This window comes from Labrus mixtus, chromosome 10, assembly GCF_963584025.1.
Source record: "Labrus mixtus chromosome 10, fLabMix1.1, whole genome shotgun sequence".
NCBI classification, from domain to species: Eukaryota; Metazoa; Chordata; class Actinopteri; order Labriformes; family Labridae; genus Labrus; species Labrus mixtus.
Genome location: NC_083621.1, coordinates 21,183,082 through 21,255,170, shown reverse-complemented (window position 1 = coordinate 21,255,170; position 72,089 = coordinate 21,183,082).

Below are 72,089 nucleotides of genomic sequence, written 5' to 3'. Positions count from 1 at the left end.
TGAGGAAAGAAGAGCTCAGTGGGGCATTATTTCAGTTTTCATTTCTGTTCATTCTTCATATGGCTAATTCTGTAATCAGTGTACTTTATTCCTCTCGGTTTAAAGCTCACCAAACAAATTACTCTAAACAAAGTTGGACATGAAACTTGAACAATCTTTAGAGTAATCATATTTTAGATATATATAAAAAAAATTCTACTTGAATAATCAGATGTTCTTTGACATGCAGCAATTACTGCAATCTCTGAATATATCTGCTCTGATCTTTCTAAAACAGCAGAACTACACAGTCTCAGACATGTGCAGAGATCTCAGGTTCAGGTTGAGAGAACAGGCAGGATGGTGACCAACAGGCGAAGGAGTTATGGCTCAAGTATTCTAACAAAAAATAGAAAATTAATATGCAGTACATGCTATGTAATGTTAAACAGGCTTATCTCACACAATCATTAACCTTTTATAATAAGCAGGAGAAAACAGCAGAGACAGCTAACAGGCAATCTCATCATCTCAATGATATTACACCCCTTTGTGATGCCACCAGGGCAGAGATTATCTGATTCATCACAAAAACACGAATGGAGATATGCTTGATGCTGTTGAGATTCCTCAAGCTGGTGCCTCCTGTTGAACCCAAGTAAGAGCTAACATCACGGCAAACAACAAATGAGAGACTGGAAACATGTGAGGAGAGCACTTATTGAGGGCTGATGTACAAAGTGCAGACAAGGTAGCTCTGATTATAGACTCAAGGACGGTTCTTCATATGGAGTCTCATCTAACAGTAACTTGACTTTTTTTGACTTCAATATGGAAACTTAATTAAATCGACCAACCATTTTCTGAAAACAGCGTTGACATTTTAAATCGTCAAAAAAGCTCAAGGAGCAGCTGCCAGGGGTTTGAGTCAAGTTCAAAGGTCGAACAAACATGTGGAATAAATCATTTTTTTCTTGAACAACTCGAACGGATGCTGAAGTCTTCAGCATGCTTTTGTGTGTCATTTATTTCTTCAGCTGGCGAGGTAAGCAGCCATATATCAGAGGAGGATGTCAACAGTTTTAGTCCTGCCTATTAACAGGCAAAAACTAGGCCTGATGTCTACCAGACACTAAGCCCAACATCTGTTCAACACGAGGCTGTCAGAACACATATTAAACTGCTAGAGAGCAAACTGTCATGTTGAATTACAATGTAACCGTTTTTATGTTTTTAATTGAATTTTATAGCATGTAAGCATTTGAATTAGATGCTGGTAGCCTCAGAGATAACACTTGTTAACAGGATTAATTCATTAATCAATTTCCTCTTGAAGGAAATGTTTGCTGTTATAGAAAATTAAATAAAGCCAGCATCAAATTTAAAGAGAATGAATGAGCTGGTTGGATTGTGATTACTCAGGCGCTGTTGTGCTGCAAATGTTTTATTTTTTCTTTAGTGTCTAAACTCAGAAACACCATTTGGCTCGCAGCTGTTGAAGTGCCCAGTCTCATGAAAGTTGTGTCCAATGTATCATCACAGTCAGAGAGAAGGCATTGAATCAGTTCCAAGATAACTTTCCCCAGATGAAACAGAGTCTCCGAATTGTTTTTTCTTCATTTTCAAGGTATTTCTTTGTGTAAAACATCAATGGACAGGGTGCGGTATCCAAGAAAAAACTTACCTTTATGGCACCTTGACCTTTGCACATGTTGACATCCATTCAGATTTAAAGTGTTTTGTTTCTCTTTGACCTTCCTAGCAAAGAATTGTATTGACTGAATTATGGGGGCTATGGGGAAGTAAAGCACAGGCTCTTTCTTATCTGTTGGCTATATCTAAAGCCAGAACAGAAATGTAGAACATGGAATAGGCTTGTGTGTTTCATGAGGTCACGTACATTAAATGGTGTAGAACATTAACAGTGTTATACCAACAAAAGTATGTTGTAAATGCATTAAATCGTATGACTGAGTACGGACAAGGGAAGGACACACTGAAACCACACGTGTAGTGCGCCTTACATCAAACTTGTGCTCTACATCTCACATGGACTCGATCTGTCCAACCTAAATGTCTGACGAGCAATTATCAAAACCATGGCACTCTGTAGAAGAGCTAATATCTGATTGACTGCTTCACTAATTGGTGTGCTTTCTCACTGGGGGGAATCAGGGAACAGTGGCCTCTGAAACGACCATTCTTGATAACCACAAAACAAAACATCATGATTATCTATTGATTACACCCTAATTGGTGTGATTTGACTTTGGATAGATTCATTCAGATGAAGACTGCGAGTGAACAAGTCCTCTTCGGCTGCCTTCCATCTCTCCCATGTGCCACAGTTTCATAATGATTTCATGCCCTAGTGAGTTGCTCATTCTATTGAAAAGAAATGCGTGTTCCCTGCAATTTATTATTAGCTTCCATTTTCCTGAACAAACAAGTACAAACAAGTCCCCTCACACCTTGGTCATTGTATCACAGCCAGGCTTTTGACCATGAAATGATGCTCGTTACGAGTTGAGTTGCTGTGTAATAAAAGTAGAGGGGGGGGGGCATGTTATTTTAATGATCATACTATGGGGGGAAAACTATTCCTATTGAGTAAATACAACTATTGTCAGGTTTAACAAGCTCTCTGCTTATATTGAAATATATATACATATCCTTTTTATTGCTGCTGAACACTGTTGATGTGAATCTTTCTGATCTGTGATACAACACAACATGACATGTCAGTAAGACGTCTGGTGGGATGTCAAAAGAAAAGTGATGATTTGGATTTTAAAAAAGACCACAGAGATAAATGTGGCTCAATTTTCCAATAATTGCTCATCATAGTTTAGTCACAGTGTGTGTGTGTGTGTGTGTGTGTGTGTGTGCTCATGATTAACTGCAGTTCACCTTTGAACTTTTAAAGGGGTTAATAGGGATGAATCATAGTGTTGAGGATAAAGCTGCAATAATATAGATTGGCTTCATGCTGTACAATGATTGTGTCACTTTGTTGAAGCATGTGAGATAATTAGACCGCTTTTTTCTGTGCTCTGTAAATTAATAATAATAATCAATCGGTTTGAGACAAAAACTTGAAAGCGTAAAAGAGTAAAGTGTAGACGGAGAACTCTAAGAAGGCTTTAAAGGAAATTTCATAGTGAGACAATAATTCAAAGTTAAGCCTCAATCACAGTTCTAAGGTTGAGGAGAAACATGAATTAGAATCAAATTTTGTCTTCAGAATGAGATGTTCTTTTGACAAACTTTGGCACTGTGGGAAACAGGAGGAAAAGAAAATGTTCAGGAAGTCGAAGTGTATAAAGAAAAATCTAGTTCATTTATTCAAAGTGGACAGTAAGCACTCTTACAGAAGAGTGGTCCATCAGAGGCTCTGAATGTTTGGAATTGGAGGCAGCAGGCCAAATGGTTTCATACTCACTCAGTGGCCCTGCATGCGTGCTGGCACACTGGCTGCCAGGGGCACTCTCCACAGGGCAAACAACTCCTCAGAGTGTAATTCACTGCTGCCTTCAATTTGCATGTTATTTAGTTGCCTAGTCACATGGCTTTTCAGTCTGCTACATCATATGTCTTCTTACAGAGCACACAGAGTTTTTGGTGCTTAAATTATCAGATGTTGATCCAATCAAGCATCAACGCATTTTTATGTAGGTCTTTGATGAGGGTCATTTCTTTATTTTCCACTAATGAGGCATTAGATTTGATTTAAAAATGAATTATTCTAGAAAGTTAAGTGATTTTTCTCATTACATGAATTATTAAAGCATGAGTCATCCCGTAGCAAAATTAAAATTGGTACCAAATTAAAACCAAAAATAATTAGGAATGCTGTATCGATAACTGGTGAAAGAAAATATTAAAGATTTTACAGGACACGTCCTCTACGTTTGGTATTTTCAAAGTTTGTAGACTACTGGCTGAATGATGCCATCAGGTTTGAGGTGTGTGCATGCGTAGAAGTCATATCATGGGACAGGGGATGCCAATCATGTATCCTGAAGCATCAAATAGTGCCGCTTTTCTGTTTTTTCCCCGAGTTTTTATCAAAACCCACGACTATTTTATAATAAAAGTCGGTCCACTTTCAGCGGACAGAGAGCTAAAAGTTGTGCACGCAGTCTCCGTTCCCCTGCATGTAAAATGTAGACATAGAAGAGACGCTGCTGCTCTCACATACCCCTGCATGACACTCATAAAAGGTGGATTCCCGCTTTCAGCAGCACGGCGAGTGGCGCGTTAATGCTGTGGCTCCGTAAACAGATGGCTAACGGGGCAGATGTGCCACTGATGTGCAGCACACATAGTAAAGTGTTGTGTGAGTCGCAGGCAGCCCCAAGGCGGTGAGTAATTTTTTTAATCAGAAGTTTCTATCACTGTGATAGTCATGCAAACTTAACATAAGAACATCGTAAGACTAGTCAATGACATTAAACTGGTTGTTAACACAATTGCAAGCCTCAAGTTAATTTGTCAAGTTTATGATGAGTTGGTCCCTCCTCTTTTTCTCTCTGAACATGTCTGTACGTGTCAGTGTGTGTGCCAGAGTCACTGTCAGAGGGCTGGACCCAGTGTGTGCTGAATGAAGGATAGGGTCAGGATCAAATGCAAAAAAGTACGATTGTTTGATTCAAAAATTTTATTGATGCGCATAAAGACACTATCTTTGAATTTTCTTATATATTTTTTTCTTTTACCGAGTGCTTTGGTTACAGTTGAAAAATAGCAATATATATTTCAGAAAGAAAACATATTGCGGTGTCAGTTTGTTTGCAAAATCGTTCAGCCATATAATTGGCATGGAATATGAATTCCATGCCAGACAGTTATTCTATAGGAACTTCAATAACAACTTTTATTGCCATTCCTCTCTAACCCAGGTATTTGACATTTCTTTATTTTTCTAAAAGGTAAAACTTATCTGTATCTTGTTTTGTGTTTTCAAATGTGTGGGAAAGTGCCCAGGCGTATAAACAACATGTTCTCTTATAAATGAAAGGCACATATTCTTTAACAATGACATGTTTTTTTTCTTATTTCAAAAATACTATACAGTTTCTCGTAGTTCAGCCTGATTTTAAGTTTGGTTTTGTGAATATTAATTTGAATATTTCTCCTCAGTTTGGGCGACTTGCAGAGCTGTTCTCTCCCCTTACCCTTCTATTCCTGTCCATTGAACTGCTTTCTGTTACTTTAAAGAAATGTGCAGTAAGAGCAAGAATTGAGCATAGACTTATTTTATATGCAGATGATATGCTATTCTTCACAACAATCTAAAACCATGTGTTCCTGATTCTCTTTCTATGAGAACAATTGTAGTTTCTTTCCAGGTTATACATCAAACCTTCAGAACAGGGTATTTAATTGTTTTTAACACATATACTCTACTTCTTCATCATAAAGATCCCTCATGAAGTAAAGTAAATCTGGTTTTAATTAACATGACAATAAAGCTTCTTGTTCATGTAGTTTTCTCTTCCCTGCTAACTATTGTCCCTTATCTCAATACAAAGACTTACTGTAAGAGATTTATTCATCTGCTACAAATTTTGTTTGTCGGGTAAATGCTTGTGGTTAACATTTCATCTAACTTTGTAAATGTGTCCAATGTGGGATGAATAAAGGTTTATCGGATCTTAAATTTGTATTTTTCAACCATTGTTGGTATACGACCTTCTTATAGGCTGATACCTTTCTTTCCCCAATACCATTTATTAGTCAACGCATATTTATAAATACTAATGACTTGACTCCCTTAACAGTCTCTTGTGCAGCTTGTAGTTCCTCTCTAGTACTGTGCCACACATTTGGTTTCCCGCCTTCTGTACTCCTCCATACCTACGAAAATCAAACATAATATGTGCAGGCCAAGACTCCTGACTTTGAAAATCTGGCAGCAACTTAGAAATTATTTTTACTGTTTTATCTGAATCGACATTGGCTCAAACATTAAACAAATAAATTGTAGCACCCTGCATCTTTACATTCAACTACAGAAAATGTATTATTTTTCAAGACTTGTATGCCTGACATGTTTTTTTGTCGTTCTTATTCATTCATCCACTACATTTGGACTTCTTCTACTTAGATGTTTTTTCCTGTTTTTGGCTAATTTCCAGTTTCCATCATTCCCACAAAAAAAGGATGGGTCAATGTGCTTTCTTTAAAAACACACCAAAGAACATTCATTTCTAAAATGTACAACTCCCTTAAGTCATTTAAAGATAGTGGTATTATTAAAGCTTTAACAAAATGGGAGCAAGAGCTAGGGATGGAGTCGACTAATAAGTGATGGAAGAAAGAAAGAAACAGAAAGAAAACAAACTTTAACATCCTGTGTTTAACTTAGCCTCATACAACCTAAGGTACTCATATGGCTCATTCCTAAAACCAATTGCAACATCTGTATAATATCCAGATGTTATAGCTGTATGCAGCAGGAACAGTAAAACAATACTGAACTTCTACTTGCTGCAATGTGATATTTGTGGAGCCCCTAAAGAAACAGTTGCTTGTAGCTCTAAATATCCAAATGGTTGCATTCACATCCTTCATAGTATGATGTACTTCACCATTGGAACCCAGGAGACCTCCTATATCCAAAAGGCTTAAAGATGTCAGATTTTTTTCTAAGGCTTGACAAAATAAAATGTATTAAGAGGCTCAAGGGAGAAATATTTTCATACATAGTAGCCCTTTATTACCCACTTTAATGCACCATTTGGCCTCCCATGAAACCCGGTATGTACCGGCCTTATTCAGGTTTTCCTACTTTTTTCCTGTTGAATTTATTTGTATTTGGTTTAAGTGATCCCACCCAAGCCTTAGTCAAACACAATTGAAATGTCACTGGCACTGTGTGTTTTTGTGCAGTGTCGGGTGACACATCGGGCTCAACCTACCTGCCACGTGTCGGGTAAACAAAAGTAATGTAACAAGAGGGATTTGTGACAGAAACATGAATTGAATCAAGGTGCTTGTTCCACTCTCACTTTATGAGCACAGCCAGGCGGTTCTACACGCTCACTGATCACAGGGCTCCACCTCCTCCTGTCAGTGTTCACAATGATAGGCTATCTGCTGAAATGACTTGGCTCAGTGTCATATGAGCCCAGCTCATCACAAATGAGCATCTACATTATAATGGGTTTACCTGCTGAAGGTGCATTTAAACTGATGTCTCGCTTGTTTTAAGTCCAATAATATTAGGGACAGGCTGTCTCATTAATTTGAGGTTACTCTTGAACCCAACACCTAAGGGCAAATTAAGACAATGTTTTTGGTAAATGGTAAATGGATTTGAGCTTGCATAGCACTTTTCTAGTCTTCAGACAACTCAAAGCACTTTTACACCGCAGGTCACACCTACACATTCACAAACTGATGGCAGAGTTTGCTATGTAAATTGTCCATCGGATCCTTTTTATACGCCTCAAACGAAGCAGCAGGAGCAATTAGGGGTTAAGTGTCTTGCCTAAGGACATATCGGACATGTTGCTGCAGGAGCTGGGGATGAATGAATGAGTGGTGTCAGGATAACAGTGGGGCTGCTGTGATTGTACAGGTAATGATCCACTTTAAAATAAATGTTTTTTATCCTTTATAAAGAAACTCAGAATAAATATGATAATTAATTTAACGAAAATGATTGACATGATAAATGGCAAAAATGCTAATCAGTATGATTTTCCCCTCCAGCTATTGATCCTCATTGTATGGTCAACTTTAAAGGATCAGGCTGTACTATAGGACATTACAATGAGTGCTTTAAAAAAACCACCAACACGAAATATAATAAGGATGAAATCATTGTTAGATTAATTGGTGATCAAATTGTTTTCCTTTAACACTTGACCACTGTGAGTATATGGTTCTGAAATAAAGAAAATTATAATGCTAGACTCCAATCACTTCCATTACATTAAGTGCACTTATAAATGATAAGAACTGCTGATTGATGTTGATTAATAATCTATATATATATATGATACACTTTGACTTTAAATCCAGAAAGACTTTTAAAAGCCATGGCTATGGACTGGGCACTATGTTCTAAAGTGTTCAGTATTTTCAGCTGCATTAGTTTAATCAGCAGCAGTTAAGGCTGCTTATCAGTTCAAATAAAAGCAGACCAGTAACTAGTAAGATGTAATTTCCTGACAAGCTTCAAGTCGAAGCATGAAACGTTGTCACTTTTATTGAAAAAGAAACTACTTACAATGGTATACCAATGACTGGAGGCAGACAGAATAATTTCACACAATTAGCTTTTGTGGAGGCAGAGTGGCGGGAGAGAGAGAAAGAGAAACATGACAGCAACTCTGGAATGAGAAAATCGAAACAGAAAGAAAAAGAAGTGACAGAAGTGAGCAATAACAAACCTTACCCCTAAGAAATGATCTCAATTGTAACGGAGATTGAGAGTTAGGTCATGGATAGGGATGAATAAGATTTTGGAACGGTTACTGACAGTATTGATGAGAAGAAAAGCCCTCTCTTCATTATCAGAAGGAATCTCTTCTTTGTTCAGTTTAGTTTTTATGCATATCAACCACTACAGCATTCATGCATACATTTTTTAAGATAAAAACTTTTTTTTTTCTCAGAGGTATGATAAAAGCTATCAACCACTGGATTCATTTTAGGGCACACTCACAGTAGCCAATCCGTGCCTAGCACACCCTAAAGTCCAGTTTGTTTGACTAGTGTGAGTGCTCCGATCCGTGTCCAAGCACGGTACACTTCCTTGGCCCTGGCACACTTCGAAGAGGCGTGCTTCAGCACAATACAGTCCATGCACGAGCACGAGCACAAGCATGCGGGTACACAACATTGACAGCCTTCATTATGGAGAAATCCCAGACTGTTCTGGCTGTATCTGACACAAATGACTCAAAATAAGTCACAAAGTCAGTAAAGTAGCTGTCATGTTCTCTCTGTTGTTCTCTGGTGTTTTTTCCTTTTTTTTTTTTTCTCGAGTCAGTCAGTCTTGTAAAGTAAACACGTTTCATAATTACGGAAAGCCATGCATATATTGTATTACGACCCGGTTAATCCTGGAGCAGTGTGAGTGCAGGCCAGTGGGGGAATGGGGGGGGGGGGGGGGGGGGTTTGTAATATAGTCCATAAGGGCACCATACAAACAATACTTCAGTTCTCTAATCATCCGTTCATGAGACTGAAGTCAAGGCGACTTGTCCTTTCTCACACCTCTCTGACTCTTCTCTCCTCACTTGACTCTGATAGCGCAGCTTCTGTCTGCTATTTGTTCGAAGGCTTCTGTATTACATCAGGACAGGAAAAAATAAGTGACCTTGGGCTATGGTACATTGAGTTTTTAAGCTTTACTTCTCGACTGCATAAAAGCTTTCTTGTGTATGATATAGGGACAACAGAAGACGAGCATTCATTATTTACAATAGACCATTCAAGATCTCTGCCGTGGTTGGCTGTTTGAGCTGGCAGCGCTGCTCACTGGTTTAATTTTCATTATTTAAAGAGGGAATGGGATAGAGTGTAATGTACAACATCAGACATAGTACAAATAAATGTGTTCGATTATCATTCGTTGATGTTAGAATTATAGTACACACCTTGAAATGAGCTCTTGCTGTTCCACTGCACTTTCCTCTTTGCAGAGTTTTCCTCTTTCCAATTACTGAATCACTTGGCGATGACGGTTACCAGATCCCACTGGTACTTATCAACAAACCCAATTTGCTCTCATTCTCCTGTACTTTACATAGGTGAAACAGTGCACTTCCTTTTGAATTTGAAATTGTAAGCAGTCCCTTATAAACTAAATTTAAAGAAATTGTCTTTATGAGAAAGAAATCAGGTTTTGTAGTGTGCTATTGAGGAAACGACTCCTCCAGTGGCCAAACGATACGTGATCACATTTATTATTGTCCTCAGGTACCATTATTCAGCCATGTCTAGGTGACTTGAACTATATTGGAAAAAATGGCATTGGTTTTTTTCTCGTTTTGTGACATATATTGCAATATTTATTCAAAGAAAGAAAAAAAAATCCTAACAGATAAATACAGCATCTTTTTGAGTACATGAATGAACTTCAATAAAACAATCAAACTTTTTATTTTTTGGTCTTGTAAGTCATTTTCTGATCTCACATTCTAACCCCCTCCTACTGTCATCACACACTGGGTCGAGCCTTGTGTCGGTGACTGTGACACACACAAAGAGAAGTAGAGACAACATGTGGAGAGAGAACAAGTGAAGTGACATGTTTGATCATAAACAGCAGCATCGTCTCCTACATCGTATATGTATGGACATACAGACTCAGTCAGTTATGTGACCAGTGAAGGTGAAAACAATGAAACTGACAATTTCTGTTTAACTCTGCATCAAACAACAGAAAAGTGGCAGCATGACGTGCCTCAGGTCACATGATTGGATTGCAGGTTGCAGATTACTCCAACATATGTTTACCTCATGAGCTGAAACTTTGCCCAAGTTTAATATGGCCATGCAGCATTGTAACACTATTTGTAAACATAAAATATGTTTTGCCAAGTAAACTTAAATATACACTTGAGTAATACTTCACCCTGGGTTTTCCTGTTAAAATATGCATATCAGCTGCATATTATTCTGTAGTTCCATAGTGCTATTTGTCGTCTGCTTGCGGTGATCATTACCCCGCCTGCTAAGTTATGATGAAGGTGAGAACGAAAGAAAACACTTAGCCTGTTTTTCATGATAGAAAATTGTGCTGTTAGATGTTGTTAATACTTTCTCTCCTGAAGCTTTTGAGTATTTATTGCTGTTAAATATGTATGTGGCTATGCAAAGCATGTCAGGTAGTTGAACTATATGGTCTGAATTATGGGATATAAATGGCCAAATTGGCCATCTAAACCAATGTAAACTCTGGCCACAAGTAAAGGCTATTTTCTAGAGATGATAATTTAGAGGCAAATTACTATTTAAAGGTTTTTAAGTCACTGTGTGTTGAGTTCTCAGTACGTTTCAGCTTCTCACTGAATCTGTGGTTTGACTTTTTCTCCTAAGTTCTGTTAAGCTGCCACAGCTGAAAAACACCTTGTTTCCTGCTCTGAAAGTTGGAAATAAAAGCACTAAAATGACATATAGGTCCGGGAATTTTAGTTCGAAGAAATTGTAAGAAAAAGATTGTGTTTGTCATTAAATGAACGCAGATCTAGCGGCGCGTTGATTGAGAAATCATACAAATTCATCGGACACTGCAATAAACACCTGTATTCAGCAGGTGGCATGCTACTTACAACCCTGGTCAGCATCGATTATGTCCTGTCCGTGCATCGTGGAGAATTGTTCACGTCCTCATCGTGAAGCATCGTTAAGAAATTACTAATTTCAGCACCCCTACAGGCCAGTCCTAACTATGATGCAGTTTATGTGACAATGACATCATAACTAATACTAGTAAAATCATTTGCAGGTCCCTCAGAAAGAAGAGATAAAGAAAATCTTCCTCCTATAGACACAACAGAAATCAACAAAATTGCCTTGAGATAAGAGAGGGGAGCAATTTCTGAAACAGTGAAATCAATGGACCATAAAACAATGCTACCACAGGACATGTTTAATTAAAGGACCAGGACTATTTTCACTCTGCCTTAATGCTTCACATTTGCACTTACAAGGAAAGTACAGTTAATTGACATCTTTGTCACGTGTATGCACACACATTTTACTGCACTGTTATTACTGGAATAGGACAAAACGAATTAAAACCACTGGCATCATTGTTAAACAAAAATCTATACTTCCAAGATGTCTGAATAAAAAAGGTGAGAGAAAAGGTGACATAGTATGTACCTGATTGCTTATGAGAATGATATTCAGGATTTCCTCCTCTTTTCAGTGAATGGAGCATTGATACAGTGAGAGGATGAGCCAAAGACAGAAAGTGAACTGGGTTGAACTCAGATGAAACGACTTTGAAGACAAGCTTTTATCTTTTAAGAGTTGTTCTTGCTCTAGGTAACAAACAGACGCTGAATCTGGAATAAATCATACAGGCAGGGCAAAGAAACAGTAACAGCTGTAAACAAATGGCACCCGTTCAGGCACAAAGAAAATGTATCACAGATGCTTTGAAATTTATAGCAAAGTGTTGAAAAAGCTAAGGCAAACTGTTTTGATGAACTGTCAGTGAGAACTGAGGATAACCTTTGAAACACAGATTTAGTTAACTGTTACCCGTCTGTTTGACTGCTCATACTCTTTAACAGAGAAGTGTTTCTGGGCTTTTTCAGCAGGATTATATACTGTGCTATACGAAAAACACAAAGTTATGCTTCAGCTGTCCCCATGTGTCCCCTGTCTGAGGGCATTTTGCTTGTCAGATGTGCTCTCAAAGTGATGCATCTATAAACCATGATTCTAAGCCACAGTGTACCACCAGCAAGTTCACTCATCCAAATACTGTTTTATTTTGAAAGAGATTGTGTTTTTCTGTACTTGGCATAATCATGAACCTGTCCGTTCTGCAAATCAAATACATTTTGAAGGTTAAAACCTCCTTGCTTCTATTCTGGAGATGCCACTCTGCATGAAAGGTCCTTACAGCAGGCTCCACAGACCTGTGAGGGCGAAATGTTTTCAAACTTTGTTTTTGTTGTTGTGTGTTTTTTTAGGTTCGTTTTGTTTAGGGATACAATCTATAGTAGCATTTGTGATGGTTTTAAACAACAAATGCAACAAAGGCTTTAATTTACAGAAGAAAAATAACAAACAGGAAACTTTTAACTGAATATATAGACATGTGCTTTAAAATGTTGTATCAAATCAAAGATCATTTTGACTTTCTGAAAAAAAAAAAGAAGAACAATCGAAAGATTTTGATCTTGTGGTAAATCTATTATTTTTAAATCCATCAAGGTTTGCATAATGTGTGAAAAACAAAGTATTTACTTGTAATTTATACTTGTCCTTACTCCTATCAATGCCCTAGAGTTCCTCCTCCGCTATAAAAGCTCAGCTCATGGTGCTTTTGTAAGAAAATAAAGAAAAAGAAGAGTTGTATTATTGAATTAATACAAAGTTTTTAAAATGCCTTAACTTTCAATGAATCGACTTTTGCACGGAATCCCTTCCGTGTAGCTATGAGCTGCACTTCTGTTTATTCCTGCACCTGTCAGCCCAATTCTCTTCTCTATCTGACCACAGCCCATTGGCTCGCTTTGAAACTGTCAGAAATGTGCATCAGTCAGTGAGTCAGTCAGTCAGAGAGGGGACAATCCTTCTTCTTTGCTGCTTTACCTCGTAGACTGACAATTTCACATTTTAAAGAACACATACGTTAAATGGTCAAACTGTGTGCATTTGTGTGGACTCAAATTACCAGAGGTGTGATCTCACGTAGAGGATTGGTATGAAACCACTGGACAATGTGCATTATTTGATGTAGTACAGCCTCATATTGTGAAATCTACAACACTTTAAGGACCCTCTATAAAGCCTGAGACTTTATTTTCCCCCAGTCACTGCTAAAAAGTGTACACAGAGCAGACACATCTCAAATCTCTGCTGACATCAGGTGACTCCTGATGAGGCAAGGATCAGCAATAAAACTGCAGACTAACTTTGCAGAACTGCGAGGGCTGTACCTGCACCTCAATGAATTCTGGGTACTTGGCCTTGTGTCCTATTGCACACCTTAAGAGGCAGGAGGTCGATCCGAAACTGGCAGTAATTGTGCTCATTTGGAGAAGTGGATAGCTGACCGCTGGGTCAAAGCACAGAGATATAAATGTGTAAACCTGCATTAGAGTGAAGTAAAAGACTCATTTACAGGTCAAATAAACCATCTCTGCCCAGCAGCAGAACATTTGCATGGAAAGTAATTCCTTGTGTATCACTTTCTTTCTGTTACACTGATGCTAGTTTTTAAGGTAACAATTTCAATGTCCTTGATTTCAACTTATAAGTGAATGAAATTATCCCGAAAATAAAGTCAGAGATGATGTAAAAAATGATGAAGCAAAACATTGCATTTTAGGAAGGAATGATTTGTGTGAGAAAAATGTACTGAAACAGTGAGTGTTCTTATTCCTTTCATGAAGTTTTGCTTTATGTTCAGCTTTTTGTTCAAAAATGTTGAGTTTCTGAAAGCTACCAAAGAGTAAACAGGTTTTCTATTAAAGAGCTGCAACAAACACTCATGTAGGGTTGCATTGTTTTTATACAGCAACTTCAAAGTGTTAGGGTTCATGGCGAATTTTGCAGTTTGTTATTCATTATCATTTTTGTGTACGAGTGTGTGTGTGTGAGTCTGTGACACTGCTGCAGATCAAAGTAAACTCTTAAACAACACTCTGCTTTATGCATAAGGCGCTTAGCGACTCCTGCAAGCTCACAGTTTAAGGTACAGAGTTATTCTTCAGCTTTTACCGCTTATTCCGGTTCAAAGGCAGCGGCACTCAAAGATAACGGAGACAGAATAACATTCACAATTGTTTAAACACCCAGAATTTGTTCATACATGAGGGGCAACTATTATATAATTAGTGATAACACTATTCTAGATAATGAGGCTATGTTAACCATGTTATCCAAAGCAGCACCTTATTTAAACTCTTGGCTGTTTCATGAAGTAAATTAATCACGTTACAATATAAAAGTCAACATAAGGTGGTTTTAGGGCATTTTCAATGCAGTCAACTGAAACTACAATGACAAACTGCTACATCATTGGGGAAATAACTAATATGATGTGATTTGATGAGACAAAGATTATGATGAAGTGAAAGATTCAGTGAACCAGGACGAACTGCGTGGCTGTGGGCAGATGTCCTTATGGACAGATAGAGGAAAACGATATGTTCAGAAATTATAATTTTTTTTTTTTACTGGTCATCTCGAGAAACGAGCACTGAAAAAGTAAGGAGACAAAAATGGACCGAAAACACATTACTATTAATGTGGTAGTTGCACACTCTCTAGACGAAAGTGGAAGGCATTGATTTGTATCTTTACAAGTTGAGGAAAAGAGAAGTACGAGAGCTCTGGCTTCCAGTGCAACACACACAATCAAATGTGTTCAATGTGAAGCATCATAGAAGCATGCTGAAGATACGATTGGTCTCATCTCAGGTTATGTTAAGTCCTGTCCCCCCACCCCTGTCTCTATGCCTCACTCGATGTATGTTTCTCTCTACTGTACCTGTCTCCTTTGCTCTCACCCCTGATGGCTGGCATTTAAACCATTTCTCTTGCATGTTGTGGTGATGAAAAGAGCCTCCTGTGGAGACGTGTTTGTCTGACATTTCTATTTGTTTAGAACATGGCTGCTGACTCTCTGGCACACCGAGAGATGTTGGATTTCAGCCCAGTCATGTTTCCGTTTCGGATTTAAACAATTGACCTTTAATATGAATCTGTTGTGTTTATTTGCTCACAGATGTTTATTTAAGTAGGATGGATCTTGACTGCTTTCTGTGTTTGTTTCCTCAGGGTTAGAAAATTCCTCCTGCAGCTACCAGATGTAGTCCATCCTCGGTCTATACAGGATTAAGGAGGTTCAAATATCTGGGATGAGTCACATTATTTATTTAAGATTGGCAGTAAATGTATGCTTTTATTCGGTGATGACTAAAAACATGATGTCATTTCCAGCTCTTTGTATCTACAGCAGCTGCTATATTACATTAAATACCAGTGTTACATGTGACTCTGTGTCAAACAGTACAAAATGATTTCTACTGCAAATATATATACACATACATATAAGCTGCAGAGTAAGATATGTGGCATTAAAATTACATATAGAAATATGATGATATTGATGTTAACCACACGTGCTTGAAGCATGAGGAGAAACCAGCGGAGACGGACAGACAGTGAAGAAGTACAGCCTCATATCCAGACAAACTAATAATGAAATAAAATAAATTATAACTGTAGACATGCCCCTGTTAAGTTTTGCGGAGGGAGAAAGCTATTGTGAGCTGATAGTGTTTGTTGAGATCAAGTCACCATCATGGTGAACTACAGCTACAAGAGTGGAAAAGATGTAAGAGGAAAGTGCAGCAGAATTGTGCAGAAGAGCATGTAGCTCTTATGACCACAGAGTCATTTGTTACCATCACTTGTCTCTTCATTCAGAACTGGGATTTGAACACTGCTGTCCTACAGACGCACAGCACAGATGAGGGACTCACTACAGAAAACATAACGGACCTCGTGGAGGTTAAAATACATAATTAGCAAGAACTCATTCGTAAGGTAAGGCAAGTAATTGAGTATCGGTATCCAGTTTAGTTATCAGTATTAGTATTTTTTTTATTAATTTGTCACTTTACATAAGTTGAATTGTGAATTCTATGATATAATACTTGGGTTTCTTTTTTTTTGCTTTAAAGATAACAAACCTTAAGAATCCAAAAAGCATCTTTGTTTAAGGTCATAAATATCAACTTTAAATTTTACTGGCTGTAAAAAAATCCAAAGTAAAGATATCCCTGGCTCTGAAAAATTCCTAAAATGTCATACATTAAGTCTGCAAACACTGTATGATTATATTTGTACAATTTAAACTTTGAAAACAAATGATAAATGATGGATTAGAAATTGTTTGGCTGCCATACAGGTTTTAGTTTCGTCTTCACCAAAGTTAAGCTCAAACCTGAGCTTTAGAAACTAAAGGTTTGTTAGAGCACAAAAAGTCTTTAAGACTTTTGACTCATATCTCAGTCATTTCATGGGGCTGGAAACTTTAGATCTCAAACACTACATGCTATAAAGCTGTAAAACACAGTTCTCTCCAGGCTAATTCACAGATTGGGCAGGATAATGGACAGCTGTTTTATTTCCCATTTAGAACAGATTATTAAAATAAATTCCATCCTACTTTAAAATTCATTGTTATATAATTGTCTCATTCAAGTTATACTCCTCTTCCAATGTGCCTGAAGAAAGATTAATATTATCTCTCATGTTTATCTAAGCTTTGGCTATTTTCTAGTCCTAGACAAACTGTATGCATAATGCCTCAGAGTAATTCTGAGATGTTTGATAAATACAAGCTCCAGTACCCTGACAAATCCCCATGCAGGCCACAAGGGTCTCTGATACCACAAAATAACAGAATTATCCTTTAATTCATCTCTATATTACACTAATCCTGATTAGGATCACCATGAGTCTAAATGCAAAGTAAGCCTGAGTAGATGAGTAAAGGGTCAATGAATCTCCATAGATGACAATTTCCCCTCAGTGAGCTCACAAACACTCCAGCTGAATGGTTACAAGTACAAACCTTTACCACAGAAATCAGTCAAACCCACTTTACTCAATCCGATTGTTGTGGCTTTATTGAGTTAGGTTGACAAGACAAGTATGCCAGGTCAGGGAGTGCGCTCGATCCGTTTAGACGCTCACTTGACATCGAGACACAGGGACTTGACAAATCTCTTTATGGGTCCCTGAAGAGGTATCACTCTGACCTGTGGTAGCCTCTATGCTACATTTCTCTGAGTATATAGCAAACATTCAACATTTAGTGTGGCATTTTGATTTATTCTCTTCCTTTGCCCCTTTTTCCCCACAGACTTGATTCTGTCTGGAGTTTAGTTTCATTGTGGATCAATCTTACTTTTGAATTTGGAAAAAACTGCTTTTGAGAAGTGGTTTCAGAACTATCTTCAACAACTGCTCAGCTGTATTACAAATAAGAGGCAAACTCAGAAAGTAACAAAGAGGGCCATGACCCACACTGCTGTCAAACTTGTTCTTTGCAAACTATTCTTGAAAAAGATTGTGCTGGAACAGCATTGTTGCTGCCTAACTGCCTTTAACATTGAACATTTCAACTGTAGCCTTGATCCCTATTGAGCCATTGAACCTAAAATGAAAATCTATTTTTCGCTATCGTTTGAAATGACTGCATTAAACCTCACACCACTGTCTCTTACAAAGCTCACCATTCACAACACACTCCATATGTCCTCCTACACAACAGCATCACGTTCTGTTAACGAGTTTTGTACGAGAGCGGCACTTTATCAAATGGTCACCCCAGCCAATCTAACACAGCACACAGCTTCACAACATGGAAGTGGATACGTGTGGGTGTGTGAGTTTTCCCCTGAGAATGTCTAGATATAAGGTACAGTGGAAAGCCATTGAGTGTGTATTGTGATCCGAACGTCAACACTACTAGTGTGGGCTGAGCATGTCTGCTGAGCCTGGAAAAATCGGGAGCCAACTGAAGAGCTTGAATTAAACCAAAGGCAATTAATGTTTTTGATTTGTTTCATCCCACTAAATAGCACGACTTATGTATAAAAGGAAAAAAAAAGTGTAAATAATTGATCAGACTGTAGATGGGAGTGCATTACAGGCAAATTAAGGCGCAACAGCCATGTAAACAATCTTCTCTAAGGCTTCCACTAAATATCTTTTCTGCTCTTTGTCTCTGAATTTGTCGTTCCCCTCTTTCTTTTTTCACTCCTCCCTTCCCTCCTCTCTGCGCCAACTCTCTCTCTAGTACACTGCACCAGTTGTAACTCTTACATCACCCCTCTCTCATCATTTTGGTGGTCGGTGGAGAATATTGAGCAGTCACTTACCCTCATATTGACATGACTGTAGAGAAAGCACAGAATTCTTAGTATGTTTTCTTTCTCTAGTCATCTCGTGCCTCTCTCATGTTTGGCGTGTGTGCGTCTCAGGCGAGGGGGGAAGAAGAGGATGCGCATGTCTTTGACACATGATGGTGTCGAAAAAAGGTTGATTTCACCTTGACTTTTTTCCTTGGCATCCTTCACTATTTGACTGCTGGATGATGTGCAATTTTCACACAGCAACCGTCCTGAATCATCAGGAGACATTTCTGCAGTGGAGTTTGTTGTGTCTAGAATTCACAATACCATCATGCCTCGCACACATCGATCTTTCTTCAATGCAGTGAGAATGTTATTGGATTGGAGAGAAATAAAGAGGAACTAATGGCAAGGATATTGCTGCATATTCCCACATTTGAGTTTTTGTTATACCCTCTGGTAGTCTGCCATCTAATAACCGTCAGGCTGCACTTTGCCCTATATAGAAACATACTGCTGTATGGCAGAAAGCTAACCATTAACACAAGCAAAAGCAAACATATAGAAGGCACATATACAGGTTGTGCACCTATCAAGACATAATCAAAGAAAATGAAAAGCCTTAGTTAGTGGGGGATAACAGGCTCTGACATTAAAGACATCAGGACAAATCTGCAGTGAAAACATTCCACTGACCCATGTAATTAGTTATATTATTTTTCTGTGCTTAAAAATATTCATACTTGTGAAAAAACCTGCTTTAGATCAGCCCACACTGTCATTGTGAGGTACAAAGGCATAAGCACACTGTGTGTCATCCCAACACATTGTATGTATTTTCTTTGGTGTTGAAAATCATATATGGGGAATATCAAATATGAAAGAAGAGAGGAAGAAAGCTCACACCGCTCCCAACTCTGGTAATTACCTCCACTCCTGGGGAACACAAACAGTTCTTACATGTGCCTGCACAACCTTATCCATAAACAATGCAATGTGTAGCATGAAATGGCTCTAACTTATGAATTAGTACAGTGTACAGAGTGAAAACAGCATGCACTTAGATGAAAAGAAGCATGGAAGCATAAATCAATCAGTTCTCGTGTTTCTATGGGACGTCTTGTATGATTTGATTCAAAATGAAAAGAGGAATTTGTAGAGAGGAAAGAAAGTGTGACTATTGTATGAGCTCATCAGCTCAGCTTTAAAATACAGAGAGGCAGATGGAACAGTGTAAAAAGGATTTTATATATTTTATGTAGCTCATCCCTGGATGTGACTTTAAACTAAAAAATCTGTGCTAACATGTAGTCCTATTTTTGCCAAAGAAAAATAATTTATTTCAATTGTTAAATAATTGTCTTCAACTTGAATGATGCTTTTACTTGTTGGCTAATTTTTTCTGTGATGTTGGATTAATATGGATAAATAGAAAATTCTATATGCATTTTACTAGTTCCAAAGAAAAGGATTTGTCAAATGATTGGACTTAATCATAAACATAAGTAAATAACAAGTTTGAAGTATTTCACAGCCACAGAATGGTATTTATTGAAAATATTATGTTTGCTGTTACCAGCAAAAAAAGAGGGACAGTTGATGTATGCACTAACACTTTGAATTAGCGCAGTGGGTCCTCTATATCCCTTATGAACCTTTGCTCTCTAAATAAGCTTCACATCCCTGTGTGCATATCCCTTCAATTTCAGATGGAAATAAATACAAAGGCACTTGTGCCCTAATGGAAGGATACATGATCAGTAAAGACACCCCTCATCCCTATAATGCACCTATGACCCACGGATAAGTTACATATAACCTACCTTACAGCTCTTAGTTGCTAACGCAACCAAAACAGCGATGCCGCCATCAACAGACTCACACCTTTGGTGTCAGATAAGGTGCTGCTTATTGGATTGCTATGAACAGTTAACATCTCTCTTGCATTTCTAACATTTGACCTCTTTAGGTTCAAAAATAGTGATAAAAATTTTGTTTTGCTATCTACAAAATAAATCCAACAAATTGAATATTTGCAAAGGAGGTAGTTTAATTCCCAGGATATGAGGGAGTCAGTAATCCTAAAGTTCCTGTCTTTATGAGGCTCTGTACTGTGTTTTCCACTACTCATGCTACTCAACTATCTTTTTTAAACGCTCTGTGCTAAATGCACCTCTGTGTATCGATGGCCAATAAAGCCTACTTCTCACCCCTTCATTCGCTCAATTATTTTCATCCTCAATCTGCTGAGGAAACGTTTCCATTCTCCCCCGTGTCTTGTAGCTCCCCTCTGTCATTGAAAAAAGTTATTGTGCAATATTAGGTTGCTCTACACTTAATGAACTACAGATGATTTTGGACAGCCCACGCACATCGTCTGACCCTGAACAAGGTCAGTCTGAAATTGTCAGCATGTCTTAAAGAAAGGCAGGAGTCAAAAATCTCATCACCACCTCGGAAAGCTTAGTCCTGACATACCTGTTTATATAGAAAAACATCAGAGTCTTTTCACTGTTATGACAGCAGGGACATACAGTAAGAAAAAATACCAAATAGATGTTGACAGTATATTTGTTGTGGTAGTAAATTATGATTGTGTAATCAGCTTTCATGGTATATTTGTCTGCTAACAGTGTGTTAGTCACCCACTGAGACAACTTGATTTACATCTCTATACAGGGGAAACAAAGAGACGCATCCTGATTTGTTTTAATGGAGCTGATGGATGAACACAAGATGTTTTATCTCTTTCTTTGTGCAGTTAATGCAGTGCATTAGAAGGTGATTCAATAATATATAATGTACCTGCATTAAATAGTGATCCTATGAATGCAACAATGCAGTTTTTTTACAGATCTGTGACTGTAAAAAAAAAGAACAAACTGTAGACGTTTTACTTCAGCACGTTATTCTGATAAATGTGGCTGCTAATCCGTAATTTACAGTATAGAAGCATCCTAAAAAGATCAAGTTTAAACATTTATGTATGTATAAAATTAAAGTTAAAGATGATTAGAAATATGACTGTGTTTCAAGTAAAAAAATGCAAACTCTTTGCTTTACACTAAAGCTCCAGTCAGGAACGCTGTGGGCCCCTGAGGACAAAGCAGAAACACCACAGAGATATGCAGACTAAATTGGCAGTGTAGTGTTGCAGGGAAATGTCGACACACACCAACACACCCTTATGCACACAAAAATAGGAACGCCAGCTACCTGTTTACTTTAAGTAGACAGAACACAGTCTCTGATTTGTACAGACAGAATCTTTATGGTCGGATACGCACGTGATGTGGTTTAAAAGTCTGTTTGGACTTTTCTCCATTCACTGTCACCGTGTTTGCATTTATCAACAATCAGTTGCTTAACGATCGTAAAGTTAACCCATGCTGCTGTAGTCTGTGAAACTATCCACACTGGATATAACGCAGCGCTGTTGAATGGACCAAACACTGAAGATACAGTGCACGCTAAATGCAGACTCTCCATTTCACTCAAAATACACACTTTAGGAGCAGCCAGAGATACACACACATCCATTATGAACGGTCTGCTTCTGTTACATGTTCAACTTTGTCAAAGCTACATTGAGAAAAATGACATGATTTTGTAGATTAAAGTATTGCTTTGTTCTGAGTTGTAACGTTATCATGTGTGGGCGGTTTCAGAGGGTAGCAGGGGTGGTCTGAGAACTACTGCCTGATTAAAAAGTGCAGCACTAATAAATGTGTATGTAGTGTGTTTTCTAAAAAAAACATCTTCTACTTTATTTTAACAGTCAAATGTATCACACATGAAAAGTGTGAAAGGTTTAAAAAAAAAAAAAAAAGGCAGTTTCTGCAGCATGCTATTAATTACTTTATCTGACACCGAACAGCAGCAGTTACAGGCATTAAACATAACTGTATAGAAATGATAACTGTATTATGCTGATGGTCTTGTTTGCTTTTGAAGGTCATATAGAGGTATTTTCATTTCATTTCAGATGTTTGGTAACCAGCTAAAAATTTCACAGGAGATTTGAGCACATACTTCTTCTGTCAGTTATTACATAAATTACATAGAATTACTACACTTCCTTTAAAACAGAAAGTATAAGACACTTAAAAACTATCTAAACACAATCATCTTGTGAAAAGAGTGATATATTGATATGCAATTTGGTCCCAGTTTCATGTTATCGATATTCATGTATCCAACGTAAAGTATGTGACCAATTCAATTGAATATTAACATGCATTTCCTGCTATCCACAAGGAGAACTTCTTCTGAATTGGAAAAACAAATACATTACTTTGTTAAGATTCTTTGGAAAAGCCTTTTGAGATTTCAGTCGAACAAGATCTTCATCAATAAATGGAACAGTGCATGCTCCCTTTTTGTAAATCTTCATGAAGAAACATATATGATCAAAGCACAACAACAGCTATTTAATAGACCCTTAAGATAAGATTATTTTATAGATAGAAACTGACCAAAGGAATAACTAATGGTGTGTCAAAGGCAGGGGCTACACAGGCTTTTTAAAAACAACCGGCAGGTTTCTAAAATCAAAATTTTAAACAACAAAAAGAAGTTTCCATGAGCAGTCAGCTACTGAAGTGTCTCTTTAAGTTTTTGAGATTTAACATTTCAGAAAAGGTTGTCAAGGGTTACAAAGATGAAATGAGACTGTCTGACAGGACAGATCATCTTTTAAACCACTCAACTGGAATCATATGAAAGACTGAAACAAATACTGCAGAAAATAAGTTCTTACTTATTATTACAACATTATCCATGCCTATGTTTATATTTTATCTTTATTTATTAGAAGTGAAAGTTAACTTCAACTTTTACCACTGTGCAGCAGAAGGCGTTATGCCTAACAGCAGTACCTCATGGTGGTGGTGGACTGCACTGTGTTAACCTCGGGCTAAATGTGACCTTGGGCACTTGCCCTTGGCAGGTGAACTGAGGAATATGAGTTATGTCTGTTGGTAAGGATTTATCAGATGGTCTGGGAAATAATGACGTTGACCGGCCAGATACATCTGATCATGCCTGAGGCTCCTTCTTTAGCGGTCGCTCCCACGGGGAGTTGTTAGGGTCAAAGTATTTTCTGTAAATAAATCCACAACTTTAACAAATTCTGGAAATTATTTGAGTAAAAACATATAAGCTGTATGTATAAACACAGCAAACATAATCACATATTAATGACCAAATAAAAAAGATTGTGTTTGTTGTAATTTGTTTAATGTTGAGCTTTGGACAGATTGGAGGAGCATCATGGAGATAAAGAGTGAGATAGAGAAAATTAAACAGAACGCAGCAGCAGACTGTGAATGAATATCGGTTCATAAAGACCTCATTTGTATTTTATGTTTGACTTTGATGGCCCTCTGGCTTCTAAAATATGCACATCAAGCGGGGAACATCTGAATAGCTCATAATGATGTAGAAATTTATGGCTCCATTGTTTAGACTGCAGAGGTCTTCTTTGGGCGGCACAGTGTACAGCTCATCACAGAGCAAACAATAGAGCATATCAAAACGCCAGAAATTCTGATTCCCCACTTAGGTTGGAAGTTCTGTGTAGGGCTGAAAATCACTACAACAATGATTACACAGCAGGGCCTTCACTCAAGGACCCTGGCTTACAATGTCTGAAACATACGTCAACAATGCTTCATTGCCTTTTCAAGAAAACCCAACAGTCTAGCCAGCTTCTAAAAAACACTGGAAAAGGGTTGTGGATTATCTTCAGTACTGCTGTTCAATGAGCTCACGTTCAAACACAAGCTGAAAAAAATGTCAAAAGCTAACATGTGACGTAAGACTGCCTAGCATGACAGATGTATGGCGAGAGAGTAATGGATCACAGCAGTCATTTGGCTCCTTAGCCTTAAGCGCTCTATACTCTACATTGTTTACTTAAATGAAGCCTGGGATCCATCAATGAAAGACACAAGTACTTTATGCTCTTTAAATATTAAGCACTACTTTGCTCTTCTATAATTGTACAACTTTATACCATGTAGGATATTTCTTCTGACATTAAATTAAAAAATTTCTCAAAGCATTAACGGAGGGAGATAGAAATCTCTTTCTCTCTACCCTTTTTTTCCCTCTTGTCAATGTCACATTATTTAAATCCAGGGAGAGATTTTATGTGAAAACATCTCTCTATTTTTTTGAGTGGCGTTGGCAGTATGACGGCAGTTTGCCACCTCCGTCTTACTTATATAATATGACATGTTCTAAACTTAAAACCAGGGATATTTCTGAACTGCCCCACTTGATTTAAAGACATATAGCCAGCTTTCAGTTAAACACATCTGTTTCCTTAAACTCTAACAACCATAACTCTTTAAAGAACCTTGAACGTAACTTTATTTTCATACAAATCCTGTAAGTTATTGCAACTTTGACCAGGGGGGAGATTGTCCATCATATGCTTAAGCGCCACTAAAAAACTATAATGACAAAACAAAGTGCAACACGTTCTGCAAAGACATTTCATGCAAGTGAGGAAAAACATCCAATATGATCAAGGATTTATTTCAACACGGCTTGAATTGGAGGGAATGCATTGTACACGATGTGTTCATGGCTCCCATCCACAAGGACACCGCGGCCACAGCTAGCGGCAGCAGCCGCAGCAGTGCCTCGTTACGCTCAGGTACAAAACCCAGTTGAGATCACATTTGCAATTTCATTGAGGTAAACAAATCATGTCAAATAATTCAAATATGAAGAGACCCTGTAGTGCAGAATTTCTGTTCACTTTAGCGATGATATGAAAGCTGAACAAGGACAAAGTGTCGTGAGGGGGGGTGCAGGGGGCCGACAGTTTTTTTTTTTTCCCTTATTTTTTTACTCTTATCTTAGGGTATAATTTCATATAAAGCAAATGTGTTTTCCCCTCTAAATTAATTAAGTTTTTGCAACAAACTAATTTAATCTGCTCAATTTATCCACGCACGCGCAAGTTCCACTCGATATTCCGTTGTTCAGCAGTCCAGCAGACTATTAGCAGCAAGCAGCTGTACATTAATAGATATTCTGTTATTTATAGGAGTTCAGCACGTGAGCAGCAGCCGTGAGGTCCTCTCTCTCGCTCTTTTCACTGAAAGATTTAATAAAAACAGGTCGGAAATATACTTCGACGGCCATAAATTTACTTGGGTGGACTGCCCAGGTATCGTCTATGTGTGGGAAACACTGATATAACAAAAATATTGCAATATATTTTTATGTTTTGCATTATTTATTTAACAATAATACTGTAAGCTTACCAGTTTAAGCCTCTCAAGAAGTTTCCATCATGATGCATTTAATTATTTATAAATAATGCTATTATAATTGGCTAAAAATAACAGCAGCTAGCTCACAAAACAGCTTTACTCAGGAGTTGATTGCGAAAAGACGATTTGAAGAAGGCTCTGGTTATTATATTTAGCACTTGGACACAAGCTGATTTGTTTACTGTTAGTCATGTTCATAAGAGCCCACCCATACGCTCGTGAGTCAAAACAGATTGTGCTCATTTGTTTTTGGTGTCTGCATGTAGTGGTGACCCACTGTGGTCAGCGAGGTGGCTGACCTGCATCTATGTGCTCCAGACCAGACACAGCTGTGTCAATACTGAGCCAGGCCAAGATGAGGCATGGCCGTCAGCCATCGCTGTTGCTGCATGCTCTGGCATCAGGTTGTTTGACCAGCAGCTCTATTTTCCAACCTCATACCTCCATAATTCTCAGTCTCTCATTCTCCAGCCACCACATGCATTATGTTTCTGTGATGGCATATGTTTGTCTGTTGACACATTCATGTGAACACAATCATTCATGAACTCTCCAAAATAGACAATTTGATGTCAAGTGCCTTTCAGCATACATTTGTTCATATATATTCGTGTCCATATCAAAGAATGGATAGTCTTCATATCCCCATGTAACTACTTGATACTAGCTCAATTAATGGACTATCATGATATCATAAGTGGTTAAATTTAATAGATCATAGTGATAATGGCAGAACAGTGGGCACCTGAAGTGCCTGTATCTTTTTTATTTCGATGAACTGGGATGTTAATTGCATCAAATGTTTTTAGGGCAAGACTAGACTTTCATGAATAACAAAAGACAACTGTGCGAGCACTGTTGGGAGAAATTCATTTGTCTCCTTCCCTTGCATCTGGAAAAGGTTTAATTTCCAGCTTGTGACTTGACCAGTTGGCTTTCTTGCATCATGTAACACCCAGCCGGGGAGCATTTATTAATGGTCTCTGGATGTCTGCGGACGCTTGATAAAATACCATTATCAGCTCTACAAAGCCATTTGGACTGCACAAGAAGCAGCAGCAGCAGCAGCAGCATTACTTTTATAGATGTTTCTTACATTAAGTAGAGTGACAGGAAAACAACACACACAAGTCTATTTTACTACCCAGTCTGTCAATGATGTGTTATTCTCTCTCCTCTGCATGCACTGTTGTCATGGCAAATAAAGACTCAAATATCTCAAGTGATGGGGGCAGACTATAAGCTCTGACTCAGGCATATTAAAGGACTTTTATACAACTGTTTGTTATGTGGGTAGTCTAGGACCAATTAACAATATTATAGTTCAGCATACAAATAGAAACTTCACAACTACTATTACAGATGTACCCAATTCAACAGACAGGAAATTTGTTGAGAAAATAAATGGCTAAAATTAATATGACAAAAAAGAAAAGAATTGTCAGGAAGAGAATTGGGTTGACTCTTATTCAAATGAGTTGTTTCAACCAGTTATAACAGTATAAGACAACAGCAAGACATGTATGTGAACTGCAAAGTATCTTTTTTCCTTTTCATCCGCAAATAACTTTTCCCAATTTAAGATATGTATAATTAGGCAGGATTTCAAACAGAGAGGCAGCAGAGAGAGAATATTTGGTGACCCATTCATAACTTTCTTCTTGTCCTAAAGAACATCATCTGCAAAGGATAACGATAAACGAGCTGATGATCTAACCTCACCTTCTTCCTCTCGTTTACCAGTTGAATCAAGGATCTTCACACATGCTCTGCAGCGAAACACAGAGATAGACAGCCTCTACTGATTCCCATCTGAACATGTGTTGATTAAGGTGCGACACACTGCTAATAAGGACTATCTGAAGATCACAGAGAGAGAGAAACTAAAAGAAGCCCGGCAAGACAATGTGTGCAGTAGACTACAGAGGAGAAATTAATTTGCAAAAAAGCCACTAAAAGGAAGCAGGAGGCGAAGGTTAGGGTTGTTTGTGAGAAAATACATAAAGTAGGGCCAACATATATGGACTTTTGGGGCTGATACCGATGTCGATATTGGGGAGAAAAAAATTCCGATACTGAGATATCGTCCGATATCTTTCTTTAATCTATGTTTGATCTGTAGAGATAAATATAGACGTAGACATATATTGCGATGATCCTTCAAATACAGTTATCAAAAACTTGTGGAAGAGTTGAACAGAATAAAGAATACAAGACGGTCACGCAACTGGAAACTAATTGCGAATGTACGTGCATCACCGCTTGACAAGTGATAATGGTGGCCATGTTGGCTCCACCCCTGCCAAGGCCTTAATTATAGATCTGACTCATGAACAAGTACACATCTGCGTATTCTGTTTTTGTAAAAACTGTTTTGATGACAAGCTGACAGTGTTTTATGCTTTTCATAAATGTATGTTGAGTGTGTGAAATTATCCAATCGTAAAATACAATAAATGTGCACTTGAAGTGTTGACGCTTCAGCCTGGCAGAACAGTGAATCACATAATTCTTTTTTTTTTATATACATTCAGACAAATAAAGTGGTTGCATTTGCTAATTTTCATATTAATGAAGACCTTAGTGTAGGTCGGCTCTCTCTGGGTGCCCTTCTACTTAAGAGACCAATTGCATCTCACATGCCTGGAAATCAGTAAGTCTCCTTGATGTCAGATTTCTACATATATTTCAATCGTGTCTTGACAGAAGCTGTAACTGATGGATAATTAATACAGAGGAATACATTACTATTCTCAGCTCCTATAAAATACATAACTCCCAGACACTATGGGTCAAGAAAGACAGGGAACTGAATCTGAAATGTACACATATTTATCCAAGAAAGAATGTGCTTTATAATCTGTATGACGTTGAAGGAACATGAGATATGTTCCAGATTCTTATTGACCTGTGTAGAAACCTGCTGCACTTCACTGTCAACAGATAATTCACAGGCACACAAAGTCTTTGATTTGACAGCTAGATGTGTTGTAGTAAATGGAAAATCCCAAATGTCAAAAAGGAAATGCAATTAAAACATTGAAATACTGAGGTACAGACTATTTTTTGTGTGCGTCATAAATGTAGTGTGTTCCTTTTTAGGCCAAATATTTGTCAGTAGCTCTTCATTTAATTAGGAACTGTGACAGATATTTTTGAGTCAGCACCCAGCCATGTCATGACTGAGACAGGACCCAAATTCAGACAGTAATAATGACTTTGGTTGCTTATTCAGTTGAGCTTAAAGGCCAGACAGTTGAGCGGACAGGTAGTCAGGTAACTTTAGGAATGCAAGCAAGCTGGTGAAGGGAATGAGAGATGGGAGTGGCAGGATGTGGAATAACAGGCCAAAATCTGAGGGCATCTGGTGGACAGCTCAAGAATGACAGCTCTTGGTAGAGTGGGACGAATAGACATGGCCTTGGACAAGGGAGCAGGAGCCGTAGAAAGGGACGGAGGGGAAGCAAATGTAAAAGTCTGGGGATGACAGAGGGTGGCTGCAGGATGGGACTTAGTGGAGAACTGTGACAAGCCAACCATATCCTTGGAAAGCAGTTTTACCTGGTTTCTAGACTATTACCAATAAACAGTCAAAAACACCATCTGCACTTGCCATGAATGGTGCCAATTGTGATCTAAGTTGCATCAGTTCTTGAATGCCATAAAGGAAAATTATTGCAGGCTCTGCAGAATGCCATCTGTTTGATGCTTCTGTTTTCAACCAGCAATATAGTTTTTCTGTTGCTACTAGAGCTGCTCACTGAGCTGTAATGAAAGCAATATCTCATACAAGAGTTTATGAGTTATAAAGTATATGACAGCCTCACCAGATTGCAATCATATTACCTGAGTCAAAGGTGGAGCTACAGCATCTAAAAACTGACCATTATCACTCGTTTGACATCCTGCAGTTTGTAGGAAGCCCAACAGTATCAGATCACCTTGCTTTATTGTGGCACAACAGATACTCCATTAACATATGCTGATTTTCTATATAGGATAGGTAGAGGCAATTAAAGTCTCTATGTAAATGAAACCTCAATCTATATCCCATTACATCTGGTAAATAACAATCCTATTACAAAGTAACAACTCTATAAAATGTTATGGAAGGCCCCACAATGTTCAAACGCTATAGCAATGTTTTTTTTACCCAAGTACGGGGACAACAGCTATGTTTCTCCTGCTATACATGTTAACAGAAAATCATTAAACCTCCTGTTTGTGTGTAGGTCGACATGATGTGATTGCAACGGTGAAATTTATTCTACAGATGTTTGCCGCAGAACACTCTGCCAACACCGGGGAGTTATAATTAATTTATATGTGTTTGGATAAGAGCATGTAACCCAGCCCTATTAATATTGCTCTTTTGCAAAATAAGATCATATCTCTGCAAATTGAATATTCATCACCTTAATAAGTCAAGAGTCTAGCCCGCATCCCACAAAAGTTTGGAACTCGTTCAAAAATTAGTTACAGGTTGCAAATCTCTCTCTCTCTCTCCAGGTTCCAGATATTTTAAACGCTTAGTCAGCCTGTGGGGGGGGGGGGGGGGGGGGGGGGGGGGGGGGGGGGGCTTTATTTAAATAATCCTCCCAGGAATGGCTATATAAGCATTATAAAAAAAATTCAGTCTGAACACAAGCGCAGACTATTTACTGGATGGCTGATCAGGTAAATTGTTACAGTTTTTGTGTGCATGTGTTTGTGGGACTGCCTCCGTTCAGTTTTTGGATTATTTAACTACAGTATGTTTGAGCATGATTATCCGCATTATTGGCTGCAGAGTCCATACTCGTTCACCTTCAACCAGCACAATGTTAAACTCACTGTAATGTTATCAAATCTGGGCTCTGGCCTTTTCACTGTCTCTAATTCCTCTTTGTCCAAATCCCTCTGCCCATATCCCTTTGTTATAACAGCCCCTAATGCGACAAACTGATTAAGCACTATTAACTTGCAAATGAGTTCCTTTGTTCTAACGTCATCCCCATCAGCTTTGTCCATCCCCCCCCCCTCCCCACACACACACACAAAAAAAAGAAGGAAAAAAAGATTGCACTGTCCATAATGTTGCTCAGTTGTCCACTCCATGCCTCAAGTGTCTATAGAATTGGCACAGAGTCCTCTATAATGAAGTAATATTTTTATCTTTCCATTCTTGTGCAATTTAAAATAAATTGGTTTTTAGAGTCCGCCCTGCATTACCATACAACGAGGTTGACAGCTAGATGCATCTCGACCATGTGCATTTCCATTTTCCATGAAAAAACAGGTTCCACGTATACTATAAAAAATGATTAAATCCAAATAGTTTGGAGTAAATACGGTGAAACATGTTCGAACAGCGTTCTGACTATATATGTAGGGCAGACAGAAATTTACCCAACGGATACGTAATTGCAAATATAATTACAATCAGAACTCCCTGTAATAACCATGTTCACAGGACATAGAAATACTTTAATTATCCCCAAGGATGTCTGGAGTTATTTAAAGAACACACAACTCAACTCTGACTTAATACTACCGACTCAAACTGTACCACTTTTGTCCCCAGGATTTTTCTTTCTTTATGCTTAAGTCAGCCTGACCTTTCATAAGAAGACTAATCTTTGAACTTAGTCTTATATAGATGTACTTCCATTATACTTTAGCATTCTTTACTGCAGGGCTTTGCAGCTTCACTGGTCTCACGATTCAGCTCGCTTACGATTATCCAATCAACAGTTCGGATCGATTTGATATCACAATTAATCCTCCATTTTCTATATAGCTGCACATGACTACTTTTTCAAAAACAAAGACAAGCAGTCTTGTAAGTATGAACTCCTTTTTAGAATTTAGAAAGGGTTTCAGACATCAGTGTCAATATAAATGTCTTGACATTGTAAGCTAAAATAAATAAATTGCATAGGTTTATATCATTTTAAGGTCATAAGTATACATTCCTGTGTGTTCAGTTTATTAGACCAGTGGAATATGTTTTTAAGTCACTGTGTGTTCAGTCTTCAGGACATTGTAGCTCTAAGCTGAGTATTTGAGGTTTGTTTAAGGTTTGTTTTGTTTCTTTCTTGCGTTTGTATTTCAGACGAGTCGTGTTAAATTGCTTCTGCTGAAAACATCCTTTTACCTGACATGAATGTTTCACATTAAAAGCACTACAACTACAACTAGGCTAGGAACTTTTATTTTGAAGAACTTCGGAATTAGAATGGGTTTATTATCGAATGAACGCAGCTTTAGCGGAGCTACACTGAATCTCTCCGCTCCTTTAACCACGAGTCACCGCCACAGCCCCCTTCTTTTAGTCATCTTAGACTTAACAGCGAGACATCAGATTAAACACACCTTCAGCAGGTAGACCCACTGTAATGATGATGCTAATTCGTGCTGCAGTCAGCAAAAGAGATGCCAAGCCATTCCAGCATATAGCCTATCAGCTGTGTAAATGTGCTGCACATTATTTGCAGTGCATGAGAGGACGTTTTTCAAGAAAGCAGAGATGCCCTCTAAAGGTGTTTCGATTGCCATGTTAATTTTTAATGAACCGAGTAGAAAAAGATGTCTGCACGGCTCTGATAAAATCAAAACAAAGCAGTGGCCACAAATCTAACTATGTCATAATTATGTGAAGGACTGCCCTATGTGGAATATGCTGTTGAACCACAACTAGATACAGCATGTGTTCTGGGATATGAATAGCATCAGGTTCAGTCTATGGTGAAACAAAAAATCAGTGTAGTGTGAACGCTCTTATGAGCATCAGATCATTCTGAACATCAAAATGTAACAAGTAAAGTGTTAAGCTTGAGTTTCTGCTTTTGAGAGTGGCTCGAAACGTATCAAATGTTGTTAAAAAAGCCTGGCAGAGAGGTGCAATATACTGTCCAACAAAGACTTGAAAAATTAAAATTGAAGAAAGTCACAGCATACAGCTAAGTAAAGGCCGAAACATGGTAGCTGTCACTTACAATCATCTGAATGGATGCAAATGTCACAACTTGAGATGTAGTGGATAGGAAATCTGAGCCAGTCGTGTTGAGGAAATGCTTTTCATGCCGCCTCTTACCTGATGTGCCCTTAATTTCAGAATGACTTCTGTCCGCTTAGCTTGAGTGGCTGCTTGCTAAGTGCAATCTGTGCAGTTGTCTTCTGGTTGTTTGTTTGCGACTGAAGACATGGCTTTAAAACAGTTCCATCAAACAATAAAGACCTGTATTCACATGCCTCCTCAGATAACAGCACAGCTCCTCCACACACACGACTGCTCATCAGTGGCATGCCTTGACATAATTCAGATAAGAAGGTACTACCCAAGAGGCGATGTTTTTAAATTACAGCTTCAGCTTTTTATGGGGCTTTGCTTGTATACAACAATATGGTAAATTGACAGGTTAATGTAACCCCAGAATGAGACACTCATCTAATATTCAATCCCTGTTGAAAAAAATAGATAACATGACAAAAGACCTTTAAAATTACATTAAACTGACATTGTATTCTTGCTGCATGTTGGGTGGGGGTTGTTGCTGCTGTATAAATTCAATGATGAAATTGTGAAACAGACTGTGGATTATAACGCGGTTTAATCGGCCGAGGTCAGACAGTTACAACTGAACACAATTTGTTAACAATCACGAACCGACAAAGTACTGACAAAGTTTCTATGTTGACAGACTTGCTTATATTCTGCTAGAAGGTACATCCTACAAATTCTTGGCTACTTTGGTACATCTCTATGAGGCAAGAAAGAAGACATCAGCTTGACTTGTAAATGTCAGACTATACATTTCATTCTTAGCAAACCTTCGCTTAGAACAGACAGTTGGCTCCAAACCAATTACTCTGCTGCCATGAGATGTCTTTCATATATGGTTACAGCTTCAAATTAAGAGAAGAGTTACTCTTAGATGGTAGACAGATTTAAATGGTTCATTCACAAAGTTACCAAAATGTATGAATTCATGAAAATTCGTACTATCACCGCATAATGTAGATTTTGATGAAGTGGATATTAAAACAGGAGGAACTGATTCAATATGTTTTTCATGGTTTTCAATATGTTATGACATTTATTGTCCCCTTTACGTACTTTTATAATGACATACAACGATTCATTCAATACACTGTTTACTTGATTGCATTCTCTGAAACAATGAATATAACCTTGTCAAACATTAATGCCAATATTGTGACCACATAAAGCTGTGCAGAGGAGGTGTGGGGTAGCAACACAGAATCAAAGCACAACCCAACCTGAGGCAACCGAAACACTATGATCAATGTTGCACACTTGCAACATTGATCATAATGCGAATGGTGTGGATGTTGTCAGTACTGATAGATGAATTTTACAGGAATAGTCACAGGTTTCCTGCAGGCTATAAGGCTAACATGGTTTCAGTGAGACCTGGTTTCAGACGAAGTTGCATGCATGCAGACGTGACTCATTTGTTGCTTCAGGCGCTAGATCTGCCATACAAGTTGAGCAGGGGCATGACAAGGCAGGCATAAAGAGGAGCAGTAATCAGTCTGTGCCTTTACAATCACAAGTGCTGCGCTGATTATGTTCCTGAGAACCAATGGCTCTTTGCCAATGTAGAAATACATTTTTTTTACAAGAACTTAAGCACACATTTCCTGTTACAACGTTCTATTCAGTATCCATCACAACAGCACAGCAGCACATCCTTTGGTGGCTTAGTGGACTCTGTTCAAGTATTAACTCTCAAGAACTCATTGCATGCCAGAAAACCTTAATTCACCATGGGTTGTAGATAAATCGGGGTAATAACCTTTTTTCCTGAGAAACATTTTAAAAGCAGCCGCACCTCAGATGTCTACGTTCTTGTCAAAATGAAGCTAAAGGTGCCTTTGCAAACACATAAATATGAAAGGCAGTAACTAATTTTAATTGTAGTGCGACACACATTACCGGTCTGTCTAATTGGCAGGGAAATGTTCTCACTGATTAGCCAGCCAGGCAAGACAATATTGGCAAATGTAATAAAAACCAAAGGTTATAAAGCATCTAATTTTGCACGCCAACAGAGAAAAAGAATAGGAGTCTTCTCATGCCAATGATTCTCATTGTAAAGACAGAAGAAACAAGGTTTTGGAAACTGAAAATTTTGACCTGGTGATAGATGACAAGCCAGGAGGTCACCAAAGGCAATATAAATCATCTTCTGAGAACAATGGGTATATTTAACAGATTTTATGGTCATTCTTAAACAAGTTTTCCTTCGGTTTTACTTGATACCTACCTCTTTGTGGTGATCGATTGAAATTTAAATGAAAACTAAAAGACAGATTCAGAAATAATCAATATTCTTCTAATGTTCTTGTTTGCATTTGTTGGTCACATCGAGTATTTATTTCAGTCTGTTTCATAACCAGATTAAAACAGCTCACAGTACGTTGAAGTTTCAGAATAAAAAGTTTAAAAATCCCCAGAATGCAAAGATATGTAATTTATAGGATGTGTTTGTTAAAAAGGTACTGTAATGACTTATCTAGAGACATATGGTTCACACAGATACAAAAACTGCACAGCTAAAGGTGTAACATTAAGATATGCCAGGATTTAAAGCCAGTTTGATATGATTCAGTTCATCTTTGATCATAAATCGATTCAGTTTAGATTTAATTGGAATTTATATTTTTACTAGCTCATGAATTTCATAATTGGTTCTGAGGAACTGAAAAAAGGCACTAAATCTGTTTTCATTTCAAGTACTGAAACAGAAATACTACAGAAAAGTCCTCTTACTGGCAATAGAACCTGGGTTTCATTTTATCCAGCTGAGGAGTAAATTTGAACCAAAATGCTGCTGGGTGATGTGTTCCTTTGTGACAGGGTCACAACCATTCAGCTAAATTTTTTATTTTCAACAGTGTAATATGAACATCTGTTGTAAATAAAACATCTCATGGCTCCAGTTATTGCCTTGGACACTGAGGAAATCAGGGTCTGGGTGTTCAAGGCTAACGGTTCAGGGTACATCTATTTATCATTCTTCAACATACAGTTGCACAACAAATGCCAACTCTCTTTTTGCAACACAATCCAAAAAACAAAAATAAACTTCAAAATATTTATTTAAAGTATGGAGGAAGAATTTTGACGTCTCACAGCCTGAGGAAAGAAGCTGCCATGAGGTCTGCTGGAACGGCAGCAGATACTTCTGTACAGGTAAATAGACATCAGTAAGGTCAACAGCCAGTTTCTTAGGTGGTTATCGACTTAAAGTTTTCTTTGAATACTGCACAGGGACCTGAATTCACCAATACAACTTCAGGTTGCTACATAGGTACCAAGATATTCTGGGTAGCTCAAATCGTCTAATACAGAGCCTTTCTGTCCTGGGCCAAGCAAATCCTATGTAATGGAACCAATCATGATGCTTAAAACTGGTCAATTAATTCTTTTTTTTTTTTTGTTTTAGTTTAAAGTAGTAGTACTTCTTGGAAGAAGCATTAGCTGTCAATGTTAGCATTACATGTCTCAGGTTGTCTCCTGCTACACAGCACTTTACAATCCATGTGTAGATATTGTTAGACTAGTACAGTATCACTGTTAGAGGTGCATTCCTCAGTTTCCCTGACACAGCTGTCCTAACTCTTATCTGTTGTAAGCAACACAAACATGAGTGGGTGTTCTGTGTTAGATATAGCAAGTTTCTACTTGCACAGTCAAGCAGTACAGGTTGCCAGGTTGAATTCAAACAATTTTTGATAAAAAGTTTTTGCTTCACAAAAGTAATGAGGAATCAAAAATGCAAAAGTCTACTGATGATTAAATGACTAAATAGATATCACGATTGCAGTTCACATCATTTGTATTCCACTGTCTAATCCTAATTGTAAGACAAGCATTCAACGCCCAAAATGTTTTGGCTGTGGACATGGTAGCTATTTAAACGCAGCTTTAATGTAATTAAATCAACACTCTTTCGGTTCCCTTCTTTCAGAGTAGAGCTTGGTAATACATCACTGGTCCCACAGAGGGTCATAAACATTCCTATGAACAATCCTGCTGGATGAATGTCCTGACTTGCACCTTTTTCAACATTTGCCATTTTTGGAAGTGTGCCCGTGTTTGTCATGAGAAATGGAATAATGCTGTTGTGGTAATAGTTTGCAGTTAGTAAATGGCTCTTTGTTTTATATGTCCATGTGGTAATCTGATTTTGTGTGCAGTGACCTACCTGCATGTTGTGTATGTGAAAGTAAATCCTCATAATGACTGCATATCAAGGCATGCTCATAAACATGGCATGAAGCGAGGGGGGAAATATGATTGATGGATGTTGTTCAAGGACATATCCATGATCATCTAACCATAATGCCCCCAGTAGTCCAAATAATCTCTTCTATTAGTGTGGTCATATGGCTGGAGCGTGTACAGTCATGGATCTTTAACTCAGCTATTGTAGGTTTAGCCCCCACCCCCCCAACCCCCTCCTATTCAGGATGTGGCCATTGCCGGGAGCTTAGCATCTACTGTTCTCAGCCTCTTCTGTCTCTTGGTATCAGCAGTCAACAGCATCAGCAAACAGAGGTTAAATAGGTCACCAATCCAACCAGCGAGGCTACAGACCCCAAGGTCCCTTGTTTTATGCAACAGTGTTTTTCAAGAAAACAAACAGATGTTTTATGCATTGGGAAAAGGGGAATTAATTGATCCCAGCCAACAGAAATTTCCCAAAATGCTGGCCTGATAATAGGGCACCCGTCATCATTAGGATTGATGGCACCAATTTATTATTAATGATTCGTAAAATGAGATCCAGTAGACCCCATTTTAAATACATTTTCCATTACAGAGGAGCTGACAAGCAACACTGCTGATTTCACCACTAAAGCCTTTCTCTGTCTGTCTTTTTCCTGCTGAAATTCAGTATCCCTACCTCACCCAATGCAATGTCTCACTTTGGTGATGCTTGGATTGCTCCAAATTGAAAGCATTTGTTTTAAAGCTGAGGGGTGAATTTCAAGCCTCGTCACAGTGTGGTGGTATTGAGGTGTTTCATTTTGTTTTAAGTCATTGGATACCTTGTCTTACTGTAAATCCACTAATGGATACTCTCTTTCCCTGAAATGTCCGCCATTGGCATATGATTCTGCAGCCATCTGCTGTAATACAAAATTCTGTCAATCAAATGCCATCATTATAAATAGTCATCCAGTATGAATCCTAATGCCAAGGTTCCCTGTCTTCATGCTTCATAAGTCATTTATAAAACCCATGATTCAGAATGTGGATATTTTCCTTGGGTTTAAAAAATCACAAGTCAAACGATCTGATTAAATCGCAGCGCAATAATGTTGACTTTGCAGATTACTGCATGGCATGCACTGTATTTTTACGATAACGTCTGTCTGAAATTATTGAAATTGTCTTGCTTGTCAGCTAGAAAGTAATGGCAATCCAAATGGATACAAAATAAGGGTCAGACAAAACCACCTAAACTTGCTGAGACATTGTAGTTAATTTAAAATACAGACAGCATTTAAACTGCCTGTGGGGCCACAATAAATTATTTCAAAGACTTTGAAACTAGACATCTACCTTCTTACAGTAGATAAAGCTTCCTCTCCAAAAATACCATTAGCAATGCCTTTGGGCTTAATAATTGATGACTAGAGCATCTATGATAATTAAGAGTTAAGTGAGTGCGCATGTAGTAGTGCCTTTGCACTTTAATGTTCTGTAGATTTGTGTGGTGATATCGTTGTTTCTCTATCCACAGTTGGAGTCCATATTTGCCTGTGGTTGCACTCCCGTAGAATAGGTGGCAAATCCTGTTGAGCTGTGAATACAGCACTGTTACTTCCTGGTCGCTTGCCACTCAGCCTCCTTCACACTCATGCTGATGTAAGGGGAGTTCTAGGAAGACATTACTCCAAATGACTCTCATTTTCCTGGCACTATTCTGGTGAGGCAATTAAATTGACTTTCTAGGCTCAGAGCTGAGATGTATAACTTTTAGTGTGTTGTCAATTGTACAAAAATGACAGTGGGAATCTTTCTATATATATGCAAATGAAACAATGAAGGCCATGTTAGCAAAGCAAACAAGCAGAAATTATCACTCAAACACAAGTTGCTGTTTTTGCAAATTACAAGTGTCTGATAAGCATTCTAGCACAGCCTAGTGTGAGTGTGCACTTAAACTAAATGAGCTAAAACCTCAGCATAGCACGTCACCGAAAGATAATTATGCAGTATCTTTCCCTTTGCTTTGACAAGAGGTGTGGACTATGGTAGTTAAAATATCCAGTCCTGCTTAACATTTTTGTTTGATAGCAACAATAAATTCAGTCTTAATGATGGTCACTATTCTGTCCAGTGTAGCCATCTAATTAATTAACTTGTCAATCAGGCTTTGCAAGCCACTGCTAATGACTTCTAATGAGTTCAGAGCAAGGCTATCAACATTGCAACTACCTGGGTCACTGCAGATTTAAAAAAAAAAAAAGTTATACTTGTGAGCAGAAAAATTCTTAAGTGCTAGAGTTGCTGGTCAAGAGTGTGCCCCGGAGGAAATGACATCCTGACTTATGTGTATTAGTTGCCTGTGTTTCAGTGTCCTGGTATTCTTAGTGCTGGCTTACTGTCACAATATCTCGAAATACCAAGTTCCTTTGAATTGAGAAAAAAACATCTTTAACTTCGTCTGTAACTCATGCATTCAGTGTTTATCAAGATATTCACTGTCATAAAACGGTTTCGCTTCCCATCTGAAACAACGTGCATTTGTTGACAAGCAGAGGTTGAGGAAGCCGGCGAAGACGCCGTGAGAAAATAAAGAACCATGTCGACTCAAAAGGTACAGTAATATTACCAGATATTGATAAAACCTGGATGTCTGCAGTCCGATGTTTAGTATGAGTATGTGTATTCAACTGTTACCATGATATCTATAGGCCGTAGCTAAATAGCTATATGTATACATGTTAGTTATCGGTTTGTAAGCTTATAAACTTTTTGGAGACAACGTAAGATGGATATATTTATCTTTTTGTTTGCAAACCGGAGACATAACTTGTGTTTACTTTGATGAACGATGACACCGGAAATGACGCAGCCTCACATTATGTCTAAATCTGTTAAACATAATCTGCAAGGATGTTCATTCTGTCATCTAATAGTTGCTTTTCCATTAGATGTGAGAAGGATCAAAATACCGACTTGTTTGGGCAATTTTATAACTAGTCTGCGACCATGTATATGTAATAAGTGTATGAGGTTTTTGTTTTTCAACATCGGTTCTCCTTTGATTCCAGGATTCAACTTCAACTCGCCATCAGTGATGAGCAGGAGCCTGGAGTGGAGCAGCATCACAGGTCTGCAGCATGTAGACAATATGTGTTATGATAGCATGGCTGCTTGGGAGAGGGGAACAGAGTTATGAATCAAAGCTGCAGCGTCTGGAAAATCAGAGATGCTTTCCCAAGTACAGTATTCTTGCTACAGGGTGTGTTGCCTTGTGTAAAAATGTGTCTTACAGACTTGTACATACATACCTGTTGTGGCTTTGTTTGGTATTTTTGTGCCATTTCAAGTTGAGTTTGTATGTTGAGTTCCTTGAAGCCTTTTGTTTTGACCAGTTTACATAATAAAATAGATATCCTTTTCTTCTACTCTATTGTTGTGATTGCATTTAGTACCTGTAATTGACCTGTACTGGTAATGGTTATAACAATTAGTAATTGTGTGCATTGCCCACTGATTTTTTAGTTCTATCGTCTTATTTATATTTACCAAATAACAAAAACTTTATCAAGGTTTCAAGATTCAAGCGATCACCATTGGGCAGAACAATAACAACTAAGGAAATAATAAAATAGGATAATATAATAAGAAGGAAAAGCTAAAGAGCTCAAGATACGATAGTTATTTATTAGACAAACATTGATTTTCTATACAAATACAATCTAAAGCACATTTTGGCACTTATTTACACATTCAGTTGATTGGGGGGGGTTAGTTCGGTCACTGTTCGGTCACTTCTCTGTTACGCTGTTAGACGGACTTACAAGCAAATATTTTTTCATATTGGGGCTTTAAGGCTCTAGCTGGCTTGTAGAAAGTCAGTTCTTTTAAAAATCTGAGTACAACTGACCATCATATGAAAAGCTGCATCATTTCAACAACAGTATTTGTCACCCTGCATCAGGGACATCAACTTCCAGTGTTTACAACACATAGACAATACCTGGGCGGGCCCAAGTATATTTCTGATGTGTTTTTATTTAATTTGTAATTTATTCATAAAATTGCTGCGTCCCAAGAGCGTGTGAGAGGGTGCAGGCGCACTATGAGTATTAGTCAGTATGTTGTCATTCCATTGGACTACACATAACATTGATATAAAGGCAAATATTCATTATAATGTTGTGTAGCGGACTCTGTTGCTTCGGCCGCTACTTCCGCATTGTTTTTTTACGCCACGTCTTACCTCAGGAAATCCCCCCCTCCCCTCCTCCCCTCTGACAGGGATTGTCTCCTGCTGTGAGGAGCATACGTGAACGGTTGGAAGAATCTCCAGAGCAGTCCTCCTATAGTCAATTTTCTATTTGTTTTCGCATTTCAGAAAATGTCTTATTTTAAAAATCACCCAGAATGTAGCCCAATAGGGCACTTATATGCACTAAATGGGTAAGATAATATTATGGAATTTAAATAATAAAAATGTTGTTTTTTCTTGGTCTATTATGTAAATTGACTATTGCTCTTTAAAAAAACTAAAATATTTCTTCAGCTAACTTAACAATAGCAACGTCATCTCACATTACAATCCTCTGCACAGCGCTCTGTAATAGAGTTTGTTTGTCGAAGTTTGCAGCTGCAGACTACAGAATGCCGGTATATTACTGACAATACATTTCAAATATTTGAAACCCGCAACAACCTGCTAATACCGGCATGACACATACCGACACTGTGAGATGAAACGGAGAAAAGTTGTGTTTCTGCAGATTATGTTTGGCTCGTACCGTAACGGAGCATCTATAGCTACTGTTGGATCTCAAATAGAGACCCAGGAGGATTTTAATCATTTTTTTTGGCGTTTTCTACAACAGTTGTTAAGGCAGCGGCCTTATAAAGCGCTGCAGGAAACACTGCATGATTTTTTTTTTCTTACCATCACAGTAAAATGTATTCTCCCAAAAGGTTGGATCTATCTAAATGTGCTTGTAAAAATGATTTAATGTGTATTAAATTATTTTTTGTTATCCTGTTGCAAGGTGTCATATCATCTCCTGTTCACAGTGCTTGCCACCGTTAGTCTTCTTCCTGCAGTTAACACAGGTAAGATGTTTTCAACTTTTTTTCTTTTGTCTCTACTGATTTGCAGTGTCCTTGTGTGAGCTCAGAGCAGCCATACAGAAACTCCCACTCCAGCTAGACAGACATAAAAACTAACATTCTGTGCAGCACAGAGCACCCACTGGTACCGACTCTGCCAAACAGATCTCTTACAGACTGTATAAAATGAAGTATGAAATACAATATCATGAATTATACACCATAAAGAAGGAAGCTATCACCTCTTGTGTTTGCAGGTTCAAATCAGATCAGACTGTTAATAACTGACTGGCAACTTTCAGTTTTGAATTCAGAATGCATACAATACTGTTTCTTTACATGTTAACAACATTTGAAAGCACCCTTGCTCATTACTGTTGGATTGATCTGCTAATCTTTAAGCTATTAATTTCCACTGGAACAATCAAACAGGTAAAAACAAAAGGTTGGAGAATAAAGGAGTCTCCGATTATATTCTTCCCAAACTTTGTACATGTAGGCTCCGTGATATGATGAATACACAGATTGTTTACAGTATGTGTTACTTTAACAGCACCTACTCCTGTGACTTTTCTAATGCTACATTATGAATCCAAAAGCTCCTATGAAAACTTTACAACAGCTGAGGATCCATTTGCCCACAGAGAACATTGTCAAGGAGCAATTACAGAAAAGATGGCACTATTCAGCCACGATAACGTTCAGAGTTGTAAATCTTTCCAGATGGTGTCATAGAACACAGTGTAGTGTTGTGGCTTGTTACATTTTCAAACTCGTTAATTATCTCCTCAAACCAGCTTTCCTGGACTCTATTTCCTCATTTCACATGCACATCCAATAATAACTGACTCATTGATTCTGAGCAACATCCCCGTCAAACTCACAGCACAGGTACATAATGGCCATTTCTATAAAATGTGACAGTATTTTACTCACTGTAGCTTTATAAGCATTAAAGAGACACACACCCACCCACACGCACACTGTCATGTGCAGTGATCTAAATACTCATGCACTCTCATTACTTTATGAACTAGTACTCAAGTTCTCACTGGTTATAAATTTTTTACTGTGGAAGAGAAATGCCGGACATGGCCCCCCGGTGCTCCGCTATGTTTCCGTGGTTTATCAGTCATCAGTGCTGTGTGTTTGTAAGACAGCTGTCTTCAAATACCACTTCTGAATGAAATGACGAGTGATGGTAACATATGACTCCACAAGTCTCTAGCTCAGACACTTTGCTCTAAAGCACAATTATGCTAAACTTAATAGGAGCATATCTCCAGTCACTGTTATTTCATTATTAGCTTCTCTGGACTTCTCTGGCTCATCTAATTTGCTCTAACATCACCACAACTGTGTGTGCTCACAGGGCAAATGATGTGATGTGAGACTGTCTGTAGTCTGTCACTGCTGGTTTCTCCTTGAGCTTCAAGTGCATGTGGTTAATGTGTTAACATCTAACTAGTATATGATACACAAGTTTAGCACCACTTATATTGCACTGAACGTTATCGTTGTCTTTTGTTATGTTTTTATAATGTGCTCTCGCCTTTGATGAGATATGTCCCTTGAGAGTTACCATAGCAGCCATAAAGCAGTTGTTGTTGCTGCAATCCGGCCTCGCTGTGCACATGTCTGTATTTTGAATAAAGCTGAAGCTGTAGCTGGAGAAGTGACATCTCTGCGTATCGTTTATTATTTTCTTACTAAGTATTTTCAGTCAGGCACTCCAGAAAGCTCAGATAAACATGTAACGCAAACAAAGTTTAAAGGGATACTTCACCCGTTGAAACATGAATCTGTATTGACATTGGGTCATACATGTAGTAGAAATGTGAAATACATTTTGAAGTTGGTGCCTTCTTGATCAAGAAAAGGCAGAAAGTGTCTTTTTGTCTCATGTGGATGAAAGACAACAACTCCCAGAATGCACAGCACCGCAGGCCACTACCACTGAAGCTAGAGTGCTCTATTTACTAGACATTATTAGACATTTACTACAACACACACGGCTGTTTCCTCAACTGATTCCAAGATTTCTTCCAGAAGGAATTGGCATCTTTGTAATTCCTGGCAGCAAACGGACTCTATGTCTGTGTCCATAGGCAAACAGTGAGAGCACCGACACGACCAATTTTAAGAACCAATCATGCCTCCCTGTCTCCCTGCCCATATTCTACCATGTGTTTGTCGTTGTGAGTAGTAAAATACTCCCTTTTTTTCATGTATTATGATAAAGTTTAGTGTTTACTTGCCACTGAATGAGACATGAGACGACCAAGTTTCTATATAATGCAAGCGATGAACTGAGGTCCGCTTCTGGAGAATTTTCAGCCCACTCTTCCTGTAAAATGCAAAGACACATAATTAATTTTTTCATGTGTTAAATAGCAATCTTCCATTATTCATTATATGTGATTCATTCTGGTAGTCTGCCTGAAAATGAAATGCATGAATTCAAAACACACTCACTACTGTATTGTGTAATTAGCTTGTATTATGCACCTAAGTGTAATTTGAATAATACAATGTAAATCACTTGCTGTTGGGACTTTTAAGGGAGGATACTTTACTTTTCACTTGCACCCACTGAGGCTGGAGCAGAAAATACGAAAAGGGGAGAAAAGTCTTCTGCTAAAAACCCCATTAGGAGGTTCTGAACTTCTACTTTTGACTCAGCTGTCAGCCTGGTAGCACTTTGTACACACCACATGTGTCAAGCTAATCGCTACAGAAACAGCTGCCACTGTTCTCTATTGTCACAGCATAGGGAAATATGATGCTGACCTCAATTGGCTTCAAGTCTATGCACACCATTATCTTGGAAAAAATGCTCATCTCCTCTAAGAGTTTTCTTAACTTCAGTTTATTTATGTGAGTGACTTCTATGAACTGTCTGAGGGTTGTGATAAAATGCTCCTCTCAGTTTCAGTTCGCATGCAGTCATGGCAGAAGGCAGACAGTCACCGTCTTTCATAATTCAAGCCTCATAAGTCCTAAATTGAATCCCTGGGATGCATTTCTCTTAATGTAATACAGATTTATTGAATTACATATCTACTTTAGATTTATTACATGCACTAAGCATATGAATCCATCCCAGGTTTTTATTTTATATTGAAAAGTTCAGGGGACTTTTAAAGAGATGGCTGTTCAACTATGATGGAAAACTAACATGTGCTACACAAAACACTGTACAATGAAATACTCAACAAGTAACGAGTCATAGTACAGTGCTAGGACAACTGTTTCCTCATAAGAGGGCTGACCAAACTTCAGAGGGAGAGAATATTGGCTGCACATTGGATGATTTATTTTTGGGCTTTTTGTGCCTTTATTGGAGAGACAGGACAGTGGATAGAGTTGGAAATCAGGGAGAGAAAGCGGGGAACGACATGCAGGAAAGAAGCAACAGGCTGGACCCGAACCTGGGCCGCCCACCTAGAGGACCATAGCCTCCATACATGGGGCGCGCACACTAATCTGCACCCCTAACATCGAACTGTTAGTCTGCGTCCGTACTATCTCCCGAGGGAATTTACCTGTGCTGTTGCCATTGTTGTTTACATACCGCCGTCAGCTGATGCCGACACAGCATGTGACGTCATGAACTCGGTCTCCGCTAAAATACTCACACAACATCCAAATGCCTTCGTTGCAATCTCTGGGGATTTTAATCATGCCTCTCTCTCTACAACCCTCCCGACTTTTCACCAATTTGTCATGTGCCCTACCAGAGACAATAAAACACTGGATTTACTGTATGCAAACATACAGGATGCATACAGATCCACAGCCCTCCCTCCCCTTGGTAGGTCAGACCATAACCTGGTTCTGCTTAGTCCCACCTACACACCCATTGTTCAGCGGCAACCGGTAACCACGAGGACAGTCAGGAGGTGGTCTCAGGAAACCAATGAGCTCCTGCAAGGGTGTTTTGAGGCTACAGACTGGGATGTGCTCTGCGAACCCCATGGGAATAACATTGACTCCATGACGGACTATATAACTGACTACATCTCCTTCTGTGTCAATAATGTGGTACCTACTAGGGTGGGTGCCACTATAAGGTGCTTTGCAAACAATAAACCCTGGATCACCAGTGATTTAAAATGTCTGCTAAATAAAAAGAAGAAGGCATTCAGGGACGGTGACAGTGAGTTGCTGAAGAGCGTACAGAGGGAGTTGAGGGTGAGGCTGAGAGAAAACAAGGAGGCATACAGGAGGAAGCTGGAGAGCAAGCTCCAGCAGAACAACATAAGGGATGTGTGGCAAGGTATGAAAACTATAACCGGCTTCAAGGTGAAAGGAAATCAGGCAGAAGGTAGTCAGGAAAGGGCCAATGAGATGAACGTGTTCTTCAATAGGTTCGGCACGAGGCCTTTGGCTACCTCCCCGGCCCCTGATAGCCACACAGACCCTACATCCTCCCCCCTCACAAAGCCCCCCCCCCCCCCCCCCCCCCGCAAGTTACCTGGACGGCACCCACTGCCCCCCCAACATGCTCTGATCCCCACCGTGCCCCACCCCTACCCCACACTTCTCTGGCCTGTCTGCCTGTCTCCAGTAGCCAGGTGAGAGTGCAGCTCGAGAGACTCGGCCAGAACAAGGCAGCAGGTCCAGATGGCATCAGCACCAGGGTTTTTGAAAGCCTGCGCAGGTCAGCTATGGGGCATTCTACGGCATCTTTTCAACCTCAGCCTCAGCCAGGGGAGGGTGCCAGTGCTGTGGAAAACATCCTGCCTTGTTCTGGTCCCCAAGAAACCCTCTCCCTCTGCCGTCAATGACTACAGACCAGTTGTCCTAACATCACACATCATGAAGGTACTTGAGAGGCTGGTCTTGGCCCACCTGAGACCACAGGTGACCAGCTACCTGGACCCATTGCAGTTTGCATACAGCCCAAGGGTGGGGGTTGAGGACGCCATCATCTACCTACTCCACAGAGCCCACTCTCACCTAGACAAGTCTGATAGCACTGTGAGGAGTATGTTTTTTTTATTTTTCAAGTGCTTTTAACACCATACAGCCAGTGCTGCTACGTGAGAAGCTGGAGCTGATGCAGGTAGACACCACCACAACATCATGGATCATGGATTACCTGACTGACAGACCACAGTTTGTGAGGCTGGGGAGGTCTGTGTCTGAGCGGGCGGTCAGTGGCATAGGCGCGCCGCAGGGGACTGTGCTGTCCCCTTTCCTCTTCACACTATACACCTCAGACTTCCAGTATAACTCTGAGGCTTGTCACTTACAGAAGTTCTCAGACGATACTGCGGTAGTAGGGTGTATCAGTGGTGGAGAGGAGACAGAATACAGGATGCTGGTGGATAACTTTGTTGCAGGGAGTGGGAAGAACCACCTGGTGTTAAATGTAACAAAGACCAAGGAAATGGTGGTGGACTTTAGGAGGGACAGGCCTGAGCTAAGCACCATCTCTATCCTTGGGGATGAGGTGCAGGTGGTGGAGTGCTATAAATACTTGGGGGTGCACATGAACAATAAACTGGACTGGAAGCACCACACAAAGGCCGTCTACAAGAAGGGTCAGAGCAGACTCTACTTCTTGAGGAAGCTTAGGTCTTTTAATGTGTGTAGCAAAATGTTATCCATGTTTTATCAGACTGTTGTGGCAAGTGCCATTTTCTTTGCAGCCGTCTGTTGGGGCAGCAGCATCAGGGCTTGTGACTCTAAAAAGCTTAACAAGCTGATTAGGAGGGCTGGCTCTGTGCTGGGGACTGCTGTGGAGACCCTGGAGGTGGTGATGGGGAGAAGGATGATACAGAAACTGTTGAACATTATGGACAATAACATGCATCCCTTACACAATCTCATGTGTGAACAAAAGAATGTTTTTAGTGGGAGGCTACGGCAGCTAAGCTGCAAAAAGGACAGATTTAAAAATACTTTTTTACCTACTGCAATTGCACTTTATAACGACTCCCCTTTAAGTGAGGACAGAAGACATTTAAACTTTTAAACTTTAGCCTGAGTTGCATATATCATATATCAAACTGTATTGTGGGCTCATGTGTTTTTGTATGGGTGGGATATGTATGTATATATGTGTTGTGTTGTGTGTTTGTATGTATGCTGGCTGCTGGAGCACCTAAATTTCCCTGCTGGGATGAATAAAGTATGTCTTATCTTATTTATCTTAAATTTAATTTATGATGACTGTTAGACACTGGCATGAGTGCAAAACCAAGACAGTGGGAGAGAGAGATATTTCTGGAGGGACTTCACTTCAATAAAAAGATTAAATACAACACTTGCCAAAAATGTTTCATTCTTATAAACCACAGAGTGTAGTATGTATGCCAACCTATAATCAACGATGTAAAGACTGAAGTTCTGAGGGAGAAGAGGATGTCATACAAATGTTGACATATTGAAGAGCAAAGCACTTTCTTCACCCATTAAACTGCCATACTCTATCTGTAGCATGTAGATGGATCTTGTGCTTCTTTTTGAGGACGCTCTGTTGAACACCACTGTGGGCACACTGACATTTTGCAGCATAATATAAAAGAGTTAACAGCATAAATGACATGTATAACATGGCACACGTTTACAACTGGCTTCATCAGATATGTCAGCATTACATGCATCTTCTTAGTTTTACTTAGCTGGACATGTCAGTGAAGGAAAGAAATGTCCAAACGTCCCAAACGAGTGGTAGTGTGGACCGTATTGTAAATAATATAAACAGTCTATGGTCTTGAACCTCGGCAACACCGGGACAGTAAGTGTGACTACCCAGCAGCAAACTGTGAGTGTTTTCCAGCACTGTGCTTATGATGGTGAAATGTTCCTTTGTTAAAATCTAGTTTGTCATTTTCTGACAATAAAGAATAATTAAACCATAATTAACTATTTCACTCAGGAGCAAAAATCAGCCTTTAAATTTGAAAGAAATAATGATTGACAATTATTGTGATAATTATCAATTGGCTGATATGACAATTTTTATCGTGATAACATTTTTTGTCATATCACCCAGGCCTCAACACTTTTACAAGCAACATTAGGAATCTTATAATTGTTTAATTGAAGAAAGGACAATTCCAAATTATTATTTTTTTTAGAAGACCTACCAATGTTCAAAATTAAAATAAATATAAAATAAAAGCACAAGTTATCATTTCCACGGTTCAAGCAAAGATGTTGAATAAATTGAAGTCTGGGGGGCTAGGGGTCCTTCCCTATATAAATGTAAAAAATATATATTTCAGCTATATTGGCATGGAGTCAGTAAAATATATAATACAAAAATATAGTACTTCATGCATGGATTCAAAATGTCACATTGACGCAGATTGAAAGTGTTTTCATTCACATGGAGTCAGATGATGAGCATGAAAGACACAGAGGGAAGTATACTTCTTCAGATGAGCTGTATTCTCACTGTACACCATCATTGATTAACCAGATTTGATCATAATTCACTCTATAATTTAAAGCAGTTAGAAACTTCTTCTTGCTAGTTTATAGACATATGGCTTCTTTTTTAAAGGACTGCAAAACAGTTCTGTAACAGCTTTTACCGTTTACAAAAATATATTTGAAACTGAACCAGTTTTAATGATCATGTCTCATTCTCATGAAGGGTTTTAACTACAAACAAAAGAATGAGACGGCTGCCTCCACTAAATACCACACCTGGTCCCCAATCAAATAGGTTTTTTTAAGGGTATTATTGAGCTTTTTATGCCTTTATTTAACTATTAAAACCTTTTTCGATGGATGTGCAAAACTAGTTTGTAATCATACTTTTCTTTCATGCTGTTTCATTGTACTGAAAATAAGCTGAACTAAAAATATTTTACAGAGAGCTGGAAGATCAGAAATGTCTCAGTGTTACAATTTTAGAGCAGAGATTTTTGCAAAACTTTTTTGAAAGCGTTGGAGAAAGAGGCCTGAACTCAGAGAACTTTTTATGTTCATTTGTTTATGGGGGGAAGCAGTGGAAACTGGTGTTGAACAACTTAGCTAGAATAAGGTCAAGAACACAAGTAGATGGCTTCATCTTGCTAATTGCAACACTGATTGCATCCTCTGTCATCACATTATAGAATGACACTCTAGGTGGAAGTTCATGGTTAAAGAGAACCCAGAGAGTTGTTACATCAACATTGCCTTTACTGGCCTTAAATAAAGACTCTGTATTGAATTATGAAATTCAAAATAATTATTTAGTCTTTTTGTAACCTGAATGCAAAAGATACATTTAGAAAACTACTTAAAGGGATACTTCAGCCATTTGCATTAAACTTTCTATCATTGGAAACCTGGTAGTATTTTTGAATGGTCGTGCATCCTGCCCTCATTTTCCCCTGAGATGGGAAATCTTTGTATTTCTAAGTCTGAAAAGGAGCTTCCGATGACACAAAAATCGCCATTTTGCGCCATCGGCATCTGTTGTGGTTAGCGGGGTGAAACTACAACGCTAGTTCTTCATATTTTCGACCACTAAAGCTACAGAACTATCACAGATCAGTGGGTGGGACCTCACACCCAGAATCAAAACTTAACGTCCGCCATATTGCTTAGAAGCTATGCTAACAGGCTCTATGGAGAAAGCTGATAATGGCGGAAAAAGCAGATATGGATGAAGGGGATTTTGGAGGTCTTGTGCTTGAATCGGATGTTCTTGGCTATCTCTCCGAGCCGAAAAATAGCGGCGAGACGGCTGCTGCCGACAGGCTGGTCTTGTGTCTCGCCGCTATATTGCTGGCCACCACTGCCGGCTCAGCAGCCGAGACTAAGGCCTGCCTGTCGGCGGCGGTGAGGACGGGGCCGGCTCGAGCTGGGGTGGACTGGTAGTGTCTGTGCTCTCACTGTTTGCCTATGGACACAGGCACAGAGTCAGTTTGCTGCCAGGAATTACAAAGATGCCAATTCCTTCTGGAAGAAATCTTGGAATCAGTTGAGGAAACAGCCGTGTGTGTTGTAGTAAATGTCTAATAATGTCTAGTAAATAGAGCACTCTAGCTTCAGTGGTAGTGGCCTGCGGTGCTATGCATTCTGGGATTTGGTGTCTTTCATCCACATGAGCCAAAAAGACACTTTCTGCCTTTTCACGACCAAGAAGGCACCAACTTCAAAAACATTTTCACATTTCTATTACATATATGACCCAATGTCAACACAGATTCATGTTTCAACGGGTGAAGTATCCCTTTAACGTGAAAGAAAACGACTCAGGGATAATTTGTTCATCAAAGCTGTGTAAATTAAACCTAAATGTATTCACTTAATGCATTTTTTTCATTATCAACTGAAAATCAACTGATTCTAACATTAGGGGAGTAATCACAAAATATTAAAATGAAATTAAAGGGTAATTTAATTTTTTCATTTATTAAGCATGACATTTAGATATGCATACACACACACATACAGTAACATGGTGTGCAAACTGCTCTTATGACCACAGCCAGGTATTAAAAGTTTAATGTCACAGTTGGTGTAGGTGAAATCAGAAGAACAGAAAATTGAGGAGATTCTCCGTCCCCATTTTATCTCGTCTACTGGAGTTTTAAACATTTCACAAAGGCTCTGACAATGACTGAGACAGTCAATATTGAATTTGAACATACATTTGGGCCAAGCAGGGAGACAAAGAGAGATCTAATTTCTAAAACTACTTTGGTCTTGGTCAATTCAAGCAAGGACACTACAGTATATTGTGTTCATTACTGACAAAGTTAGACCCATGCATAGGCGCCGATTCCGTGAGTGCTTCGGGGCCCGGAGAAAGCCGAGCACCCACGGGTGCCAGCCAGTGCCAGCATACACTAATCACTGATTCGCTCTCCCTCACCATTCGTAAGCAAGGTTGTGACGTCAGGTTTACCGCCAAAAGGGCTTGAAGTTTGAAACTCCTTAACCTTTACATTGTCTTAGACATTGCCTACAGAAATCGGAATGGACAAATTTGTGATTAAAAAAACAAAAACATCAAGCAATGTTACAGTTTCCAGTGCCAATGCTTCCAATGTGTCAGCTAACACAAGTGAGGAAAACTGCAGCGGCAGCAGCGAAGATGGACAGAAGAAGGGCCGGAGGTTTCAAGCTAGCTGGAAAGTACATTTCCCATGGATAGGGTATGATGTGGCTAAAAACAAGGTGTTTTGTGAGGTTTGCACTACAGTTAAATCAACTGGTGCTCCTCTCCCATCCACAACACATGATCAGGAGTCTTTGAAAGCTTTTGTGCAGGATGGCTTTTCCAGCTGGGCCAAAGCACTGGAGAGATTCAGATTCCATGAGAAATCTAATCTTCACCGAGCTGCTGTTAGCATTGCTGCGGCTGTTAATTCCGGCGACAGACTTTGACACGAAATAGGAACTTGGACATAATCGCAGACCAATTCATTAAGCGCACAGTTACAAGGGGAAACACTTTCCTCATTAGGAATTAACAGCATTGGTGAGTGATAAAAATGTATGGACTTTGTGTTGATGTAACCGGCTGTGTATGACTGCATGTGCTTTGATCTTTTGCAATGTCGTGCTTATTATAATGTGTTTGACTTGTTAATAGTGGGCGTCTTACTTTTACTGTTAGGTTATTGTTTTAATGGATTTATACTGTAGTGCTTTGTAATATAGTTGGTGTCGGATTTGTATCCTCAGGTGAGCCTTTTTACTGCAGTTTTGGTGGCAATGATTTGCTAGTTCATGTCGTTTGTTAAAGTTTTTGTTTTTTTGATTTTCTGAAGAGCTTCGTGATCATTTGCATTAGCATAGTGAATAAAGATCAGGTGGAGCAGGTGGAAGCTTGAGCAGCTTGGAATAGCCTATATGTCTGTGGATTTTGTGTTTTTGTTCATGTGAGCCTTTGGCTTCATTGGGTAGCATTGAGTATGACTTTCCGTGTAGTGCAGTGTATGTGTGTGTGTGTATTTGATCTTCGAGGCTTAAATAAAGGTTGATGATGATTTGTGTATGCGTGTGTCCGTGTGTGTGTGCGTGTTCATGTCGATCGCTGCTGCAGCCTATATGGAGGTTTCAAAATGCATGCGTTTAATTGCTTAAATAAAAAAAGCCACGTTTGGTGTTGGGCACCCACCAGCATGAACATAAATCGGCGCCTATGGACCCATGCATATGATTAGTTCAAATACTCTAGTGCATCTGAAGTTTATTCTAACTGAAATTTTGTATTTCACTAGTCTTCCAAAATGTACCATATACAGTGCTTCTGCATTATATCGGAGAAAAATGTTTTTTTCCCCTGCTGTTTATACTGCAATATGAAAAAATTACAAGTAGTTGATAATACCAGCTAAAACAGGAGGATTTATGATGGACCACCCTTACTGATGGCCTGTTTATGTTGCTGCGTGAGGTCAGTCAAGCTCCTTTGGAATGACCTTGAAAGGAGTTTGAGCAGCAGCTCACTTCCTTAAATGCTCTGAGGTCAAGGCTTTGTATCAGACTGAAATCTCCTTAAGTCTATTGAGCCCTATGAACACTTTTCTGTATGTCTCTGAAGTTCTCCAACACACAGCCTGAAGAAGCATTATACAGTACCTACGTGTTCATACATCTCCCATTCGGAAGGAAAGAAAATGGTTTTGAGAATACTTTAGACATTTTGATTTAGTTTTGCCCTGAATGATGAAAGGAGTTTCACTTCTGTTTTGTGCCATTTACTGACCTAGATGTTGTTAGTGATTGAGCATATGCCATGTGAAATTGTTGGAACTTCAAATTGAAATGCAACTTGTGTATTGAAAATAGCAATGTGAACCTTTGGAGATAGGCTTCATTCACAGCAGACGTTTTGACTTTTCATAGAAAGAAAAGCCCAGGTGTCACTAATAACATTAACAATGACTCAGTTCTATTTATGAGTCCCAGCAAGCCTTGACAGTGTGACGGTGAGCCAACACACACAATAGCTGGACCTTGGAACCGAAGAGGCTGAATGGAGCAATCATTTAAAAGTAGGGATGCAGGATATGAATTTTATTGAGCTGATAACGATAACCAAAAATAACCTGCTCCTGATGGCTGGTACAGATAAGATAATTGATATATTTTGTACATTATTGCATTTTCAAGAGAAGTTTCTGCATATCTGGGGGTAAGACAGGTTCAATATGTAGTCAGGAAAGATGTATAATAGGCCTGACTATCCCTGACTAAGGATTTAAATAATTACACCTGATTTGTCAGATTTTGCCCATTATCGACTGATTGTGAAATGTTTTTTTTGTTGTAGTTTTTTTTGCTCATTTGCAACATAAAATATTAACCACCTCATTAAACTGTTTTCTAGACTTGGCATAACAATGTATTCTATGATTTGACTTCATCTGTCCATTTTTTCACGCATAAGTCTGCATAAAGGTGACTTCCCTGTTAACTGATATATTTCCTGTAGCCAATAAAATTCTCAAAACATGGATCATTACTTCAGGGTGATTTCTTCATGGACACACTAAGGAGATTGATTTAAAGTAGAGTGTTTTTAGAACTGTATTAAAAGTAAGTATAAGGTGATATTTATACCAAGATAGGCTCTAAGTCATGATTTATTTAGAGAAAACAGACAAATCTATGTAAAGTTAGACATTAAACACCCTCATATAGCTGGAATGGAAAGATCATGTGTTTGACTCTGAGACTGGCAGTTGACTGATGCTTTCTCAAACAAATCATAGAATATTTCTGACAATAAATCTTGAATCTCGCTGACATCACCAAAGTCAACACCAAAAAAAATCAATGAAAAAAAATATTATTTTACATTAAAGGTATAATATGTAGAATTTGGTTGCTAATGTTTACATTAAAAGATGTAGATTAATAAAAAATTGACTAATCCTATTTTCTTGTTGAGTACTTGCATTATCTCAGACCGCTGCATAAGCTAGCGGGAGTTGTTACTGAAAGCTGCCGTACTGTTGCCGTATGTGATTCTTTGATAAAAAGATAAATTATACTCAGATACATCGTCGGTAAACATATTCTCTTTCTCAGGTCGGTTTTGCCCGTTCGTATCGACTACGGTCAACACGGAGTTCGTTTTCACTGGGGGGAGGGGAGTAACAGAGAGAATCACTCCCATGATACACTCCCATACAGCCTCAACGTCATCTTTTGTTGTTGTTTTAATTGAGAGCCCCCTACCGGCGGATTTTACATACTATGCGTTTAAATGTGTAAAAAAATATATTACAAAAATGTACTCTCTGCAGACAACCAATGAGGTACAAGATATATTATAACCACGTAGTTGACTAGTCACGTGTTAATTTATTCTGCTCTGACGAGGTGCAAAACATCCACACTGGTGACGCCGTGTAAACTCTCAGCTGCACTCTTCGTCGTTGTTCTTCTGCTTGATAAATGGCAGCTTACATACCTACTTTGTTGGAATGTGAAAGCTTGTCAATAAGTAAATTAACGCAATTATTATCTGTTGATTTTATCGGTTGAAATGTAATTATTGGTATAATACAAAATTATAAAATATTCCTAATATTGGCCGATAAATTATCTGAACCGATATACATTGTGCATCCCATCATATGTCACTATTATTTACATTTATAATTTTTCTACCCTGATATGTTAAAAGGTTGTTTAAAAAAGTCTTATATCTGCTATTGCAATTTTGTGAGAAATGAAAATAAATGTGTTTGAACCAAAAAGCTTGCTAAATTATTTGGCATTTGATCAATATTATCTACTTAAGAAAAGGCCCTATGTTTTAGGGAAGGCTTGGGGTTACTTTAAATGGTGGACATAGTCATTGGAAAAAATAAAATAAGAACAATAATTCAAACAATTCTTCATCTCAGTGTTATGGGAATATGTTTTCATTTATTCTGGGCAACAAGTTGGTTGATTATACTTTCAGTCAAGTGACCACAATTTGACTGAGTTCTTTAATCATCTCTCTTAATCAGCTGTGACTTATGAACCATGTAAATCCCTTTTCAGTGCTAAATGTGTGTCATTAGACATGTCATAAAAATAAAAATAAAAGGTTTAACACGACCCAAGTGTGGTTTATAAGTCACTAACAAATGTAATTGAGTATGAAGTAATAACACAGAACAAAATGTTTTGATGCCCCAACAAAGGATAGGGGGCAAGTTGATTATTTTCTTTAGTTACATTTGACTTTGGAGCTCAGCTGTGATGGCTTTGAAAATGGAAAACTTGAACACACTTATCGTTTAATGGCTTGTAAGAAAAAAGCAGCAACCTCCAGTGTTGAATAAGAATGGAAATCAGAATCTCCATTAGGGCCCATTATCAAATGCCCATTTCACAGCAGAAATAAACATGTTAACAGGCTGGTACAAAAGACAGTTAAAAAAATAGTTCATTTCTTTAGCAAATATTTGATAAGAATTGTACATGGGGGAAGATTGTTTAAATGATATTAAAGCATAGGGGGGGTGACTGAGTCTCAGGATAAGTAGGGAGGGACATTTACAGTAATCGATATGCTCTATATGAGTTTCCCTTGCAAATACGTCTTCAAAGGCTGATATAGCTGCAAGAAAACCTCAACTGAGAGGATAAGATAATGTGTGGATTGTCCCGGCAGCAAAAGCCAGGCTCTCGGGTAGATGGAGCTCACCCAACCTTCAGCAAGGTGACCTGGCACTAGTGCTGGGCGATATGGAAAAAATATAATATCACGATTTTTCTACGGCAAAATCACGATCTTGTTTTCATTCTGATCTTAAAGACTTATTTTCAAGTTACTTACCAGTTCACCCAAACTTATTTCCCTGAATATTGTTTGTAAATGCACATAAACTGTGCTGATATGTTTAGTCTATTTAAAATGTCTTTTTGGGGGGTCTGGGGGTATCTCCTACATTTTTAGCACCAGAAATGTCTTTCCCTACATTCTGATACATTTTTATACACAGTTTGAGGGGTCTCTACCCCACTTTGTGTCTTTAAACCTAAATCTATTTTAGCATTAATTATCTACATTTTTATACAGTGATGCATTCATTTGAAAACATGTAGACTTCAAGTTCTTTTGTTTCTATTCTGTTCTGTTTTTTGTTTTTTTTATCTTAGGGTATATATTTTAATATAAGGTTTGTATTTATATCAAATGTGTTTTCCCCTCTAAATAATTAGATTTTTGCAACAAACAACGTTAATCTGTTCAATTCCTCCATGCACACGCACAGACACAAACATCAGGAGTATGTCTCGCGTTTTGAAAAGTTCCACTTGATATCTGTTATTTATAGGATTTTAGCACAGAATCAGCAGCAAACAGCTGTGTATTAACATTTTTAAAAAGGAAACACTGTAAGTGTATATGTATGCAGTATTGCACTGGGTTAAATTACATATGTACGTATTTAAAAGAGGATGGTAAGACTTCACACAAATGGTTTGTTCTGAGCCACAACTTAATTTGACCCTTAAAAGTGGCAAAGCTTGGACATTCCCTGATTGAGAGTGGTTGGCTGTTCCATAATGTTCTTCCTTTGAACGACAAAACGTTTTGAACAAACGCAGAACGTCTGAGGGGAACCTCGCAGTCACCTCTAACAGTTGCTCTAGTGGTTCTGGAAGAGGAGATAGTTTGCTGTTTGATGAAGTAATTTAGAGGGGGTGGAGCCAGCCGGTTTAGGACTTTGTACATCATACACAGTTTAGAATTTTTGGAAGTTGTCAAAGCTTAATAGCTTGTACTTTAAAAGGATGTTACAATGGTGATACCAGAGGGGTTTCTTATTTAATATTTTTAACTCTTTTTTTATACAGAGATTCAGCAGGTTTCAAGGTTGCTGCTCCAGCAAAAGACCAACTGGTTATACAATAGTCGATATGAGAGAATATCATGGCGTGAAGGTACATCAAGGCAGCACAATCAGTCAGGGACGTCCTGATTTGTTTAAAATTGTACAGGTTACATTTGACCATATTTGACGTTTTTTTAATGTCGTGAAGAATACAGGATGACCCCCAGGTATATATAACCGGGATGGAGTTATTTTTACGGACTTACTCTTAAATATTGTTTTCAATTTTCACAGACTTATCCTGCTCTGATGCGGAGCAATAGGGGAGGGGGAGACGCGTCTGTATAGGAGCACATAGGAACTGCAGCATGATAGAATAAGCATATTAGCCCGGTTCTACAATCGCTCTGCTTTATGATGTGATGATTAGCTTATAGAAATAAAGAAATAATCAATATTCTTCTGAAGGCCTAAGTTTGCTTTTGTATGAAATTAGGATGCATCAGCATTATTATTGTTTCGTAACATAAGTATGTTTTAGTTTCTGAAGAGAAAATTGCCCCTCCCAAATTGTAACCATTGCAAACAGTGTGGAGGGACATTACCCAGCCCCACTGACATACATTTAAGTGAAAACGAGCAGTGACCATGCTTGAAATTCTCTGGCATGTCCCAGAGATGGGATTTTCTTCCCACATTTCCTACTGGCCATGAAGCTTACACCTACAGTCCTGACATACATGAAGGGATGAAGCCCTGCAGGACAAATCCTGTGTGCTGCAGGAATCCTTCCAAAGGGCTGCAGTCAATCATCTTCCCCCATTTCATGTAAAGAAATACTAATGATAGGACTATAGCAAATGCATGTTATTGTTTATTTTTTAACTGTAGGTACAACTCCTACAGATGCTACAATGACATTTTGTTTGGACAAGTGCACCACTTTTTATATTTTATTAGATTAATGTGGTTTTTTTTTTATTTAAAAAAATAAAAAAGTAAGATTAAGTCTACTTAATCTGATATTAATATGAGGCTGTGATAGATCTGGAATTGTTATGATCACCTTTCTTTCCTTCTTTCTTCTCTGTGAGAAACTCTTCATCCTTAGATCTTTACTTTAGGAGATAACTTAACGGCTAAGTTGCTTTGTGAATAACTTTTATCTTTACCAGGATCTAGTCTTTAACTTTAAGGGGAAATTTAGCTGCAGCGTGTTCCAGCTCCAGCTGTCTGTCACTGAGGCTGAAACTTTTCTCCTTTCTGTTTCCATTATGCCCTGCTGTCACTCTCGACTCTTTCGGTGATTTTTCCCTTTCAATGCTGATTTTAGCTCGGCTTTTGTCAGGATCTGATGGTTTTAAAACCGTTTTACCAAACGTGTTTTTTATCAGAGAAAACCTGCGCTAAAATCTGTGTGTAAGTGTACAATTCGAGAGTAGCAAGCGCGCTCGTGGGAGGGACATCAGTGAAGCCGTCGGCTGCCTTTCAACTGTGATGCGCACGTTTTTAAAATAATTACTGACAAAACTGTATGACAGGGAAGCGCTGTGAAATTGAGAAGGTGTTACTGTCTATTTTTTTTTTTTCAGGCAGTATTTTAACTGGCCTGAGCGGGCCAGCTGAACGTGCAATCAGTTGGCCCGGACTCTGTTAATCATTCATCCGGGCCAGCGGGCCAGTTATAATGTTGAGCCCTGCATGTCTATCATGTTTTCTTTACGTGCATAGCAGGCATGACAAAATGGAGATCGTGAACATGGGTATATAACTGCTGGCAGTATCTTTACCTTGTAAGTGTGTTTAGCTGTAATGTTTAACACTGTCAGATTAAAAAGATAAATTTAAACTTTATTAATGTTCCAAAATAGTCATATCTTAATAAAAAAAGTGACAATCAAAGATCCAGGTTCCCAAATTACATGCCTGCTGATACAATGGGCAGTTAATAACATGTTCAGGATCACTAGACTACATTCTGATTCATAATAGACTGCCATTTTTCTTACTCTGAGAAAAGGTGGCTCCTGACCTGAGATGTTCAAAGAGAGATTTAGAGCCGGGAGAGGAACGGTGCATGAGACAACATAATAATTAGCAGCTCAAATGTCACTGTCACCAGCGAGCAACCAATTTAGCATGCAGACATCATGTCTTAGTCTGTTTCTTTTGGGGACGGCAGCAGACAGAAAGATATTTCAGTCAAGGATTGTTTGAGAAGCTAGATAAAAAACAATCCTGTGAAAAAAAACAGTGTCTGTGGGGGATGTGACCTCCTGTACATTCCCTGAGAGGTTTCCCAGCCTCTCTGTCTCCCAGTGGGCTCCAATCTGTAGGCATGGCTAGGCTCTGCCTGTCCTCGGGGGGTATAAGGCCCCTACTGCTGCTGTATGAATACTCATTCACAAGAGAATCTCTGTTTGGGGAGGCAACAGTCAGACTATAGCCTATTTACAGTCCAAGGCATAATGATTTTACAGAAGAAAGTCTCACAAAACCACATTATCATTGCGTGTCTGCAGCTGTGTGTTGTGTTGTGTTCTTGATTTGATGGTGTCATCTGTTGGAAGTGAGGACTTAATATCTGCATGCGTAGCATGTGGCCTGTGTGTAGGAGGAATGGGAAGTGCTATCAGGGAGTACAGCTCAGCAGAATAAACTGCACTCAGGTTTCAATACAGAGCTCTTCATGATTAGATTCTCTTGGGCTTCAGTAAAGATAACACTTGTGAGGATAAGCCTTTGCATGGCAGGATTTGTACAGCTTGTGTGTATGTGTAAAGGGGGTGGTGGGGGTCATACACCTTGCCTGGTGAGCATGTAATGTTGTTGTCAAGGCCATGGACACCTTCACAGGGCACAGACAGAAGATGAAGGCTGACGTTTCTCTCCCACCATTTCCTAAGCAGATTATTTCTCCTCGGTATTGAACTCTTCCTGTGTGCTTGTTAAGCCCCCACAGAAATAGGAACTCAGATAGCAAGTAATGCTAATCTTGAAAATTCATCACAAAGGTTAAAATGTCACAGTCGATAATAGATGGAAACCAATTCAGTGTTTGCCTCTGAATCCTGTGGAGGCACTTTATGATATCAATCCTGGTGCTCGGGCAGACCAAGGCATTACTGGATATCACAGGTTTAGTTTATCACAGAGACCATCTTTATCACATTAATAAGCTTTGGCCATGAGGATCAGCACCTCCTGTTCACTTCACATATTAGGTAGCAGCAGCATAAGACACGCAGAGATGGCCGAAGAGGAGATGAGAAGAGGTACTACTGAGACAAACCTGCTTGACTTTATTCAACACAAAAAGACACAATGTTACTATTCCATTACTTTTTTATTTCTAAATAGAACTAAATGTTGATTCTTACATCAGAGTTCATATCAGACCCTTACCTTCTGAGTGAGTATACAACATACAGTCCCTCAGATAATCAATCCATTGCACCTGTAAGTGTTGCCTCTATTGAAGCACATTTTTTATTTTGCCTTTTTATGGAGAAAACTCTCAGGAACCATTTCAGAACATTTTTTTTTTACAATAATACCAATATCCCCTTGCCACATAGGGTTACAATTTGCCACAAACACGTTTAACAAGTGTTTTGAACTGCTCCAACGCAAAACATCCGATATCATGAAATGCTGCTGCCAATTAAACTTAAGGTAAAAGATGTGTGTTGTTTCCATACTTATTTCTGTCAAGAGAACTTGAAGGGCTGCCCCTTATTCATTGTACTCATCCTAACTGCAAGTAACACCCCCATTTTCATGTTTCACACCATTGGCTGATCATGTCCTTCAGATGCACATGAGAAATTTAGTAAAGATAGTGTTAACTTTACGTGAATTGCATTTGTTAAGTTTACGGTGAAGACACTGCATACAGTAACCCAAACAATGGAAGCCGAGTAGAGGTCAGCATCATGCACACCAATCAATCAATCAATCAATCAATTTTTATTTGTATAGCGTCAACTCATAAGTGTTATCTCGAGACACTTTACAAAAAGCAGGTAAAAGACCTTACTCATTGTTATGTTACTTGTTGCTGTTTTAACATCAGCAACAATGTAAGAAAATGTCATATCTTAAGTATAGACCTTTCTTTGCCTAGGCCAAGCCTGGTAGCTACCACAGTGTTCTCTCTATTCTTACACACAGTCAGTTACGCACATCTCTGAGTGAGTGAGCACAAACATTTTGGATTACAACCACATCCTTTTCCCCATGGCCAAGGAAGCCCTCTGACCGGTAGTAGGTTCAAGTTTATAAAGCTTTTTTATTATTTTTTTAAACACTTTAGTTTGAGAAACCAAACGTATTCCAGTGATTCTTATAGTTATCAATTCAATCATTTTCAGCTAAGTTAAGCCCCCTGACCTTTTGAACCAAATATGTGATGTGAAACTGACTCTTGCATGCTCCAGTGGTTGAGGCAAACAGGGCTGGTACATCTACACACCACGTCCCCACCCTGAGGCCCCAAGGCATCAGTGTTCGCGCTAAATTGACAAAGCAAGTAGATGTGACAGGAGGAGTCATAAAATTGCATTTCGTAGGATCCGTGTTTTCCACTCCTCTCTTGTCCTTCAGCACTACAGAAATTAGATCATTGCTCAATTTAAGCCAATATGATTTATCTTGGGCTGGATCCACATTGCCCACTCGTTGAGTTAAGATGGAAGAGGCTGCACCCAGGGAGCCTAAGGGGACAACATGTAGATTTGCTGTAGTTGTAGTCACTGCGCAAACTGCAATTTCTATCTTGTCATTGATGAATACTCATCATCTTTACGACTCTGTGACTGTAAGACATTTCATCAGGCCTTGTATTTCTATCAATGTCATTTCAGGCCATTGCTGGCTTTCAGGTATGACACTTTCCCTTTTCTCTCAGATATTAGAAGGTAAGGTGATAGCTGCAGCACAGCCAATCTTAGAGCTGTGTGTATAATCATTTTTAAAAGATTGAAATGGTTGCCATCGGCATCAAATGTGTTCATAATCTGGAAGATGGTCATGTGGTACATCCCATCACAGTTGTGCATGCATTCATTGCAATGGAATAATTGTTGCTTCCAAGGGAATAGTCCATAAACCCCAGTGGCTTAGCAAAGATTCATAGCTCTTTTTTTGCAGAGCACTGACTGCTGGGCTCCACCTTTTATTGCATGAGAAAGACAGCTCTCTGAGCAAAGATGAAATGTATCAAAGCTACAGTGGCTCACTCCAATCCCTAATTTCTTGGGCGCTACGGTGGGAGTAGATTGCAGAAAGGCTCTGTGAAGCATGAAGCCCTGACTGAATACTGGGTCAGCTAACAATCTCAGACCACATAGATAGAGTGGAACTAGTTTCATTTTGGCCCACACCTACTGCCCACCAAACTGACTAGAAATATAATTGAAAACATTGGACTGAAGCTTTCTCTGCTCCAAAGAACTGACCCTAGTTGACTTCCAATGTACTTTAAGGTCATATTTCCTTGGAAATTATCTTCCAGAAGGAATCTGAACTGCCCCTTAAAAAGGTTTTGTCACGCATGTCTTTGCATTGCTTAAACAGTTCATGGTGTGAAAGGGCCATAACCTTCAGCCTTCAATGATGAATTGTGATATAGTCTGATCATGTAAATTATCATCATGAAAATGATCTGCTCTTTATGCAAATCCAGATGCAGTTAGTAGCTGCTGATTGTTGGTGCACTTTACTGACTATTGGTGTTTAACATGATCACAGCACAATACTGCAGCAAGCCATTTATTCTCAATCATAACCTACCACCTCTGGACAATCAAAACAGGGCAAGTGCATTTAGCAACATCACGAGCTCTAGTAAAAAAGAATGATGTGATGAATATAGTGGCCGGGATTAAGCGGGCCTCGAGACAAAGGACAAAGTCATTTCCATTTGCAGTTGGATTCTCCACCTGAGAGCATGCAAGAGATGGATAAAGTAACATTTGGCTGCTTCATTAATTTTAATTTTTTTTACACGATTAAGAACAATTTATCCACAGGCCATTACATTCTCCACTATCTTTTCTCTGTTTTCCTTTGATATTTTTGTTGCACTAGCAAAATTCTAATATTCCAACTGTGAATAAATATGCTGGTTAGGAGTGTGAGACTGTGATTCGTCCAGCTCAACAGCTGTAGCAGTAAGTTTGCTTTTCCTGTCATTTCTGTGTTCATCATGTGTTCCATCATGACATGTTTTCATGATAAAGCTAAACAACTTTCTGGTTGTCGCTGATGGTGAAAAAAACAAACATCGATACACAAATTCACCCCTCCATTATCATTATAAATCTGTGAGATTCTGTTTTCCATCCGAATACTTTTTTTTAACTTCGACTTATTGAACTTTCTTCTTTCCTTTCTTTAACTTCATATACAAATAGTATATAAAAATCACCAAATCAAAAAAAAAAAGATTAAGTAAGAATAATCAAATATACCAATAATACCAGTATATGTGAACTTTTTTTTAATACATCCAATACTTCAATTCCTAAAAGTTTGGGACATTGTGTAAAATTAAGAAAAGAAACCTGAGGATTTAATTGAAAATAACACAAAGACAACACAGCAAATTTTAAAACTGAGAAATGTCTTTGTTTTTGAAAGTGTGTATGCCCATTTTGACTTTAATGCCAGTCTCTCAGAGTGCTGAACCCCTCCCCATATCTAGTTCAGAATGACTCAGCCTCTCTGGAATGCTCTTTTTACACCAATCATATAACTAATATGTTGCCAGTTAACTTTCTTCACTCTCAGATCTTCCATCAGGTCTTTTTTCCAGCATTTCACCCAAAAAAAAGCTGTCTGGTTAGTGCATGGATGATGATTGGTGATCTTATGCAGATAAAAAAGGGGAAAATGTGCACAAATTAGATGGCACTGCCCTAACTAACAGACAAGACAAGTTGTTGACTTTTCAGTGATTGAAGTACTTGGCATGGTCAATTTCTTTTTTGCCTTATTTGGTAATACAAATGCAATGGCCAGTTCCTGACAGGCCACTGCCATTAGGCTTTGCTGTTTTCCTTTGACTGATCGTCCTAATTGTACGTGCCACCAAGTGCTCACTCTTTTAATTTTAATCCCTTTTTTGACATTCCAAGCTAATTTCTTGACAGCCTCTTGGAAGGGAAACAAGCATTTAAACTGCAAATATGAGAGTGGATTTGACACCAATGTTTACTTATTTTAAAGTTAAGGTACTAATGCCAACAACTGTTAGCGTTGCCTACAAAATTTAAAGCTTCAAATCTCATAGAACAGTAACAGTGTAAAATTGGCATATCAAAAATAAAAGTAATTTTACTGCCAGTGCAGATACTATACGCATGTCGAAATAGGAAATGCTATTATATATTTTGATCATATAATGCTCCTTGCCTAATGGCCTTTTATTTCAGTGCAAAAATATCTATCAGCAGCATGTGCCATCCAAAGATTTGGTTGTTTAAAGGTGCATATGGCATTTGGAGTTGTTTCTTCTAACCAGTCCTTCCTATTGAGGTTTGCAGAGATGCAATGATAAATTAATCCGAACTCAATCCAATCTTGCTGACATAAACACTTTGCTCTAAGCTAATCTTACAATTGTCATGCATTCTTCTTTCTTACTTAACATATCACATTTCATTAAAAATGGACCATGCCCCTAAACCCGACAACAGAGCCGCATAATGGAAAATGTCCCCTGTCAAGTGGTGCTGTGCTGAAGGGATAGATGTATAAATCTGGCCTTTTTTGATGATATTCACAAAGGTTAATGAATTGTCTAAGAGTAGATTAATCTTGAATACAAGTGCCAGCCTTCTAAAGGAATAAAACAAATTGTGGTGTTGCCAGGTGCTTTGGAAACACCCACCACAGATTATACGGCGAAGAGAATGTGCAACATCTGAACAGCCTTTTCAGCTTTCAACTCCTCCTGCATCCTTTGCATACTTCAATGCAAAGTGTTTCCAGTCTAAGAAGAAAAAACTAAAACACATCATTCAGTATTATATAACATGGATTCTCAGAAAACCTAACACATTGCTTGCTTATATACTGAATGACAGCATTTCTATTTACAGTCATTAAAATGCGCTTTGAGATGACACACATAAATAACCATCCTACCCATATGTCACAAAACAACGGCAAGAATCTCATCAAGTTGAAGGAAACAAGTGAAGAAATGTGAGTTTCCATCTTGAGCTTAATCTGCTAACACTGCCTGGGGCTTGGTGTCCAACCTCAGGGGACCCCCCGCAATCCCCCATCTCTCCGGGGACCAGGAGAGAGAAATGTGCAACAGAATGGAAATCACAACACTCTCAGCCCTCCCAGATTGCTATTGAAAGCATTTACAGTACACTGGGTAAGAAACTCAACCAAGCATTGATAATGAGGGAGAGAGTGAGATAGAAACAGAAAGTGTTACTTGGGCAATATTTACAAGTCAGGCAAGAGAGTCAAATCTTGTTTTTCTTTAACCCCTCTATCAGCATCTTGCTTTGGCCTTTGATGCAGCATTAGTGATCTTATGGATGATAAGGGGGGGGGGGCAGGATAGCATGCGGTTATGTTGAGCACCATGTACAGAGGCTACAGTCCTTGATGCAGTGACCGTGGGTTTGAATCCGACCTCAGCCCTATTAGGTATGACAGTGCATGTCGTCCCCCTCTCTCTCCTCCCAACATTTCCTGTCTCTAGAGCTGTCCTGTCCAATAAAGGCTAAAAGAAAGCCCAAAAATATCTATCCATATATAACTAAAAAAGAATGATCTTATGAATGAATGCCATGGTTAAGGTGTAAAGGGATTTCAGTTGCAGCAGGACTTGGAAAAAGAGCCCTTAATGGCTGGTCTATACCTGCAATCATCTGTTACATGGAGACAGAGAGAGAAAGTGAGAGTGACATCCATAAAATAATTATCATAGACAGGCGTGACATGCCTTGAAGGGCTGATTGCCTCCACATGCTGGTAACAGGTTTTTTTTTTAGAGAGGACACTGGATATAACTACATTATTTATAGATGGAAGAGGATCCAAAACGTAGCGATCAATGCGCAGATTAGACAGGCTATCCAACGCCTGTAACCTGGCTTTTGAGAGCACAGCAGAGTAAGATCTGAGCGCTCCAGAACAGGTGCAGAGGCAGGTGCAGTGCTGTTTTAACAGCTCTCTGCCCACTCTCCCCTTAAAACAACCAGCCATTAAATACCCACTTCGATCATTCTGACTGGGGAGAAGAACTCTAGTCTCTCCTCATGTGGATGACCAGTCAATGAGCCAGCAGGACCATCGAGGAGTTAAAGCTGTTTGGGCGGATCCATCAGAGCGGTTGGAGCCCACATTTGTGTATTTGAACACATTCCTGGGCACAAGATCCCTCACAAATCTTTTGTTATCAACAAAATAGCCTCTGTGAAACCATCCTGCCATGTGATGCCCCAAATGGTCAAAGGGGATAGGAAGTAAAACCTCACAGTATATTAACCTGCACCGATTTTCCAAATACAGCAGCAATTTCACACCTGAGTGGATAAAAACATGACCATTCATTTTTGCTGGTGACAGGGAAAACCTCCCTGCTATAATTCAACAATCATGTAGGAGACATATTTTCCCTATCATACAAGAGAGCTTCTGCAGCAGCTGGCGAAGACGTTCATTTATTCTAATTATTTTTTAAATTTATTCTCAAACTATTCTTCTTAGAAACATTATTTGTGTTTAGATGCCATATCACAGGTTAGTGTGATCCAATTACATTTTAGTATGACAAAGTAATTGGCCGAGTCTGATGGAAGGGAGGAGCTTTCCACAGACATATGGAGTAGTCAGCACTGTCTTCTCCTAACATTTCCTGTCGCAATACATGCATAAATGGCCAAAGAATATCTTAAAATAATAATTTATCGCGATAAATTCAGACCCCTGCAATGGGTTTATTGCGAATTTTCATATAGCGATAATAATGAAATTGTGATTAATTGCGCAGACCTAATTCACAGCTCTACTCGTTAAATCAAGTAGTTACTGTAAAACACAAGGCTCATGAGAAAATTCGGTTAAACTGTGAACAAAAAGTTATTTTATGGCGGAAGTGTTTTTGATATTTGTAAAATAAAATAATACATTAAAATAATACATTAATTTAATTTTCTGCATTCAGTTGACATTTTCAAAACAGCAGCCATTATTAACACTGTATTTATCTCTAATTGTTTATTGTAAGAGAAAAATAAGTTTACTGCTTCACTCTCTTCAGCTGCATTACCCAACCCTCCTGGAAGACTTTCCAACAATCACACAAACTAAAATCAGTAGCTTTTTCATTAGGCTATTACCTTCAGTTTCTTACCCGTCTGCCTCGGTGAACTGTATTTGTGGTAGTAAAGAGTTTTTATTTTGTTTTATATCTGTTGGTCATCATTAATAATCCATAATATCTCCTGCAGTAACACGTCTCACATCAGATCAAACTTTTTTAATAATGGCTCACAAGCTTAAGTTTTATCAATTAGCAGTGCCAACATAACCAAAGAATATAAATCAAATTTTATTTTAACGTGATGTGCTCCGCAAGCTCGAAAAAAAGACAGAGCGTGAGAGAGAGAGAGGGAGAGAGAGAGAGAGAGAGAGAGAGAGCGAGAGAGAGAATAAGAGCAGCACAGAAGAATCTTCCCTTGAGCAAAGACGTAGTTTACGGCAAGAGGAGGAAGGAAAGGAGCTTTGTTTATCCTCTATGGTGTCAAAGCTTGCTCATCTCTGCTGATGGGCCCCTTAAATCCACACTGCTGACATGTTAGCTTGGGGTTTTGTAGCTGCCGCGCTACTGTTGTTGTGTGTTGTCACCGTTCACGGTCGAGCATGCCAAAAACTGAGATTCCAGTCGCATGCCAATCTATGGTTTCACCCTTATCACAAACCATAAAATGCATTGCGTCTTTGTATATTCACAGTGATACGTCATAACACTGGCTTACGGTGTTGCAGAGGCACAACATACAGAGAAACTACCATGTGTCATTTGCCTTAATTTATCAAAGAATATTGTGTTTCTAAAGCATTCATATTGATTCCACGACAGCGTAATATTGGTCTCCCAGTTTGTGAATTCACATTGCGTTTCAGCGTATAAATATCACGGCTTGAATCAGCAGTCTCAATAGGGCTTGAGTCCTTTAAAAACTACTCCTGGCATACATTTAAGCGCAGAAAAACTACAGATTCTTTTTTATACATCTTTATAAAGGAAAGCCTACACCTTAAGCTTATTAATATTATGTTAAATAGATCGTAGTCACTCACTGCTTGGGTAGGGTATTTTTATCTCGTTATCATGAAAATATAAATTTGAATGTCTGACAGCTACTAACAGTTCAGACTTTTCTTGACTTGTTAATGAAAACCAAACCTACATTTAATCAGAGTTTTTATGATTAAAGATCTCTTGTTAGCTCTTGTCTAAGTCATGGAAAAAAGATCTGACGAACATTTATGGCCATATTCTTTAATGAAATAAAGACTGGATATCGAGTGTGACTTTTAAGTGAAATTATTAAATTGATTGATTTAATTACTTAAGTGTACACAACGTGAACTGTGGATAAAATGCTGATTGAGACCTACTTATTCTCACTTTTCCTCTTTCTGAAAACTGTTGATTTTCTGCTTCTATGTCAGTGGTATGAACTTAAAGGGATACTTCACCCGTTGAAACATGAATCTGTATTGACATTGGGTCATATATGTAGAAATGTGAAATACATTTTGAAGTTGGTGCCTTCTTGACCGTGAAAAGGCAGAAAGTGTCTTTTTGGCTCATGTGGATGAAAGACACCAAATCCCAGAATGCACAACACCGCAGGTCACTCCCACTAAGGTCCTCTAGTTCAGAATCAGAAATACTTAAATAACAACATTTACAGACATATTTACTTCAACACATGAGACCATTTCCTCAACTGATTCCGAAATTCCTGGCAGAAAACCGACTCTATGTCTGTGTCCATAGGCAAACAGTGAGAGCACCGACACTACCAGTCCACCCCAGCTCGAGCCGGCCCGGGCTCCTCATCCTCACTGCCGCCGACAGAAAGGCATTATGTCTCAGCTGCTGAGCTGGCAGCGATTTTTTCGCAATTATCAGCTTTCTCCATAGAGCCTGTTAGCATAGCTTCCAAGCAATATGGCGGACGTTAAGTTTCGATTCTGGGAGTGAGTTCTCACCCACTGATCTGTGATTGGTCTGTAGCTTTAGTGGTCGAAAATATGAGGAACTAGCGTTGTAGTTTCACCCTTCCAGTGACGCAAAAATCGTCATTTTGCGTCACTGGAAGCTCCTTTTCAGACTCAGAAATACAAAGATTTCTCCATCTCAGGGGAAAATGTGGGCGGGATGCACAACCATTAAAAAATACTACCAGGTTTCTAATGATACAAAGCTTAATGCAAATGGGTGAAGTATCCCTTTAAAGTTGACACTGCAGGAAAGGAAATTTTAGATTCTTTGATGTGTGATTTCTAGTGAAAGACACCAATTAAGGAAGGTGCCACACTCCCTGGGAAGTCACACCATTATTTCTTTCAGACACGCTCAAACTCTGACAAAGGGCATGAATCAAACCAAACCCTTAGGCGAGGGCAAGAAAGGAAAATGTGTGTGTGTGTGTGTGTGGGGGGGGGGGGGGGGGGGGGTTATGCAACTTGCTACGAGTCTGTGTCTATATGTGTAGAAAGTATCTGGCACAGTCGAGCTCCAGGACTGGGCAGTAACAAACAAGATAAGACAGTCAGTGAAGGAAATGAGGAGGATTTCTCCAGGACTCTTCAACAAGAGGAAGCTCTTGAGACAAAGAAACAAAGGTGATACTCTAAGCCACAGGCTGTATGGTTGTGATCGCACTGAACACTTTTCTGGCTTTTTAATTGTTTCCGGAGAGTTTTCACTTTTTTCATCTTATAGTTGTTTGAAAAAGTCAACAACGCCATAATATAGAGAGCCAGAAAGAACCTGCACCAAGTTTGTGTCCCCTGTGGTGCATTGCAAAAGCAGTCAGAAAGTCATCTAAACTAAACTATGAAAGGTCAGTCTCATAGTTTCATATAGTGGTGTGCGATATAACGATCTTAGATCCTGAAGGATTTGAATGTGTTGACGATCTGAGAGATTGTAGAACCGGCCTAATGTGTTTAGTCCCCATTTTCCCCTCAGCACCGGTGAAAATGACACAAAACTTAAGAGTTAGTCTGTAAAAACAACTCCATCCTGGTTATATGCAACTGTTTTGAGATATCTACAAACCCACACGGTGTGAGCAACAGTTAACAGTCTGCTGAGAGTCAGACAGAGCGGAGCTCAGACAGACAGTCAGTAATGGGATATATACTGTAACCCCAGTGTTAAAAATGTTGCCATCAAGTGTTTTCTGCTCTTTCTCAGTTTTTAAAAGCTACTAACAAGCATCTCCGCTCGAAGCTCACCTGTTGTGATAAAGGAGCCGAGAGGGATTAGGCTAAACGAAGTTGCGGTGGGTGTCCGGACTTTAAACAAAGGCTGCACAGCCTGTAAGAAGCTACAGCTTTAGGAATTCTGCAAGGCTAAATAGCACAGAAACACAAGAGCTCTACATGTTTTCAAATGAATGCATCACTGTGTGAAAATGTTCCTGATGAACACAAAAAGAGAACACATTACTCAATCATAATTTCAAAGTGGTGCAAACAAACATTCAAATTGTGCATGAATATTGAACAAATCAAGGGAAAGCATTTCTGGTGCTAAAATGTTCTAGGGGGAGACATCCAGACCCCCCTACAAAGACGTTTTTCAAATAGAATAAAGTTATTAGCACAGTTTTTGTGCATTTAAAAACATTACAGGGAAATAAGTTTGGTTGAAGTGGTCTGCAACTTGCAAATTTGTCTTTTAGATCAGTATAAAATAAATTGTAGTAGTACTGGGAATTGTAGTAGTAATAGCAAAATACAGTTGTGGACTTTTAACTGTCTAGTCATTCTTGGCATTGTGAGAGTCAACTTCAAAAAGAAAAAGAAAAAACATTAAGTTAATGAGCCGTGTCCAGCTTAGCAATACCTGGCTTGTGCAGTGGAAGCGACAGCCCATCAATAACGTCAGCGACAGCAG